Here is a 72,089-nt window from a genome sequence, read left to right as displayed (position 1 = left end):
TTAGCAGCACTTCCCAAACACTTCCTGTGTCAATTGAAAAAAATATGTGAATCGATAGTATTCCTTTAACCTGAATCTTTATAATTAACCTCCTTGCCGGTTATCCCGAGCTCAGCTCGGGTAACCTGCGCAGGAGGATTTCACAGGCCCCGCTGAGCCGATTTTCACAAATTTTTTTTATTGCATGCAGCTAGCACTTTGCTAGCTGCGTGCATATCTCGATCGCCGCCGATTCGCCGCTACCCGCCGCGCCGCCACCCCCTCCAGACCACTTGCGCAGCCTTGCCAATCAGTGCCAGGCAGTGCTGAGGGGTGGATCAGGATTCCCTGTGACGTCCCAACGTCCATGACGTCGGTGACGTCATCCTGCCCCGTCGCCATGGCGACGGGGGAAGCCGAGCAGGAAATCCCATTGAACGGGATTTCCTTCTTGCAAAGATCTCCGGCGATCTAAGTAGGTAGGGGGATGCCGCTTGTCACCGGCTATCATGTAGCTAGCGCTAGGCTAGCTACATGAATTAAAAAAAAAAATTAAAAAGTGCTGCGCCGCCCCCTTGCCAACATAATTGGAATGACAAGGGGGTTAATCTCAAACCTATTCCTGGTGTAGCCCTAACCTACGCCTAATTCTAGGTTTAACCCTTTAAACAATGCCTAAAACTCGTCTTTTTACTTTCACCATAAATTTTAGCTTGATAGTTCTATTTATCTAATAAACCTACATGTCTGCTAACCTGATGCTAACACTAATGGAAATGTTAAAACCCTATAAACATCTCTGGTTTGATGTATTTACTACTGTGTAGAATTTTGCATGCTGTTAGTATATTACTTAGTGCTTTTGCAATGTCTTTTTTATAAGTGTTATATATGTCACTGTGGTTTGAAAACAATGGTTTGGGATTATCTAGCCTTTACTAACCCTAACCTACCTTTTAGCTTCTACCCAGATAATGGTGATACTTATATATCAAGGTGGTAAGTGACTACTGTGACAAAATGACATAGAACCAAACTGAGTTGTTTGTATACATTAAAGCAGTTGTCACAGACAGCATAACATTGATGTCAATTGTGTGCTCCCCTGTGTTTATGGCCAACTACCATTACAAGTCCAGAACACAGACTAGAAAGCACAGTCATCATTGTGGCTGTAATCTACCCATTTCAATGACAATGGGGATAAGTGTATGTTTGGGTTAATGTGATGGGAAGTGTTTGTTGTTTCTACTGGTGGGAATATTCCAGCCAACACTGTTCCCAAGCAGACCCAATGAGAGGAGGGATTGTTGTGGATTATAACATTAGCACAGTAAACAGTGTGAAAATGGTGAACTGTGATAGAAACACAGATAAAAGGCAATGAACAAGGGTTGCCCCCCGTGTGGTAGCAAAACACAAAATAAATAACAATGAGTTCTCTCAAAATAAAACATGTATTTGACTGCAAAAAGCTATGGTATATTATCAATATATTTAATAAAAAATAAAAACAAATGTAATATTTAGGGGTAAACAAAAACAAAAGAAATATGTATCGATTGAAGAGATCATAGCAATATTGTTTTCATAAAGGGGAAATGTATACTAGGATATCCCCAACCTTCTACAAAAATTGGAAGCAGCAAATTTCTCAAAATTTGCCCCATGACTTTACCAAAATCAGCTATGCAATTTCTATATTTATTGCAATGAGTGAATTAGTTTTGATTTGATTTTTTTTGTCTTATTTGAAAACTTAATGTTATCAATTATGGCTCAAATACCAACTGACCACCTAAACTGAACCATGAGAGTCCATAGTAATGGACTCTCCCCATGTCCTAGTTGGATGAAATCTCAATTCTGACAGCCAGTTTGTAATTGTGAGCTTCACCCCAATCAATGTACAAAAAAAGAGGAAGAAACCCTTTAAGGGCAGCACCACTCAAAAAGTTGGGACAGTGGTGGAAAGTGACAAAAAAAATCTTTATTACAAAATCTCACAGTATACATCTCACAAGAAGCAAAAGATTAAAACCAATTCAAATGCAATCCCATAAAAGTCCTCCATATCCATTATATACCAGATGCAATATTTTACATAATAATGATACCACACTTAATTCAATCTATCAATGTAAAGTCACACGCGGGATCAGTAATGCTCCCTGTGTAACTAAAGAACCCGGGTTCAGTAATAGTAGTGGATAAAATAGAGTGCAATCAATTTTATGCCTATGAACAACCTTGTGAATCTGCCATTGTGAATATGCACTCATACTAAGTAATTGAATTATGCTATACTATGGAGGTGTGTAATGGCCCATACTACAATTGTCGCCGCAACCACGTGTTGGGGCGACAGATCGCCCGTGAGTATGAGGCGCGCCCCCGAAGCATCGCTCGTCGCTGCTGTCGCCAGACGATCGGCAGCGGTCAATCGCATGGCGACAGTTGCCGCCGCAACTTCGCCACAACTGTCGCTAGTCCGCGTGTGTATGCGGACTAGCGACAGCAACCTAATAGCCGGAACATTGAGTTTCCGGCAGGGGGGAGGAACGTCGGCGACAGCTTCCGTCGCATCCCTAGTCCCTCTTCCGCGTGTGTATGCGGAGGGACCTGCCGACGAGCTGTCGCCGAACTGTAGCGCACACGCTCCCGTGTGCTAGCGACAGGCAGCAAAAGTAGCCCGTGAGTATGGGCCATAAGACCACACACCTCCACACAACTCACAGTGCAACCAACTCTAACTTCAGCAAAGTACTATATAGGTGAACATGCAATACATGCAAAAGGAACAGTCAATAGACAAAGTACACAGTGCAACAATATTAGTATATTGGAGGATACTCAGCCCAGATGCAATAGTGGGTCTTTTGAGGGGGCTGTAATCATTCAGGGATGAATACTATATAACTAGTTTAATTTGGATCTTTGTGACAAAGGGCTAATAAAGGCATCCTTCAGAGAAAGCTATTACTTTAAAAGGAACTTAAAGTGACATATTTATTCCCTTTTAAACAATGCTAGTTGCCTGGCTATCCTGCTGATCCTCTGCCTTTAATACATTAAGCCATAGACCCTGAACAAGCATGCAATTTAGATGTTTCTGACAAAAAAGCTGACAAGATCAGCTGCATGCTTGTTTCAGGTGTGTGATTCAGGCACTACTGATGGCAGAATGATCAGTAGGACTGCCAGGCAACTGGTATTGTTTAAAATAAATATGGCAGCCTCCACATCCCTCTCACTTCAGGTGTCCTGTAAGAGCAAATGACAGAACATTAAGAGTGAGTGGCAAAGCACTAAAGTTTACAAGTGTATGGTCGAAACAACCTGCTACTATTTGATGGAACACACTATATTGATTGTACGTCATTAATATTAATTTAGGCTTGGACCAGTCAATGAGCCTCACACTTTGTAAATTAAGACAAAGACAAAAGACAAATAACATTTATATCGCGCTTTTCTCCTGGTGGACTCAAAGCGCCAGAGCTGCAGCCACTAGGGCGCGCTCTATAGGCAGTATCAGTGTTAGGGAGACTTGCCAAAGGTCTCCTACTGAATAGGTGCTGGCTTACTGAACAGGCAGAGCCGAGATTCGAACCCTGGTCTCCTGCGTCAGAGGCAGAGCCCTTAACCATTACACCATCCAGCCACCACAATTAAATGCAATATCCAGTTTTTTTTGTTGCCAGAACTGTTACAAAGTAATCACTGATAATTAAAAAAATGCAGCTTGCAACACTGATATTTGTAAGTTCTGTGAATGGCTGTGGTGATTCATGGGGCACTGAGATTGTTATATGCAAAACATGCTACATAATATGAACAATATCACCACTCCCTGTCCGCATATACATTTAAGTCTAAAAGAGCGACATCACTATTAAACCAAATATAAACATATACTGTACTGTACATAAATGTTGCGAGTACCGTTAAGCCATTAGTTAAAACAGAAATTGTCATATGTACATTAACTAGACTATAGAGAGTATATTTTTACTGTTTACATTAAAAGGAAGAAATATCAAATTACATTTCTTAACCATCAAACGGTATGTGTCACATGAAGGTCGTACAGGGTAGATATCAGTTGCACAGAGGAGATTTGGAGGGATGAGGCAGAAAAGGAGGGAATCCAGTCAGAGGCATGAGAGGGGGAGGTCAGAGAATTGGAGGGATTGCTGCAGAAAGAGTGGGAAAGCTGTGAGCTGAAATAGATGGGGTGTGTAAGCAATATAGAGCTGAAATAAAAGAGAGATTGGGATGGGCATAAGGGAGGGGGGTCATACTAAACAGTAAATGTGTATGCTATAAAAGGATGCAAAACACTTAACCCTTTGGTTTTCCTCTTGCATCAAAGATCGTACGAGATCAGTATCAGTAGCTATAAACCTCAAACATTTCCCACACTTGTCACTTTTTACACAAGGGAGTAATCACAGGTAATAACAGCACTGGTTGAGCTGAGAGACACCTGAATGCAGAGATTAAAGTGATAAGCAGCCCATGATAAAATAATCTGCACTCTATATGCCTTTTATTATCCTATGACCAGAATATAACCCATAGATAATTATCTTGATTCAGTTGATGATCCTTAGGTATCTATAGACATCCAAGCACAGCCAGACATGATTTAGATGCCCTCAGGACACTTGAGCCAAGGGTTTCTGCTCAGTCTATGGAGCTCAGTCTGCAGGTGGGGCTGTGGGAAGTCACAGTCAGTGCCTTCTTATCAGGGCCGAAACATTAGTAATCATTCATGGTTTTCCAACCTCCCTAATTGCTTTATCAGCTAGTACTGTCTGCAAGAATACTAAAAAGACGGTCTGTGGCTACTGCTCTCTCACTTCTGTGGGGACTTCAAAGCTGGCCATAGAGTCAAACAAAAGTCCAAATGCTCTAAACCCCCAGAAATAGGTACTCACTGGTGCAGGATCTGGTCAGCCAGGCCATAATGAACAACAGAAAGAGGATCTGCAAACTTTAGTAGAGTTCATAAAAGCTGGTATTCTTTATTAGAGACAGATCCACACAAAAATATGGACATCCATGCAGGGTCGTAGCAATAGTCATAGCAGCCATAGCAACCTCTATGGGGCCCTGGAGATGAGGGGGCCAGGTGGTACTTTATGTGTTCATTATTAACTTCATTTTTTGTCTCTACTCTTTGTCTCAGTTCCCATGGACTGTACACAGGGTACATTGCTTGGAAATGTAAATTGCCCAGTCATATCCATTGGGTAGGGGCAGTTGGCATGGCTCAAGAGTGCCTAGATTTAAAGGCATTATGAAAAAATTGTTATGAGGCCCCACAGTCTCTAGCTATGCCACTGCACCCATGTATTTTGTGTGGATTTTTTTCTAATAAAGAATACCGGCTTTTATGAACACTACTGAAGTCCGTGGATCCTCTATCTGTTGTTCATTAAAGCTGACCATAACTAGCTGATTTTGAAGAAATGTGATTTACAGATATTAAATACTAAATGACCCCAAATAGTTTTGAGTGGATCTGCTCACTTAAATCCAAAATGGCATGATTAATCACAGCATTAGATTATTGCTGCTGATCCCCAATGTGTTAGTAGGACATGACCCCACATAGGAACTTGTTAACTGCAAGAGGTATACTATTATTAATTTATTTTGCAGAGGTATATCAGTTTCAGGAAAATATGTCTTCTGAATTAGTAAAAAAAAAAATTGCACTCTGAAGACTGACGGGTATCTTTAGGACTGTGCATGCACTGCAGTGTGAGACAGCACAAAACGGCGCAGCGACATTTGAGGGCACCATGCGCCACCATAGGCTGTAATATGAATTATGGCTATAGGGCGCTCAGACAGTAATTTGGGTGCCGTCAAAAGAAGGAGTCCAAATTACTATAAAAACAGCATCATTCAGCCACTAGCAGTAACTGGCAGCCGATTTACATCTTTAACCCTAAGCCCACTGCGGCCTGGAAGGGGAATAGCAATTAATACCGCCAGGACAGGGTGAGACGTTTTTGTGTGTTTCCCTGTGCCCAAATTTCCCAGTGCTATTTTTGCATGTATGCCTGCAGTGAGGTTTATAGGACTCCTAATTTATAAAATATAGCATTTAATAACGTTGATAAAATTATCAACATATCAATATATTGTATAATGTGGACACCATGTATAGGTGTGGTCAGACAAAATCTATTCAATCACAGCTGCTTCAATCAATACAACAAACAAAGCATAGATGCCACACTTACACATGGATCCTATATACAATACTATACATTGATATGTTTATTAATATGTTATGCTAATTTTATCAATGCTATTAAACGTTGTTTTATACAGTAAATGACAACTCCTTCCTAAATTGATATATACAGTAGATCATCTGAAAGACATGAAATGAGTAACAATGGGGTTAAACATATGTAATCAAATTCCAGTGCTCCAAACCATATGGGAGTCAGGGAATAAAGAGAGGTTAATCTGGCTGGCATGTGTTTTCCATACTCACCCAAGAGAGGGATGAAATCAGCAGTGAAAGAGTACAATTAGCAGTACATGTGCTTAGATTTTACAGAAAAAAAAAGTCATCTAGCAGGGCTCTGTATACCTGGACTTGTTGTAACCATATACTTTGTAATCGCTACTTAGGAGTTAATATTTATATACATTGAGGATGGAATAATGATTGCTTGTCTTAGACAAACGTCTTCTCTATAATTGCATGAATAGTTTCACCCTGGAAAATTTTGGCTTGGTTTATTAAGTAAAACAGCAATTCACAACAAAATTGTAGGACTGTTCACACAAAGGTTGATTTTTAAATACAAAGGGTGAGAATTATGCCTGAAGCAGTGCTGTTCATTTGGCCCACAGTTGTGCTGAAGTAATTACCAAGTCTAATACAACCCAGTAAACCAACCCACAACAGGTACAAAGGGGCAGGATACCAGGATTGTCCCAATGAATCCATGGCAGAGCCTGTGCTCTTCAGATGTAAATATCACAGGGTGGTTCCAAATTATACTATTAAAGATTTTATTTATTTTATATTTAGTGGAGTACAACTAGAAGACCAGCAACACCAGAAGGCAGATGTGAACGATCAAAACTTCAAGATGTGCCTGGATAGTCTGGAGATCAGCTTTATTCACCAAGTGCTATAGTTATCACAACAGGAATTGTTTGTGTATATGTTATGGTCAAAACCAGAAATTGGCCAAAGTGGGAATTGGCCGGCCATTTCTAGAACTGGCCGATATGACAAAGTCCAAGATGCTGGGAATTTCTGACATTGGCCAGCAAGTTTGCAAAGTGGCCAAAGTCAGTTGGCCAAAGTTCAAAATGCACAAGTCCCAGAACATCCCAGGTCCTGTCTGGCACTCAGAAACTTCCTCTCTGCTCTGAAAGATACACAACAGCATAACAACCTTTAAAGGAAAACATTACTTTGTTTCAGCTAATATAAATCCTGCAATAAATCTGCAGTGTGTCTACATCACTTTTTCATGGAAGCAGACATAGGTCTCAATTCACTAAGGTTTATCAAACACTTTATCAAACGTTTGATAATTTACCTCATGAGTAAAATCTAATTTTGAATTCACTAAGGTGTTATAGATTTATTGAACGTTTTATCGGTAAAACATTTGATAAATATATAACAACTTAGTGAATTCAAAATTAGATTTTACCCATGAGGTAAATTATCAAACGTTTGATAAAGTGTTTGATAAAGCTTAGTGAATCAAGCCCATATTCTGGCCGGCAAAGGTCCGCATGCTGTTGCTCATCCCACAGCTCAACCACAGTAGCCAGGCCTGAACCTGATATTGACAATCACAAGCTGAGATTTGCTAATCACCATATGTGGTTGCAGAGCTGTACTATATCAGATATCAGTCGTGCTATCTGTATCTTTACATAGAGTTCCTGTACCTGACGTTGTCATGTGCACGGAGATGCGCTTCCTTTGAGGAGATCTGATATTTAATTTTATTTCTTCTCGGACGTTCCCCAAATTCCCCCATCTCATGATCTTAGCTACAGGTGAGCGCTCCCCCGCCCCCCAGCAAGAGCAGCCATAAGCACACTTTTCTCCCGCATGCAGTGCGCCTGCAAGTGTTGAAGGAGGATGCACTGAGGGGGGCACAGCTATCTGGTCCATGCATGAGAGGGGTGAGGAGGACTACGGGGAAGGCAGCGGCAACTGCAGGGACACAATGGGGACAGCGCAGACTTGCAGAGAGCTGAGCGGAGTGGGGATAGTGGGTCACTTACGGCAGTGGGGAGAGCAGCAACGGGGAGAGGTGAGCTTCGGGACTTAGCCGGCCACGTTAAGTCACAACGCGTTCTGGCTGGCGAAAGACCGCAATTCATACTTGTTTTGTACATTGGCTGCGCCAGGCGGCCACTTCTCGTTCTGACCGGCCAGAACCCAAAGTGGCCAGACTTCGGGTTCTGGCCGTAACATATACATTGGCAGTCGATATAGACCGTGTATTACGAACATAGAAGACATAAAGATATTGAGATATTAGAAATGCAAGGAAGGAGGCAGGGGAAGGAGGCTGAGAGGTTATATATAATGTATATATGTATGTATGTGAGGGGGGCGTGGCCGGAAGCTCATGGAGTGAAGACGCAGGCTGGTGGAGCTCCTGCCTAGGCACCGCTAAAATATCCGACAACACTGATATGCACACCCAATAGAGAGCCATATCCTGCACCAAACGCTAGCTCAACCTCTCTTGAACCTGCAAAGGTAAAATATGTCCAGGAGACAATCGGAGGCAGTTGCGAAACTCCAGAAATACCGCATGGGTACTCAAGAGCAAGATGGCGCCGTGACGCCGGAGGAAGAAGAGGCCTCTCCGCCCACACTTATCCAGATAATGGAGGCTATAACCAGCTGTCAAAGCAGCCTTACCGCTATAACCTCCAGACTTGAAGAGGTGAAGACAGACACATCTCTACTCCGACATAATTTACAGAACCTCCGCTCTAGAGTCACGGGTGCGGAAGAACGCATCAGCACATTGGAAGATGACATCAGGCCTCTCCGCCCGGATCTCACGGCAGCACAAGCTGACATACGCATTATGAGGGAACGCCACGATGATCTGGAGAACCGAAACCGGCGATCCAACATCAGAATCATCGGGCTCCCTGAGAAAGCTGAAGGGACAAAACCCGCCGAGTTTACAGAACAACTACTAATGGACCTGTTTGGCCGAGACACATTTTTCCAGGCCTTCATCATGGAACGTGCTCACCGCATCACTCCAAAAGTGCCCCCCCCGGGCGCGCCACCCCGCACGTTCATTTTCAAACTACTGAATTATAGGGACCGTGACACCGTCCTACAATCAGCCCGGGTAAAAGGCGAAGTGCACTTCCAAAACGCACGCCTTTCCTTCTACCCTGACTACTCCATAGAGGTACAGAAACAGCGGGCTTGCTTCTTCAATGTAAAGAAAAGGCTTCGGGATGCAGCTATATCCTACGCAATGATTTACCCAGCTAAGTTGCGGGTGGTGGCCGGGGGCCGCACGCACTTCTTTCTTAAACCGGAGGAGGCCTCCAAGTGGTTGGACGAAAATAAAGCTTCGCGTAACTCCCCGAGGCGTGAGGATGCCGAATGATGTGCTGGATACTTTCTTCTATGATCACTTAAGGTACTGTTCCTCCATATTTGCCGCAAAACTTTGTGCACACTAGTTACAACCCTCGCCTATATCAGCATTACTGCCATGGACTTTCTTTTAGCGTGCACCTCCATTTTACCTCCATTAAATATTGATGGCATATTCAAAATGCCTGCTACTCTAACCGAGCGGTATACAGTACCTCCCTATTCTTTTCTGGACGGACACTAGCATTGAAGGAACCGAACGTTTCCAGCTAGCATTGTAGCATGCTTACACATCTCTCCATGCTATGTCTCCAAAGACTTGAGCTCACTGGATTTCTGAATTGCTCTCTAAATTAACCAATTCTAATAACTTACATCCTTCCTCTATTACGTTGGGTTATGATACGCTATTGCGCTATATAATCTTATTAACATTAGTATTCAGCTGCCGCAAACTAGGATGTTATATGTGTGCAATATCTAACTACACTCTCATTCCCTGAATATAGCGGTGTACTGGGTGTGTATCTGCACCTTTAAGTTTGCAACCCTTTACAGGAATCCTAATTTAGTGTTTTCTCTCCACTCTTCGGGTTTCCCCCGGTAGGTGGGCCGCACACCTTAGTGCGTACACCTATCTCTGGAAATCTTCCATAGGGGTATTCGGGAATAAAAGTTTTGTCCTTGACAAAACCGGGTGGTATGGGGTGTTTGGGTTTTTTATTTTTCATTCAATGTTTAAGTTTGGTTTTCTGTTACAAGGCTTTATACTATGTGGATGTGGTATGTAATCTCACAACAGTTCTTTGGCATATGGATATGGTCGTGGTATGCTTAAATACACCACCGAGAAGTCAGCCAAATGGCTAAATGTCTAAAAGCAATTTGCTGGAATGTTAGAGGTTTAAATGATAGAATTAAGCGGTCTACAATCCTGAATTACTTAACCACTTGAGGACCACAGTCTTTTCGCCCCTTAAGGACCAGAGCCTTTTTCTCCATTCAGACCACTGCAGCTTTCACGGTTTATTGCTCGGTCATACAACCTACCACCTAAATGAATTTTACCTCCTTTTCTTGTCACTAATACAGCTTTCTTTTGCTGCTATTTGATTGCTGCTGCGAGTTTTAGTTTTTATTATATTCATCAAAAAAGACATGAATTTTGGCAAAAAAATGACTTTTTTAACTTGCTGTGCTGACATTTTTCAAATAAAGTAAAATTTCCTATACATTTGAGCGCGAAAGTTATTCTGCTACATGTCTTTGATAAAAAAAAAACCATTCAGTGTATATTTATTGGATTGGGTAAAAGTTATAGCGTTTACAAACTATGGTGCCAAAAGTGAATTTTCCCATTTTCAAGCATCTCTGACTTTTCTGCGCACCTGTCAGGTTTCATGAGGGGCTAAAATTCCAGGATAGTACAAATACCCCCCAAATGACCCCATTTTGGAAAGAAGACATCCCAAAGTATTCAGTGAGAGGCATGGTGAGTTCGTAGAAGATTTTATTTTTTGTCACAAGTAAGCGGAAAATGACACTTTGTGACAAAAAAAAAAGTTTCCATTTCTTCTAACTTGCGACAAAAAAAAATGAAATCTGCCACGGACTCACTATGCTCCTCTCTGAATACCTTGAAGTGTCTACTTTCCAAAATGGGGTCATTTGTGGTGTGTGTTCACTGTCCTGGCATTTTGGAGGGTGCCTAATTGTAAGCACCCCTGTAAAGCCTAAAGATGCTCATTGGACTTTTGGCCCCTTAGCGCAGTTAGGCTGCAAAAAAGTGCCACACATGTGGTATTGCCGTACTCAGGAGAAGTAGTATAATGTGTTTTGGGGTGTATTTTTACACATACCCATGCTGGGTGGGAGAAATATCTCCGTAAATGACAATTGTTTTATTTTTTTTACACACAATTGTCTATCTATAGAGATATTTCTCCCACTCAGCATGGGTATGTGGAAAAATACACCCCAAAACACATTATACTACTTCTCCTGAGTACGGCGATACCACATGTGTGGCACTTTTTTGCACCCTAACTGCGCTAAGGGGCCCAAAGTTCAATGAGTACCTTTAGGATTTCACAGGTCATTTTGAGAAATTTCGTTTCAAGACTACTCCTCACGCTTTAGGGCCCCTAAAATGCCAGGACAGTATAGGAACCCCACAAATTACCCCATTTTAGAAAGAAGACACCCCAAGGTATTCCGTTAGGAGGATGGTGAGTTCATAGAAGATTTTTTTTTTTTGTCACAAGCGGAAATTGATTTTAATTGTTTTTTTTCACAAAGTGTCATATTCCGCTAACTTGTGACAAAAAATAAAATCTTCTATGAACTCACCATACTCCTAACGGAATACCTTGGGGTGTCTTCTTTCTAAAATGGGGTCATTTGTGGGGTTCCTATACTGCCCTGGCATTTTAGGGGCCCTAAACCGTGAGGAGTAGTCTTGAAACCAAATGTCGCAAAATGACCTGTGAAATCCTAAAGGTACTCATTGGACTTTGGGCCTCTTAGCGCACTTAGGGTGCAAAAAAGTGCCACACATGTGGTACCGCCGTACTCAGGAGAAGTAGTATAATGTGTTTTGGGGTGTATTTTTACACATACCCATGCTGGGTGGGAGAAATATCTCTGTAAATGACAATTGTTTGATTTTTTTTTACACACAATTGTCCTTTTACAGAGATATTTCTCCCACCCAGCATGGGTATGTGTAAAAATACACCCCAAAACACAATATACTACTTCTTCTGAGTACGGCGATACCACATGTGTGACACTTTTTTGCAACCTAGGTGCGCTAAGGGGCCTAACGTCCTATTCACAGGTCATTTTGAGGCATTTGGATTCTAGACTACTGCTCACGGTTTAGGGCCCCTAAAATGCCAGGGCAGTATAGGAACCCCACAAGTGACCCCATTTTAGAAAGAAGACACCCCAAGGTATTCTGTTAGGAGTATGGTGAGTTCATAGAAGATTTTTTTTTTGTCACAAGTTAGCGGAAAATGACACTTTGTGAAAAAAAAACAATACATATCAATTTCCGCTAACTTGTGACAAAAAATAAAATCTTCTATGAACTCATCATACACCTAACAGAATACCTTGGGGTGTCTTCTTTATAAAATGGGGTCACTTGTGGGGTTCCTATACTGCCCTGGCATTTTAGGGGCCCTAAACCGTGAGGAGTAGTCTTGAACCCAAATGTCTCAAAATGACCTGTGAAATCCTAAAGGTACTCATTGGACTTTGGGCCCCTTAGCACAGTTAGGCTGCAAAAAAGTGTCACACATGTGGTATCGCCGTACTCAGAAGAAGTAGTATAATGTGTTTTGTGGTGTATTTTTACATATAACCATGCTGGGTGGGAGAAATATCTCTGTAAATGACACATTTTTGATTTTTTTTACACACAATTGTCCATTTACAGAGAGATTTCTCCCACCCAGCATGGGTATGTGTAAAAATACACCACAAAACACATTATACTACTTCTCCTGAGTATGGCGATACCACATGTGTGACACTTTTTTGCAGCCTAGGTGCGCTATGGGGCCCAACGTCCTATTCACAGGTCATTTTGAGGCATTTGTTTTCTAGACTACTCCTCACGGTTTAGGGCCCCTAAAATGCCAGGGCAGTATAGGAACCCCACAAGTGACCCCATTTTAGAAAGAAGACACCCCAAGGTATTCCGTTAGCGGTATGGTGAGTTCATAGAAGATTTTATTTTTTGTCACAAGTTAGCGGAAAATGACACTTTGTGAAAAAAAACAATTAAAATCAATTTCCGCTTGTGACAAAAAAAAAAAATCTTCTATGAACTCACCATCCTCCTAACGGAATACCTTGGGGTGTCTTCTTTCTAAAATGGGGTAATTTGTGGGGTTCCTATACTGTCCTGGCATTTTACGGGCCCAAAACTGTGAGTAGTCTGGAAACCAAATTTCTCAAAATGACTGATCAGGGGTATAAGCATCTGCAAATTTTGATGACAGGTGGTCTATGAGGGGGCAAATTTTGTGGAACCGGTCATAAGCAGGGTGGCCTCTTAGATGACAGGATGTTTTGGGCCTGATCTGATGGATAGGAGTGCTAGGGGGGTGACAGGAGGTGATTGATGGGTGTCTCAGGGGGCGGTTAGAGGGGAAAATAGATGCAATCAATGCACTGGGGAGGTGATCGGAAGGGGGTCTGAGGGGGATCTGAGGGTTTGGCCGAGTGATCAGGAGCCCACACGGGGCAAATTAGGGCCTGATCTGATGGGTAGGTGTGCTAGGGGGTGACAGGAGGTGATTGATGGGTGTCTCAAGGTGTGATTAGAGGGGGAAAATAGATGCAAGCAATGCACTAGCGAGGTGATCAGGGCTGGGGTCTGAGGACGTTCTGAGGTGTGGGCGGGTGATTGGGTGCCCGCAAGGGGCAGATTAGGGTCTAATCTGATGGGTAACCGTGACAGGTGGTGATAGGGGGTGATTGATGGGTAATTAGTGGGTGTTTAGAGGAGAGAAGACATGTAAACACTGCACTTGGGAGGTGATCTGATGTCGGATCTGCGGGCGATCTATTGGTGTGGGTGGGTGATCAGATTGCCCGCAAGGGGCAAGTTAGGGGCTGATTGATGGGTGGCAGTGACAGGGGGTGATTGATGGGTGGCAGTGACAGGGGGTGATTGATAGGTGATTGACAGGTGATCAGTGGGTTATTACAGGGAATAACAAATGTAAATATTGCACTGGCGAATTGATAAAGGGGGTGGCGAATTGATAAAGGGGGGTCTGAGGGCAATCTGAGCGTGTGGGCGGGTGATTGGGTGCCCGCAAGGGGCAGATTAGGGTCTAATCTGATGGGTAACAGTGACAGGTGGTGATAGGGGGTGATTGATGGGTAATTAGTGGGTGTTTAGAGGAGAGAATAGATGTAAACGATGGATTTGGGAGGTGATCTGATGTCGGATCTGCGGGCGATCTATTGGTGTGGGTGGGTGATCAGATTGCCCGCAAGAGGCAGGTTAGGGGATGATTGATGGGTGGCAGTGACAGGGGGTGATTGATGGGTGGCAGTGACAGGGGGTGATTGACAGGTGATTGACAGGTGATCAGTGGGTTATTACAGGGAATAACAGATGTAAATATTGCACTGGCGAATTGATAAAGGGGGGTCTGAGCCTCTGAGGGCAATCTGAGCGTGTGGGCGGGTGATTGGGTGCCCGCAAGGGGCAGATTAGGGTCTAATCTGATGGGTAACAGTGACAGGTGGTGATAGGGGGTGATTGATGGGTAATTAGTGGGTGTTTAGAGGAGAGAATAGATGTAAACGATGGATTTGGGAGGTGATCTGATGTCGGATCTGCGGGCGATCTATTGGTGTGGGTGGGTGATCAGATTGCCCGCAAGGGGCAGGTTAGGGGCTGATTGATGGGTGGCAGTGACAGGGGGTGATTGATGGGTGGCAGTGACAGGGGGTGATTGATAGGTGATTGACAGGTGATCAGTGGGTTATTACAGGGAATAACAGATGTAAATATTGCACTGGCGAATTGATAAAGGGAGGTCTGAGGGCAATCTGAGCGTGTGGGCGGGTGATTGGGTGCCCGCAAGGGGTAGATTAGGGTCTAATCTGATGGGTAACAGTGACAGGTGGTGATAGGGGGTGATTGATGGGTGATTGATGGGTAATTAGTGGGTGTTTAGAGGAGAGAAGAGATGTAAACACTGCACTTGGGAGGTGATCTGATGTCGGATCTGCGGGCGATCTATTGGTGTGGGTGGGTGATCAGATTGCCCGCAAGGGGCAGGTTAGGGGCTGATTGATGGGTAGCAGTGACAGGGGGTGATTGACGGGTGATTGACGGGTGATTGACGGGTGATTGACAGGTGATCAGGGGGGATAGATGCATACAGTACACGGGGGGGGGGGGTCTGGGGGGGGGGGGTCTGGGGAGAATCTGAGGGATGGGGGGTGATCAGGAGGGGGCAGTGGGCAGGGGGGGGGGGATAAAAAAAAATAGCATTGACAGATAGTGACAGGGAGTGATTGATGGGTGATTAGGGGGGTGACTGGGTGCAAACAGTGGTCTGGGGGGTGGGCAGGGGGGGTCTGAGGGGTGCTGTGGGCGATCAGGGGGCAGGGGGGGGAAATCAGTGTGCTTTGGTGCAGACTAGGGTGGCTGCAGCCTGCCCTGGTGGTCCCTCGGACACTGGGACCACCAGGGCAGGAGGCAGCCAGTATAATAGGCTTTGTATACATTACAATTATACTATGTACATGCGGCGATCCGGGTGCTAGTAACCCGCCGGCGCTTCCGAACGGCCGGCGGGTTACTATGAGTGGTGGGCGGAGCCAGTCCCCGGCGGCTGATCGCGTCACGAATGACGCGATCGCCGCATAGCCACTCCCGCAGCCGCCCCCGCCGATGGGCGTATTGCGGTCGTTTGGCCCCAGTCTTTGCCGCCGCCCATCGGCTGGGGGCGGTCGGTAAGTGGTTAAAGGGGTATAAACCAGATATCACTGTTCTTACTGAAACACACCTAACTGGTAATAAGACACTTGCCCTTCGCAGAAGTTGGATTGGCTGGATGTACCATGCTACTTACAATTCTCCAGGGGAATCTCTCTAATTATTGGCAGATGTGTCCAATTCAATCCACTCCAAGTGCAAGCTGATCCAATGGGCAAATACATCTTTGTTCACTGTGAAGTATATGGTACCCATTTGCTTATACTAGCCTTTTATATCCCACCCCCATACTCTTCTGCACCTCTAAAAGAAGGTATAAATTTCATGTTACAGTTTCCAGGGGTCCCCTCTCTATGGTTGGGTGACTTTAACAATGTCTGCAATGCATCTAAGGACAGACACCCCCCTCAAGGAAATAAAAACACCACCTTTTACAACCTCATGTCAGATATGCAATTGACACATGGAGGCACGTACATCCCACTGAACTGGCCTATACCTACTCCTCCAGTACCCACAATACAAGATCACGATTAGACTACATATTTGGCTCTGCCTGCCTTGCCCCTATGATTGAGGATGCTCAAATTTTACCGATGTTGCTCTCTGACCACTCCCCTCTTACAGTCTCCCTAAACTGGGGCCTTAAACCCCCCTTCACTTACTGGCAATTTAATCCATTTTGGTTGGAACTTATGAAAGCTGATAAACTCCCTAAACACATTGAGGATTTCTTCTTTATCCACAGGGATGAGGAGAATAGAAAACTTTTATGGGACACTTTTAAGGCCTACATCAGAGGCGCTTTAATACAAGCGGTTGCCACGCATAAATCTGCCACCCAAAACAAGCTGCAAACACTAGCCTCTCAAGTAACACAAGCTACAAACCAATATACTGCCCACCCAAACCCTGAAACTAAAAGAATAATGGACAAATCCCAAGGTGAGCACTGTGAGCTACTAAAAGAAATGACCCTTAGTAAATTATTTTTCAACAAACAGATGCGGTACGAAATGGCAGAAAAAGCCGGTGCACTGCTGGCCCACCTAGCTAAACCATACACATCCCCTCCAATCATTCCCTCTATAGCAGACTCGACAGGCAATATCGTATCCTCACCCTGTAAAATCAATAAAGTCTTCTATGACTACTACTCAGATCTATACTCTAGTAAAACCTTAGCATCACAATCAGACGCAGAAGCATATCTTTCCGAACTTAATTTACCACGACTCACTGAGGCACAACGCACACACTTAGAGGGCCCCATCACACTAGAAGATATAGACTGTGCCATTGCAAGCTTTCCCAACAAAAAAGCATCTGGCCTAGACGGTATCCCCTCCGAAATTTACAAAAAGTATACAGATGAAATAGCTCCCACACTATTAGAAGTATTTCAACAGTCATTAGACACTATGGAACTTCCACGTTCAATGAGAGAGGCCCTTATAGTTGTTTTGCCCAAACCTGGCAAGGACCCACAGTTCTGTGAATCGTACAGACCTATTTCGCTCCTCACAACCGATGTGAAAGTTCTTGCCAAAATTCTTGCTATAAGGCTTAACTCAGTTATACTTTCTTTAGTGCATGCTGACCAAACTGGGTTCATGCCTGGCAAAAACACAGCAATAAACATACGCCGTCTTTTCTCCAATATACAATGCCAACACACCAATGCAGATAAAAGGACCATTGCCTCGTTAGACATGGCTAAGGCCTTCGACTCTGTGGAGTGGCCTTTCCTGTATGCGGTCCTTGCCGGGTTTGAGTTTGGAGAGACATTCTGTAAATGGGTCCAACTACACTATACCAATCCCCTCGCCCGAGTCTGCACAAATTCCTGGATATCAGACACTTGCCCCCTGGGAAGAGGAACACGGCAGGGGTGTCCCCTGTCCCCCTTACTATACGCCCTGGTAGCAGAGCCCTTGGCACACAGACTCAGAAATCACTCTGGGGTGGTGGGACTAAAAACCCCCCACTCAGAAGACAAAATAAGTATGTACACCGACGATACAATTTTATATCTGGCGGACAGTGGACCTTCCCTCTCCTATGCCCTAGATGTGATAGACGAAGCAAGTTACTATTCTGGGCTGTGTGTCAATCGCTCGAAGTCAGTGGTACTCCTGCTGGATGAACCTGAAGACTCCTCTTCTACCTCAGTAATACCTCTGCAAGTAGTGCAATCCTTCAAATATCTTGGAGTGCACATCTTCACGAACCCCAAGCAATACCTCACCGATGAAATATACAATCTAGTCCCCTATGTGCAGACCCGCTGTAAATCCTGGGCCAAACTCCCTCTTTCTGTGATAGGCCGCACGAGCCTAATTAAAATGGTATTGCTACCTAAACTGCTATATTTCTTCCACCACTCTCCCATATATATCCCCCAAAAATTTTTCAAGCGCCTCAGGTCTATTCTCCTGGCCTTTATCTGGGGCAGTGGTAGAGCCAAATTAAAATACACATTGCTACAAAATTCAAATAACCTTGGGGGTATTGCTTTCCCCTCCTTTCACATGTATTACTTGGCCTCACAGTTACAGCACCTGGCAGCTTGGTTTGTAGTCCCACATGCAGTGAACCCCGAAACTCTAGGATATGGCCCAGATCCTCACAAGGAATGCTTGGTGCTAGAAGTTCTCTCCGCACACCTCCCACCCAAAAGACAAGACAATACCATTTTGAGACAGTTTGTAAGTGTGTGGAAATGTGTTCAGAAGGAACTCTCTACTGAGGGACACGAATACTACATGCCTCTTTGGAGTAACCCCGCACTGCCTGAATTTAACACCATCCCTGACCACAATTTTTGGAGCTCACATGGTATTGTCTTCCTGGGACACATTCTTGTGCAAGGGCAACTACTTACCTTCCCTATCTTGGCAGCTAAGTTCAAATTACCCATCAACCAGCAGTTTAGATACCGACAACTAAAGCACGCCTTCATGTGTCAATTCAAGCATTTACCCCTTAAGATATATAACTTACCCATTATAAATATGATAGCCAATAGCCCTACTCCACACCTGATAGGGAGCATATATAAAGTAATGGCCAACAATAACGCCTTGGAGCGCACGATGAAGTCCATGGACAAGTGGGAGGTAGCGGGCGTTGAAATTCAGGACGACGACTGGGAAGACGCTCTTTTTATGGTTAAGAAATCTACTCCTTGCAAACGTGAGCGCAACACTCAACTATATATACTACATCAAGTATACCTTACCCCAGCTACAATCTCTAAATACAACCCAGCTCAGTCAGATACCTGTCCCAAATGCTTAATTGCCTCCCCCTCCTTCATGCATTTGCTATGGGAGTGTCCCCCCCTGACTGCTTTTTGGACTCAAGTCACCAAATTCATACACGATAAAATGGGGAGCCCCGTCCCACTGGACCCCATTCTATGCCTACTAGGCGTTATACAAGACGAAGATCTAGACTCCTCCTACAAAACTCTCCTATCGGAAACACTTTTTATGGCCAGGCAAGAAATTGCCAGCAAATGGCTGTCCCCTTCATTGCCTACCATATCCAATTGGAAGAAAAGGGTCAATAACTCCATTCCGTATAAAAAAATAATATATGTTCACAGAGGTTGTGGGAAAAAATTTCACCTAGTCTGGGACAAATGAAAAGTATCTTAATGTACCTCCCCCCCACCCTACTTAGTAAACCTCCTCCTCTAACTTTCCCTGTGAATCCTGGCCTATAAATAGAATACATGCTTAACTGCACCTTGGACATATGCGATCATCTACGCTATGTTCAATCTGTTGTATGCCACCCACCTAATGAGAAGAGATAGTTCCACATTCACCTGTTATACCTGTTTTGTAATGCCTGTACTGTTTATGCATCTATAATTTGCATCTCTGTTTTTGTCCTGCTCTGTTGTCAGGTATTTCCCCACTGCTGTACACTCACCAGATGCACTTATGTACTTTTGTACCCCGTTCCCTTTTTCATGTACAATATTTGACACTATCAATAAAGCCTTGTTTTGTTTAAAAAAATATATATATGTATGTATGTATGTATTTAAGAATTATGATGAACAATTTTTCCAGGTTGTTATGAAAGCTCTGACCAATGTATCACATGTGTGTTCAATTCTTTCCCAATCATGAGGTAACTAGTTGAAAACTCTGAAAAAACTGCTTGCACCTATAAGTTTTACAATCAATTATACATCATTACATACTTTTTCTGAAAATGTTTTCAGAATTATCTACCACAGCCGATCAACAAATATATATATATATATATATATATATATATATATATATATATATATATATATATATATATATATATATAAACACAGGAAATTTGATCTGATATCTGATTAAATAATTCTTATTTTTTTATACAACCAATCATTTTTATCAAAAAAATATGGTACCCATATTAACACATGACTGTGATATGATTTTGAGTGCACAATGCATTGTGTGTCAACTCAAGAGATAGCATCTGCTGTATTGGGCTTGTGATAGCTTTACTTTAACATTTATATACTATAACATAGGGTATATATACAGTGAATAGTGCAAAAGTATTATTTTATTGTTTCCTAATCCTATTTTATTTTATGGATCTGTGCAAAATAGTCTAAGCTGATGAAGTGAAATGAGATAAATGCACCTATTCAGAAAGGCCCCAGAAAAGCTTCAATACTACTAAGCAAGAGGCATCACACCACGGAGACCAAGGAGCTTTCCAAACAAGTCAAGGAAAAAGTCAGGTTTGGCTTATAAAAAAAAATATACAAAACTTTGGATATCCCCTGGAGCACCATCAAACCATCATATTTAGATGGAGAAAACATGGTACCACAACACACCTACCAAGATATAGCCACCCACTAAAACTCACAGATCGGGCAAGGAGGGCATTAATCAGAGAGGCAGCACATAGACCAATGGTAACCCTTTAGGGAGTTCCACACAAAAGACTAAAAGGCATGTTTTGAGTTTGCCAAAAAGCATGTGGGTGTTTACCCAAATGTATGGAGGAAGGTGCTCTGTTCAGATGAAACTAAAATTTAACTTTTTGGCCACTAGGGAAAATTCTATGTCAGGCACAAATTCAACACATCCCACAACTGCAAAAGGTGACTTCCCACAAAGTATTGACTTTAGGAGAGTGAATAGCTATGCACACTGAAGTTTTCAGTTGTTTCGTCCTATTTGGTCTTTTCTTAACAATAAACCAAATAATACATCTTCAAAGTTGGAGGCATGTTCTTTCAATGAAATGGGGCAAAATCTCAAACAACCATTTTAATTCCATGTTGTGAGGCAACAAAACATGAAACATGCCAAGGGGGGTGTATACTTTTGCAAGGCACTGTGGGTTATTTATTTCTTGTAAATAAAGGTGACCTGCGATCTTTACATTATACCGTAACTCTAAGAGCACCAATGTGTAAAATTTTAATCATTTATGAATTGTTATTAGTATGCAGCAAGAAGAAAGGATATCCGGGCACCAACAGTTTGCATAGTAATCCACCACTTTTATTTCATCCCCATCACCAACAGATACATGCCAAAAAACAATGGTCTAACAGCCGTTTCGCAACACAAGTTGCTTCCTCAGAGACCTGTGGTCTAACAGCCGTTTCGCAACACAAGTTGCTTCCTCAGAGACCTGTGGTCTAACAGCCGTTTCGCAACACAAGTTGCTTCCTCAGAGACCTGTGGTCTCTGAGGAAGCAACTTGTGTTGCGAAACGGCTGTTAGACCATTGTTTTTTGGCATGTATCTGTTGGTGATGGGAATGATATAAAAGTGGTGGATTGCTATGCAAACTGTTGGTGCCCGGATATCCTTTCTTCTTGCTGCATACAAATTGATTCTGGTCTGGAGGCACAGCAGGTATCCATCCAACCCCCATCAGATCTGCCAGCCTAGCATCTAGTGCCGATCCAGTACTTCTCTCCTCCTTCCTGGGATTATGAATTGATATTGAATGGCTAGTTAGCGCAAGATTTTACCAAGTTTTGTTCAACTTCATTTTTTATAGTCCTATAGTATCACCATCAACACGGTCAACGAAGCATGTAATTGTGTACATTATTGTGTGTTTATTTAGTACTTGGTTGGGATTTTACAGTGATTTGCAGAAAGCTATTAGCTGTACCTGGTGGTTAATGACAGTTGCCATTGTAGACAGCAGATCTTCAAACACTCAGTGACCTTCCTTCTCACCTATACCTTAGGCTGTTGGTTACCACAATTCAGCCATTATTATGTCACAATAGCCCTGTCCAGAGTGTGTAATTACTGTAATGATGGCTCTCTGCAGCCACAAGCTACAATATAGATGACCAGCAGTTGCACAACATTGTAGTCTGGTCACTATCATAAATATCTGTATATATTCTCTAGTCTTTGTTGACAACAGACTCAGAGTATGTTTCTGAAGTTTCTATGTTATTTAAGCACTTTGTCTCCTTGTGGGTATTAATATGCTAAGCTGTATATGCCTCTATCATTACTAATGGAAGTCTGTGTTTGGGTACAGGCTTAACGTGTAAAGAATAAGCTATGTATTTATAAGGTGCTCAGTGGGGTTGATTGCTATAGGTGTAAAATAGCAGAGAGCGCTAGAAGTGACCAAGCAAAGCGGTGCTATATTTTGGTGGAAATAAACTGATGAGAAAAACAATTGTATCTATTCTCCGTCTCCCAAAATGACTTTTTTTTAGATATCCCACAGTTTTTATTTTATATTTAGATCTAGATTTTAAGTTTTTACTATTTCATTGTCTCCGCTCAATGGCACCTTCATTGAAGTATGCCAGAGCTCAAATCTGTGAATTATTGACCCTTTTTATCTCTTTTCTGCTCTCAGAAGCCACTTACTGACAGGAAAGTGTTTTATGGCTGTCATTTCTTATCAGTGATGGTTATGCTATAGTGTGACCCAGATTGACCTGGTCCCGACCCAGATAGAAACTGTCACTTACATACCTGATGTTTAACTCTTTTAGGCAGAGAAAGAGAAAAAGGAACACAGCATAGTTATTTGTGTGCTAGGCACTGTACATACACATGTCTATCTCATCATGGCACATGTCACCTCGATTGTCCTTTAAAAAACTATCTGCTACGGTAAGTAGCAAAAGATTGGAATGGGACATTCACGTCAGCATATAGTGAGGTTGCTAAAAGGTAATGGATAAGTGCATGTGCATTTCCTTTCACATGTAGCGCTTGCCGCAGGAACTTACCATTAGTAAATCCAGGACAGAATTGATTTTATTTTTATGAAAAAAAAATACTATTACAGGTGCTGCACAATCGCCAATTTTCCTGGAAACACAAAGGGCCTGATCCAATTCACTTTTTCCCCGAAGTTTTCTCTTAGGAGATAATTTTGTTATCTTCTGTTTAAAATAATTTTTGCACTCTGCAATTGAAAAAGTAAAAAAAAAGGTGAAATAGTGCTGTCAAAATTATTTTGGCATGGGGAGGCACTTGCAAAGAATAGCGGAACTCTGTAGTAATGGTGGGCATGCTGGGAGCAGTGGTTCATTGGAGTTTAATTACATCATGTGCCAATTATCTAATTTAGAATTATCACCTCTATTTAGAAATTTACACTAACTGCAAGTGTTAAGGTCTAGCAATAGTCTAACATATGCAAATACTATATATATATATTCACATGATAGAACTAAGCAAAAGGTGCTGGGCAAGAATTAGTCCACCTGACCATCCATAAAGAAGCCAACTTGTGAGACTTGACATGTCAGGTGTTTTTTTTTCATACAAATGTGATTTTAAGTGTGATTGCCTTTTGTAACATCAAAAATTAAGGCAGATAATCACTTAACTTTTTATGTGATCTACCCAAGTGATAAAGCACATGGGCCTTGACATGAGTGGAGCTCTGTAAAAAAGGTACAGAAATCCTATCTTCCCTTTGCAACCACCCTTGTCCAAGGGGCAAGAGGCTCATCTCTACCTTGCTGCCCAGGAGAGGTGGTAACTACCTCCACACTAGTGGCAATAGACCTAGTGGGTGTCTATTGGTATAATAAGGAAGCCTAACTAAATATAAGGGCTCATCATCAACCTCCACCCCCCTTTGCACACACGCACGCACGCACGCACAGACACACACACACACACACACATACACACACACACACACACACACACACACACACACACACACACACACACACACACACACACACACACACACACACACACACACACACACACACACACATACACACTTACACAAAAATCACTTTTCTAAAAAAAACTGCATTCCTCCCCTTGCTCAGATAAATATTCCTTAGGTCCCATGTCATATTCCTCTTCTAACAGCTGAAGTGAGTGATTGCTCAGGCCTCGAAGGGATAGCTTAGGGGTGGTACAAAATGCTTCATAAAATGTATGAAATAACGAGTATATAGAAAAAAAAACTAAAACTGTTCAGTAAAGAAACTCAATATGTGGTATTTAAAATAAATGAAATAAAGTATGAGGGTCATATCAGCAGATGTGGGGAATTCACCACTCCACTGTCACAAACTACCTTTGTTGGCCATATATGTAGAATGTTTAGCTTGATCAAACTGTTCACAGCTGTAAATTGCCAAATCTGCCACAGTTTAGCCATCTCCTTCTAAAATGCTTCAAATCATTCTATTTACATGATTTGCTATAATGAACTAGTGAGGATCAAAGACTGGCTGCAGCTTGGAACATGAAAGTCAACCGAAAGTTTGTTTGACTTCAATGAATGAAGATTCTTATAATAGTCAGTGTCACTTCTGGAGCACAAGTTTGACCATGAGATAAAACTACAAGAGATAAAACTACAGAGCAGCATTTAATGAAAGCATAAGGGAAGTTAAATAGTATCTCCGGGCAGGCAAAAACTGAAATCCTTCAGATGTGTAATAGATGTATATTCATTTTAGCAATCTGGCAACAATAGCATTAAGCCTCATACATGACTGTTCAGGGCTCTCTTGGCTGAGAATCTAGCATGTGCTTGGCATTCCAAAACTTTAAGCTACAGGAACAGCCAAGTGCATTGTTCCCGTTCTACTCCAACCCTCTGGATGCTGCTTTATTTTGAACTGGACTATCCTTCCCACACAAACAGTACACATCACTTGGCTGGACACTTTTCTATGAGGTAGTACCCAGAACTGTCACCCTATGGATCGAGTCACAGTCGACCCCTGACAAAGCTACTAAGCAAAAACAGTCAGGTTGAAAGGAGGTAGAAATGCCAATTTTACGTGAGTGATTTTCCATTGTTGGATTATGGGTTCTGTGACTATGGACCCATGATGTGAGTTTATGGATTTTTATTTTCTGCTTGTGGAATAATAAATCCTCCATGCAATTGAAATACTGCACTTAAAGGTACTTTTATTTTACATTCACTTATACCTGCTAGGATAGCACTGTATTTACAGATGACCAGAGGAGTACCTAGAAGTAGTTAGCAATTTTAGTAAAGTTCATATGACCTTGTGAGTTGGGTCTTCATCTTGAGGTAAGCCTCTGTGTTATTGGTGGTGGGCACAAGCGATATGTGAAGATTCCACTTGTGGGTAGTTCCTGCTGATTTCTATTGAATATTATATATTAACGCTGGACTATTTTTATGCTTTTATTTTCAAATACAGTAGACATATCCAGTGAAAAAAGGAGAACTTGCATGACACGAGACAGTTTGATCTAGTGCCAAGACTTTTTAACAAAGGAATTTGGTTCAAACTGCATTCAGTGTAATCTAGGCCCTGTTCATTTCTGTACCAATTTAATTCAACACAGACTTCAACTGACTCCAACACAAACCTTGTTGCCGCACTTCTTAATTGGATGGGTTATTGTAAAACTGCTTCATTTTTATTGTTGGGGGAGGTTAGGGTTAGCTGCTGGAGGAGAAAGGGAGGGGGCTGTTAGGACATTGTGGGAGATAGTTTTTAATATGGGAGGGTTTTTGTTAAGGAGGGCTACATTAAAGGGAAGACTGCAAAGACATGAAGGGGATAGGAAATACCCTCAGATTTTGCTGACAATAACACTGCACTGCAGAATACAGATAACACTGACAATGAAACTAATGGCATCAAACTGGTAGGATACCTGTAACCACCAGGGGTAAAAAACTGACATACTACTCTGGGTGCCTTAGAGCCTTCATGGTCCTCTCTGCATCCCCTCATTCAATCATTTGGCCCCTGTTCAATTGTACTGCTAGCTGTGTCTTCATGTCTCCTCAGAAGGCTTCGGAAGCAAGTGTCCAAGTACTTACGAAGATGAGTGAGTCCATGCTTGAGCATGCACAGTATGGAGCCGCTCTTCTTTGAAAGTACTTGGAGACCCGAGTACTTCTGAGGTCTTTTTAGGAGACCTGACGATGCATCCGGCGTGAAATTTGAATGGGGGCCCAGTGGTGGAACGAGGAGAGGCAGAGAGGACCAGGTGGGCTCTAAGGGATCCAGAGCCTTCCCTCTTTTTAGGTGAGTATGTAACTTTTTTGCCTCTGGTGGTTCCAGGTCCAGAAGACGAATCAAAACATAACATGCTGGAAACAGTGCATACGTATGATAAGCGTAAGCAATTTGTGTATAAATGATACCTCAAATCTTTTAACACAATGGAAATAACATCTCAAACTCTGACAGATGACTAATGTTGCTATTAGTGGGTATCAACAACTGTTATTAAAAATGATTCAACAACAGACAATAGGCAATGTATAGAACATCTATCCCATGTAAAAACATAGACAGTTTAAATGAGGCCGATAAGAAAACAAATTTACTAATAAAACATTAATCAGGTATGTCATAATACAGGGAACATTTGTCAGAACCTTCATCATGCATCATACAAGCTATTGGTATATGTACAGTAGGTAAGTATGGATTAGTATAATAGTGTCTGTGGATTTGTTTGTATACTTCAGTTTTGTATGGATCTCTCAACATGATTTTTGCTTCGAGTTGTTTGATAAAGATTGTGAATATACAAATCCCAGATAGAACTCATGAGGTGAATAGCTAAGGTGAAGCCTCCACTGCAAGTCTATGCTTGTATGTCCCACAGAAACTCATCCAGCCCAAGTTAACCCATCTGCTGGCTGAGTCACAGACTCTGCCCTTCTGCCCTACGTCAAGCATAGCCCAGATGTTGTGCTGTCTGCTATGGTGTCACTCTTACACTGCATAAATCAGCCTCCTTTCCTTCACTGTGCCACATGTGCCAAGCATGACTGTAGCATAGTCACCAATTCATGTCAACTCATACTGTAAGGAAAAAATAACAGCACTCAGTATTGTGCAAAACTATTTTTATTTTTTTCACAGGGGTTTCAATTACCAGTGTGTCTGGTTATGAACTACGTCAGACAGTCTGTGTGAAAATAGCAACTAATTAGATTACACATTATATTCTTCCAGTGCAGTGTGCTAGAATGAAAGGTGCAGTACAAAGAGAAATATTGATGAGCACACATTTCGCATAGTCGTAATTTTGCATTGAAATTCACAATTAGGATGCCTAATCGAAATGCAAAATTTCAGGAAAAACCGTAATCAATTTCACCTGTAACTGCAATCAGGAACCGTAAATTCTAATATCTAATACAAAAGTATTTTTGAAAACTTCTTTTTTGTCTTGCACACACTAGTCCTCTTAACATATCTAGCAATGTTGGTGACAATAGCATGTGTTGTGGCTTTGCTATTAACCGTTAAAGTTGGCATGAAATTACGCACAAATTATGCAAAATTATGAATGCACAATACAAAATAAATTGAATTTACAAATTGTAACTAAGTATGGGCGAAATTGCGATCATCACAAATGAGAAAAAAAATTATGCTTTTCTTTATATACAGGAGAACTATCTACTGAAGGATTTTCGTTTTTGACCAGAGATAGCTGTTCCCCACTTCAGCAATAAAAGTTGTAATTTAAGTATCTAATACCACAAAAATAATCCTCCACAGGGGGCCCAGATGCCATCCATTTCTAGGTTCTTGAAACTTGTCCTTGTATGTGCAGTAACCTTCTGGACCATTCATACAGGAAGCCTCAGATGTCATAACTCAGCTTTTAGATTGACCTACAGCACCTGTTCTTCGTTCTCTATTTGCTTCTACTGCTATTGCTGAAATGCCAAGAAATACCTTTAGAACTTTTCTAATCTTATGCTGGGAATACACAATGAGATTTTTCAGTCGATTTACTGTCCGATCTTATTTTCGATTGATTTTCTTATCTTTTCTTATCAATTTCCATTCACTTCTATGAGAAATCGATCAGAAAAACTATCGAAAATAAGATTGTCGCACATGTCAGAAATTATCTATTGAACCATCTATCTGATGGTCAGAGGGGAATGCTCCATCCTAATCCTGTTGGATCTCTCAGCTGCTTTTGATACAGTTGACCATGAAATCCTGCTTAACAGACTGCAGGAGTACTGTGGCATCAGTGGATCAGTCCTCCAGTGGTTCAGATCATTCCTGACAGACAGAACACAGAGAGTATCCCTAGGACCTATAATGTCCAAACCTGCACCTCTACAATTCGGAGTGCCACAAGGATCAATCCTATCCCCTCTGCTGTTTGCAATCTACATGTTGCCACTCGGTACACTTATCCAACGACATGGCCTGACGTACCACTGCTACGCCGATGACACACAGCTATACCTGTCCTTCAAACCTGGTGGAACAGACCCTACCCCAAAAATAAACTCTTGCTTAGCTGAGCTTCAGGCATGGATGAATGATAACTGGTTGAAACTGAATGCTGACAAAACTGAGGTCCTGTTTGTCCAAAGCCAGTACTCGCCATCAAAACAGCTCTATCCTAAAGCAACACCAATCAGGATTGGGAATTCAGACATAAACAGCTCCAACCTTGTGCGTAGCCTTGGCGTACTAATCGATGGGGAATTGAGTTTCAGAAACCAAATTTCATCTGTAGTTAAATCTTCCTTCTTTCATCTGAAGAACATTGCAAAGATTAAACATCTGATTCCCCCAGAGGATCTTCAAACCCTAGTCCACGCCTTCATCACATCACGGCTGGACTATTGCAATGCCCTTTATGCTGGCCTCCCCAAAAAAGACCTGCGTCGCCTGCAATTAGTGCAGAATGCTGCTGCCAGATTGCTAACAAACCAGCCTCGCCACTGTCACATTACACCGATCCTTCGCTCACTGCACTGGCTACCAGTAGAATGGAGAATACTCTTCAAGATTGGACTGCTGACATTCAAATCCCTGCACAATCTGGGCCCTGGATACATGAAGGACTTGCTGAAGCTGCACCACACCTCTCACAACCTCAGATCAGCAAGTTCTATAAACTTGGTCACTCCCAGAGTGCACCTCAAAAAATCTGGAGACAGAGCCTTCTGTCATGCTGCCCCTACTCTTTGGAACTCCCTACCACACCCAGTAAAGACAGCACCATCCCTGGAGCTATTCAAATCCAGACTGAAAAGCCACCTGTTTAGCCTGGCATTTCCAGATTTATAAAATTCTTCCCCTGTACCACGATGGTCGGAGCCATGCTTATGCGCTTTGAGTCCCACGGGAGAAAAGCGCTTTACAAATGTTATTTGTTGTTGTTGTTGTTGTTGTTGTTGCTGAAAAAAACTTATGGTGTATTCCCAGTACAAGTGATGAAGTAGATTAGGCTGTTTCTGCAATCTGTACCTCAATAGGTTTCCAAGTTTTGTTGATAAAGCAAATTAGGCCATTTCTGCAACTTGTATATACTTTCACTGCTACTGCTATAGCTCTATTCTGCCTTCAGAGGAAAAGCCAAAAGGGCTTGTAGGCCCGACAACTGCTTTCTGGCCAGTTGCACATATAAGCATTTTATCATCTCTGTAGTACATCTGTAGTACATGTTTGAGGTCAAATTCCAGATTCTCTGTAGATTCCAATGACTTGAGAACTTTCCAAAAAAATCATGGATTTTGGAATGTTCTAATCTGTAGTGATTTGTCTCACAGTAATAAAAAGTTAGTTTGAGTTGATCAGGAAGTAAGATAGCTACATATTTTGTTGCACATTCAGCTTGTCTGTGTTGGTTTTACAAAACTGAACGAACAAAAGATTTAGGTGGGATTTAGTTCCAGGCATAATAGGCATGAGCTGAGAGGCACCAGTGTGCTGAGAGGTGGCTGGCATAGGTTTGTTCACTCTCACCATACTGGAGCTATGCTGAAATCACCACCCCTGAAGCATAGAGAGCTGTGTTGGTGGGCTAAATGGGTAGTCCCATGTAGTCTGCCCATCCAACTTTCTATACTCCCTTGGCAGTGGCAAGCCTGGATCTGTGCATGTAGCATAGAGAGCTGGATGGGTGGGTTGGATGGGTGGGCAGGCTGCATGGGCATTCACACTCAGCCCAACCATTTAGCCCTCTATGCTACATGCTTGGAGCTAGGATGGTCATCACCATTGGAGCATAGAGATCTAGATGCGTGGGCTGGAGGGACAGTCCCATCTTGCTGACCCAGGATTTGTGGGTTTGATAGAGGAGCAGAGTTTAGAGTGCCAAAACCTCTGTGCCTATAGGCTCCGGGGATGTAAATACAAGCACGAAAGGATCTCAAAGACTGAACATTACGAATCTATTCTTGTAAAAAATACTTTAAATAAATCCAATTTGATTTCTAAATTGAATACTGTACATAATAGACACGTCTTTATTATGCTACTGACAAAGATACATAACATAATACACTATATTCAATAAAACATAACATTCAAGTAAATTATTCTTCATATTATATTATTAATTTAACTACTTAAGGACCAAGGTGATTGAAATCTACGCCCTGTTTTGGTGGTTACCTGGCTGGCAGGGTGTAGATTTCAGTCACCACCGCAGCGCACATCCTCTGTTTTCGTCTTCCCCACCGATCTAACCGCTGTCTCCCCACCGTGTCCCGTCACAGCTCACTTGCTCTGCCTGTCTCTATGACAGCAGAGCCCTGTGACCTGGTCAGGAGCCGATTTCATTGGCTCCTGGCCATGTCTATCAATGTAAGCAACTCCCATAGGCTTACATTGATAGAGCCAATGAAAGCGGCTCTTGATTGGCTCACATGACTCACATGACTGACTCACATGAGTGGATGTCCTGAGGATCCCGGCGTGTGGTGGTGATGGGGGTTGCGGCGGGTATATGCGGCAATTCGTCGGGATTCCGACGCTATTGTACCAGCGGTCTCTGGTCCTTAAGGGGGCAGAGACCGCTGGTACTTAAGTGGTTAAAATCCTGTCAAATTCATTTACTTGTAAATTAAATTCACTTAAAATATTTAAATCTTTCTGCCGCGAAGTACTCGAGACAGGGCCATTCAGCACAGACACAGTCCGGTCACGCGCGCTCCCGCGGGCGCGAGCTTGGCTGTGCCACGCATGCACAGTACACCCCAGACCAAAGGACTTTGCTGGGCCAATTCTGGATGATACAGGAGGTGGAGAAGGATGGCGAAGGAGCGATCCGCATGGAGGTGGCTGAAGGAAGCCCCAGGTATGTATATTTTTGGATGATACAGGAGGCGGAGAAGGATGGCGAAGGAGCGATCCGCATGGAGGTGGCTGAAGGAAGCCCCAGGTATGTATATTTTTTTCTCCACTGCCCATCTCAGGTTAACTTTAAGCTATCAACTGTTCTCTAACGTTTTCCAGTTTTGATGAGTCATCTCCACCTTGGACAGGGGTCATAGATAGTTTATGATGTGCAAAGACTAGGCTTTTCAAAATATTTAGTGTTTATATTTAGCTGGGAGGTGGCAGACATACTGGGAATGTTAACATAACTGGACAGCACTGAGCCATACCTTACAAGTCTACGAGTTACATGTTTCTCAAACTATAAATTGTAGCATTATTTTGTACACAAATGTGTGTAAGTGTGCAGTTACCTTATCAAACTAAAAATGATATCCTCTTATATGCTCAAACTATCAAATGTGGTCACCTGTGAATAGACGTACAGTACGATCTCTAGATCTGATGCCTACAGATTAATATAACTATTGATCTCCATATCTGTTGATCTTTATATCTTCAAGAAATTATCCAGTGCACAAAATAAAGGATAAGATTTGATACTGGTTACAGTAGACACTTGTCTAGAAGTGTTGCAGAATGGACTAATAGGAATACTTGGTGGTAACTCCAGAAATGGAATTTCCCACCTGAGGTTTAATTTGAATTTACACAAATGAACCAGTAGGAAACCTCAGCAGGAAATGTATATGTACCTTGGACATGGCTTCTAATCATTATGACAGTGGGTGGCAGTGAGGACGGGCAGTGAGTGGCAGTTTCTCAGCAGTATCAAAAGGTAAAAGAAGATCAAAGAATCAGAGATAAGAATTATACAACATTTAAAAAAAGAAGGAAGTGTACAGAATAAAATTCCAGGAAAAAGATAGAAGTGTACATAAGAAAAACAGAGTGAAGAAAAATTGTACAGCTGTGAAGAAAGAAGGATACAGATGAAAGTAAAAATACAGAAGAGTACATTACAGATGGAAAAAAAACCCAAAATAAAACAATGTTTTAACAGTTATTTTAATAAAATATTCAATTACACTGCATTTGTTTGAACTATTTTTTCTTAACTATTTGTAAAGTGTACCTGTGACCAAAAAAGAAGAAAATGCTAAAGATAGATACTTCAGTAGATTGGAGCCTCTGGATAGTCTAGAGGCTTTTCCAATCCCCCTCAACATGGCCATTCCAGAGGTGGGACCTTCTAAACATACTCAGCAAAGCTTGCAGCCGTGCTCCCATTAGTGTATGAGCGTAGCCACACCATGTAGGCACAAGCATGGTCCGCAGCTGCTGCGCAGTAGCACAGAGCCACTCATGTATGGAGGAAAAAGTAATGCACAAGCAACTTGTGTTACTATGCAGGCCATAAATGCATCTCCAAAGTGCGGCCACGCTCGTTCACAGATGGGGCCGAGAAGAAGAAGAGGGTCCCGGCACACAGTGGTAAGCTGAAGGAGTATCAGAGAAGTCTATGGATGATCCAAATGTTTCCCTCTACCTTGGTAACTATTTAAGTTTTCAATTTTGGGGGCCACAGGTTTGCTTTCAAACTTTATTGTAATTCGTTGGGGGGCAAAAATTATACCTTTTACCTAGTAATGGGTGAACACCTGGAGGTACTCTTATTTTTAAAAGAGTTGGAGTTGGTATGTTATCCTAGTGTTTGTGGGAGTTCTCTTCAGGCAGTCCACCCCGAAAGTACAATACTACTAGGTTACCGGTAATTGGTTAAACCTTAAAAAACTGCCTCTGGTCTATGGCAGGAAAAGCAAACCATGACTGGTATTCACACACATAGTTTTTACACATGACCAGGATACCGTAATGAAACTACAGCCATTCTTAGCTTCCCATAGGCTTTGAGTCCTACAGGAGTAAAGTGCTTTAAAAATGGTAGCTCCTTTAGTCCCTGACTTCCACAAACGCTTGTGAACTGGTGATATATGGAAATTCACATTATAACGTACGTGAGACAGTCATCGTGCCAAATTTATCTTGACATAAAAGACTTTTATGTGTCTTCTAGATGAAGACATGGATCTACTTTTGTGCACTTGTACTTTTAACTGTTATTTATTATTAGACATGAAAGCATGCTTTATCACAGGAGAATGTACACAAATGTGCACCTGAATGTATTTTTTACACGTAAGTTCTAACTAGTTGTGATCAAGTTGTTATTAACTGCAGGGCCGGTTCTAGGCTTTTTGTTACCTAAGGAAATCTTGTGAGGATGCGCCTCCCCCCCAGAATTGGAATGATCGCACAGCACCCGATAATTTGCACCGCACGTTATAGCTGCGGTGCCCCCCCCCCAAAAAAAAACACCCTCAGTATATGTAGGTAGCCAGTTATAGGTGCCCCCAGTGTTGGTAGCTAAGTACAGTTGCACACTGTATAGGTTGGCCAGGCACTCTCTTCACTTCCTGTTTCTGCCTTGTGTTGCCACCAGACTGCCACCTGAGGAAGTCGCCTCACTTGGCATCATGGGCAGATCGGGCCTGATTAACTGCCAAAACAGTGGTCACAGGGTTACAGTGAGCGCAGTGGTCAAAGTGTTCACATGGTAACAGTGAGGCACTTTTATACAAGTTGCAGTGCGATTGTCCTGTGACAGGAGAGCCCGAGGCAAGACAATCACATTGCACCATTTCTTCCTGCATATTAATCTGCGACAGAGTGCGCCAACAGGGTAATATGCATAGCTTCGCCATCCCCCCGCGCACTCAGTGCTGGAGAGTCACTGAAGTTTTGCAGCTTTGCATTTGCATGCCACAACCACGTTCAGGAGTTCACACTTACAACGTCGCCATAGACTTGTATTGCTACATAATCCATGCAGTAGGCACAGATCATGTGGCAATGCACTGCTGAGTTTGCAACTGCCTTCTTGCATCGATTTCGCTATTTTCATCGCACCGCGTCTCCGTAGTGTGTACGTCCCCATAGACTTACATTGCCCTCAAGACAAGCTGCAGTGGGGAGAGTACTGCAACCCAAGAAAACATGGTATGTGTGACAGTAGCCCGAATGGACTGTAATCTAAATGAAAAGCATCCTACTTGTAGATTACTGTTATGTTGCCAAAAACAGTTACATCACTGTTTGAAAAAGTGAGAAAACAAGATATATATATATATTGTATATGTCTGAAATTAATCTCAGAAGCAGACATTATACCATATACAGAAAGCAGCCTGTATTAAAAAAAAAGTAAAATGTATCCTAATCATCTCAATATCTTAATTATAGCATTTTCTAAAAGATACATAAGTTATGTGGCAGGGGTTTCCAAGAAATAGAGTGCAAAGCAGGTAAAAGGTACGTGATAATATTGAGGATGACAAGTTAAGGTATTGTGAAGATCAGCTCAGAGTGTGCACTATTTTATTACATGCATTCATAAATGTTGTATTCAAGGCTGTTGCTTAATCTTTTAACATTCAACCACAAGCCTTCTACAAGCAAAGACACGTTTCTAGTTTTGGTTAAGTTTCGCCTGAAGTCTGAGTTTCTTTAAGACTTTTTTTTTTCTACCTGTCTTGGGGGAGGTGTTTGCTTTGCTATGGTTCATTCATATGTCTACTACAGCTTACGGAGAGTTAACTAAGGCACCTGTTGAGGTGTGCCTGTGTTAAGGCACCTGTTTCATCGGCCAATCAGCTCTGGAATTAGGCAAGAGCCCACCTGTCAGAAAAGGTACCTGTACACAAATCCTCATACATAAATCTAACACTTCACTCCACTCTACGGGGGATGCCTGTGCTTAACAAGAATTAGAGGAACAAGAGATTTGGGAGAAGATTCAGTAACAGAACGTAGGAAGAAAATGTCTAATGAACTAGAGTAAGTACTGACTAATAGTTCTACAGCTAGTGACTACACTGTAAACACTAACACTGTAATATATATATATATATATATATATATATATATATATATATATATATATGTACACATATATTTTCCTGTTGTGTGCTGCAGCCCCTCTGTACTTATATATACATATATATATATATATATACACACTCATGTGTGTGTATACATATATATACAGTATATATATATTTATTTATTTATTGTGTGTTGTTTATATTATTGGTTTGTATATATATATATATATATATATATATATATATATATATATATATATATATATATATATATATATATTATAGATATGTATATATGTTTTGTCTATTGTGGTTCTGATTGGAACATAGATTATACAACAGAATTTGAAACTTGGTTAACAGGAGATTGTGTTTTGGCATTAGTGTGTTTTTAAGATTGAACAAAAAATGTGGATGTCATTTTTTTTTTGCTTGAAGCACAGTGGTAGATCATTTGTCTATAGTAAGTTTGTGTATATATATATATATATATATATATATATATATATATATATATATATATATATATATATATAAATATATACAGTATATATATATATATATATATATATACAGTATATATATATATATATATATATATATATATATATATATATATATATATATATACAGTATATATATATATATATATATATATATATATATAATGTGTTTACATATATATATGTGTGTGTGCGTGTGTGTGTAAACATATATATATATATATATATATATATATATATATATATATATATATATATATATATATATATATATACAGTGTATATATATATATATATATTGGATGTACTTTTTTAAAGCACGGTGGCAGATCATTTCATATATATATATAGATCTGTATTCTGTTTTTGAAGTAACAATTAGTGACTTTTACTGCATAGTTTGGAGCTAATTCGGGAACCTTTTTACGTGTGTTGACAAAGTATTGGAGTTCTTTCTCAATCTCAATCCTGTCCTCAGGGACCACTAATAGATCATATTTTGTTCATATGCAAACACCTTTACAGGTGCATTATTTCATCCCAGTTCACAGGATTGCTAAACCATTTTCCCTGCGACTGACTGAAGAGATCTGGAAAACATGATCTGCTTGTGGCCCCTTTGAGAGATTCTGACCTATGACAGTGTTTGCACTTGGAGAATTCTTGGAGTAATAACATTGGCTGTGTTTGGAACTGGTGGAAGGTGCTTTTCTAAAGTATACTGGAGACTAGTTAGGGTGATGTACATGTCAGATAACACATTTTGCTCAATAGATGACTTTGGCTTTAAAGAATTTTTATATGGAGCTGCATGTACTAAACTGGAAATTTATTTGAATTCCAGCAATAAAACAAATCCCAATAAAATAAAGAGAGCATAATTCATCTAATTGGAGACTCTTAAAAACATGTATGCAACTATTAAACTCTTTGGTGTGGCACTTTCTGAAAGGTATTAACTCCTGTGTTTCCGAAGCCTTATGTGAGTTCAGGGAGACATATTTTTAAGACATACAGATAAAGCAAACGCAAGCATTCAATGTGCATGAGACAGCCTGGCTCCAGGAATACAAAAGTTAGATCTCTTCTGATTTCCAGTTTCTGTCTTGCTGTACAGTAGTTTCACTCAAAACATCTCACAGAATATGCTGTCTGCTCATTAACATAGGAGTTGCCTTCATTTGAATGGACCTCATTAACTTAAAGAAAGCTGACTGTGTCATATGTTAATTCCTCTGAATACTTTACAATCTGAGAGCACTTTGTAAGGGCTCCCACTGCATGCAATTATTCTTGTGTTGCCCTTTACAAGCAATGCTATGATGTGCTTGAAACCTGCTAATACAAGAACATAACTTGTTAAGGCATTTCCTCATTACTACATTTTTAATACATTGTTGTTGAACTGCTAGGGTCAAATCTTTTTAAAGGGAACTTGAAGTGAGAGGAATATATGTAGGGTGCCATTTTCATTCCCTCATAAACAATGTCAGTTGCCTGACTTCTGTGCTGATGCTCTGTCTTTTAAGCCTGGTACACACATTCAATTTGAATTGGCCAATGTTTGGCCAATTTTACCTCCTCCATGTCCAACAGATTGTGAATACTATGAACGGATTGTATAGGTAAGCTCCCAGACTACATGGGAGTGGTAAAATTGGTCAATCAAAATTGCATGTTTTCACCTGGCTTAATACTTTACGGGAACCTAAAGCTAGGCTTCCATATTTATTTCCTTGTAAACAATACCAGTTGCCTGGCTATCATGCTGATCTCTTTGCCTGCTATACTGTCTGAATCACACACCTGAAACACTCATGCAGCTCATTCAGTCAGACTTCAGTCAGAGCATCTGATCTGTATGCTTGTTCAGGGTCTATTGCTAGAAGTATTAAAGGCAGATGATCAGCAGGCCAGCCAAGAAATATGCATTGTTTAAAAGGAAATAAATATGGCAACCTCGATATCCCTCTTGCTTTAGGTTCCCTTTAAGTCACTGACCCAGAATGGGCATGCAGATCTCAGATGCTTTCACTGTGGGTTGACTGCCCTGGCTGCATGCTTGTGGCAGGTGAGTGACTCAAAAACAGCTGAAGCCTAAAAGCTCATCATGCTAGCTAGGCAAGTGGCATTGTTTATAAGGAAATGAACCTGGCAGCCTTCATATTCCTCTTACTCCAAGTTCCCTTTACAGATCTAGCTATGATACATATTTGTAATGTGTTTTGTTCAGTTTGTCTAGAATAATGTAACACTTGGGCTACTGGATCTTGTGTTCTCTGTGTTGTAGGATGAGCCTAATTTACACAGATGTTTTCTAAGCACCACAGCACATTATTTTATTGCAACACAACTGCTCTCGTGTGAAATCTTTATTCATATGCAAGTATACACAAGAGCGATTGTAGGATGGCATTTTTGAGTACGGATTAGTAAAGGTGGAATGCAGCATCTGGGCAGCAATAACCCCCCAAAAAGCTTTTCAAACCTGGCCTGGCCATATGCCTCCACTGAAACATCAGTTTATCTATAGCATTTTAGGTATTGAAAGGTCTGATTTAAATGCCTGAAAAACACTACATACCTATATACTCCTGATGACCGTATGCATGTTACACCATTGTAACATGAATGTAAAGTTGTGCTTATCTGGCAGGGTACTGGAAGTGGATGTTGGATTTTGGGGCTCCTTGTCTGTGGCAGTCAAAGGCCTCTGTTTGATACTAAAGGCTGGTTCCCATTGCAATAGGTCTTTCTAGGCACTTGTGATTTTAAAAGCTCTTGGTAATGTAATGCTATGAGTTTGTTCTCACTTGAGCAATGTGATTTTATAAAAATCCCCCATAGCATTGCATTAGAACGAGCTTTTCAAATCACTAGTGCTCAAAATGCTCTTGCAGTGTGAACCAGGTCTTTATGTCAGTCTTCATACAAACCTGTGAAAAATTGAACAGCTGTATTTTCTTTGTGACTTATATAAATACAGAATATACTGTACATCTCTTTGCTGTCCCTGTGCTATTACTAAGTGATCTATTTACAAATGGTGTTAGGCAGGGTTTACACTTATTAAAATTTGCAGGTTTTTTATGAGTGTGTGAAAATACATTCACATTGAATACATTCACATCAATGCAAAATCACACTTTAAAAAAAATATGTATATCACATTTTTGCATTCATGTTGTTGCTTGAGAATTCCCATTGATGTCCATTAGCTGTTCTGAAAAAAAAGTTAAAATTCACAAATTTTGATGCAAAAAAATGCATGTATAGAAACATTCCGTTTTCAGCAATGATAAGTGGGAGTCCTGCCTTAATGCTACTTTATAAATTGTTGCATGACTCCAATTTTTTTTCTTTTGGGGGAGGGATTTATAAAATGGAGAAATATTACACTTAGGAGGCTGATGTGTAGCTAAAGTGTTATTTTAAAGCCCTGGAACATAGTGAAAAATAATGAGGGTAGTGCCATAATAAAGGTCAGTATTTAGGAAACAGGGAGTCAGATAACCTTTTCCCCATTGATTTGCAGTTACTCCTTTAGGCTGGTTAATTTAAAGAGAAACCGTAACCAAGAACTGAACTTCATCCCAATCAGTAGCTTACTCCCCCCCCCCCCCCCCCCCTTCTTTCCGTGAGAAATCTATTCCTTTTTACAAATGGATCATCAGGGGGCTCTATATGGCTCATATTGTGGTGAAACCCCTCCCGCAGTGTGATGTCAGGACCATGGTTCTGACATAACACTGTGGGAGCCTTGTTGCATTGTGGGAAATAACAGCTGTTTACAGCTGGGTTGAACTGCCAAAAAAGCATGCAGCATTTCCTTCCACTGACATCTCCTGCCAGCAGTAAAAATGTCACCATGTGATAAATGTCACAATGTAAATCAGGGAGAGGAAAGATTTTACAATGGGCAAACACTGACAAAATCATTTATACATAATTATTCTAAAAATAAAGCACTTTTTTATTACATTATTTTCACTGGAGAGCCTCTTTAAGTAAGGAGCAGTTTAGGCAGTGAGGAATAAATATTGCTTTATAAATATTTGACAGTTGTTTCCACTGATAAAGTAATGAAGACTGGCAGGAAGTGATAACTCCATTTCTCCCATTTATCACCACCAGATTATTGTGGATAATTTTAATCAATTGTAAAAGAGAAAATAATTATCATTTTATTAATACTCTCCTTACCTTCTTAGTGCCTGACCTGTGTGCATATCAGGTGCTCTGAAATCACTCTACTGACTGCATGTTTGGCCCAGATTAGTTACTCACACATTACTGAAGCCAAAAGGTCAACGTGACTGACAGGCAACTATGCTAGTTTTGCTTAAAAGAAATCAGTCTCTAATATTATCCCGGTGAAAATTTCCTTGAAAACCAGTCAAACATTCCATAATTTGTTATTTTGAATATAGCTCTGATAGCACCACTATTGGGTGCTGTATCACATTTCATCTATGTTCACACTGTAGTCACAAACAAGCTTTTACTTTTGGCTGTGTCTCCATTGGAGACGGTTTCCTTCACTTTCCTGGAACTTCAATAAACCAACAGTGATAAAATTATACCCCATATTTGCAAGAAAACTTCATATGTATTTTGGCTCTTCTCCATTCTGGTTATGCAGGATGGTTTAGAGTATTATAGAATTTTACACTGACAAAAATAAAGCCACTAATATTCAGCATTTTGGTGGTTTGCATCAAACAGAAATTCATAAATTTTATTTGTATGTATTATGTAAAACCTCAGCATACTCTGTCATGTTATCTGTTTTGTATTTTGTATCATGCTAAGAAACTGGTTGCAATATTTCTGTTGCATAATCAATATTTTATTGTATAAACTAAATCTCCTATCTCCAAAAGTCCACTTCAAAAACTGAAATACTGCAGTTGGATCAGTGGAAAAAGCACTGTATACTGTACAATAAAAAAAAAACGAAAAAAAAACCAACCTATAGAGCATGCCCTAGTGGCTGCAGCTCTGGCACTTCCGAGTCCACCAGGAGAAAAGTGACATATAAATGTTCTGTGTCTTGTCTGTGTCTATAATGTGAAGCGACTTAAATACAAAAAGGCAGATACTTACCTATGGACAGGTCCTATAGAGCCTTCCCTGTCCACTCCTTGTTCCCCTCATTCCAGTTCAGTCAACCCCATTTAAATTTGCCACCTTGAGAACTTTGGAAGCACTCATGTCCTCAATTGCTTCCAAAGACAGGCAGCTCCTTACTGCGCATACATGAAGGCACATGCGAGGTTCCTCACGGATGCGCAGTATGGAGCTGCCTGTCTTTGGAAGCACTTGGGGACACAAGTGCTTCCGAAGCCTTCAGAGAGCTCACGGACATGTATTCAACCAATTGGTTGAATACACACAACGGGGGTGACAATGCTGGAATGAGGGGAGCAAGAGAGGACAGGAAAGGCTCTGGATTCTATACAGGTAAGTATTTTCCTATTTATAATAACTCACTTCAAATTTACTTTAATTTAAACTTTGTTCTCTTCTCAACTATCACTGAAGCAAATGAGTGGTATATTAATATCAGTGTTTTAGTTTGGTGCTGTAGATCTGTGTTAGTCAAGAACAGTAAAGTAGGGAAGCCTCAAGTATTGAAAGAATGCCGACACAGACATAGATGGATCCACCATTTCGTGAGAACTGTCATGCGGGCTGCAAAATGACATGTATGTGAAGCATGCATTGTATGTACTTGTGTAATAGGGTCACTTATTGGTTAACTTAGAAATTGTCTATTCTAAGAGCTAGTAGGTGTAAAAATATCAGATATATGTGTAGGCAGTGTGACTTGTGCTGCTAGAATATGTTAGTGTGTTTATAGAACAACAAGTTCCATCGTCCACTGTAGCCTTTAGACTCACTTTCAGCCAATCAGTGCCTACTATGTATTGCTGAGGGGGCTGCAATTAACAGAAAAGTCATTATTGATCTTCCCTTTACACATACAGTTATTGGCATTGTCTTTTCTGTTTTGATTCACTTTTTAATTCCCTTCGCAACTAGTAGCTAAAGTACACCACATCCTTACAGCACCCATAAATTCTTCCTAAATTTGTGTACACATGCTAGATGCCCCTGCTGATAATCTAGCGTGTGTACAGCCACCCACATCAGCCTGGCGATACAACTAAGCCACTTACCCTACCCACTGAGTGATGTCATTTGTGCACCACTCCCCTCCCCCTGCATAGCACCAGAACAGGCTAGTGATGCATGTGTGCAGCCTAGGCCCTGCAGTGTTCCCCGAGAGATCAAAGACAAAAAGACAAAGACAAACACTTATATAGCGCTTTTCTCCTGGTGGACTCAAAGCGCCAGAGCTGCAGCCACTAGGACACGCTCTATAGGCAGTAGCAGTGTTAGAGAGACTTGCCTAAGGTTGCTGAATAGGTGCTGGCTTACTGAACAGGCAGAGCCGAGATTCGAACCCTGGTCTCCTGTGTCAGAGGCAGAGCCCTTAACCATTACACTATCCAGCCACTAGATCAAGTCCTAATATCTGTGAAACAGCACGTACGAGTGTACAAGACTTTATCCTCCTGTATGTGAAATGTCAGTTCCTAAGGTTGACTGAAAACATCTGGTGTTTTAACAGATACGAGGCATCACAGAATTTGTAATTTGACATATACATGCAAAATATGCCAGCATATTTAATATAAAGAGAGTTGACAAATCTACAGTTAAATATAGTGGTGCAAATAAGTGGTGCTTATCTAGAGAGATCTGGTGACTTGTATCTGACCTTTAGGTTAATGCATAACTCTGATTTTTTTTCATCCGACAAGTAGTCAAGAAGAAAGGCTTTCCCTTTGTGAAGAAAAGTTTGTTATGAGACACGAAACGTGTATCAGTTGGTTTCAGTGTAGTATGTCATACAGAATTAATATGTAGGCTGGAACCATATCAACGCATTGAGTGCCAAGAATAGCTCGTCTCCATCTACTAAGACAAAGAGCAATACACCCAATCAAGCAGTGCATAAAATGATCGTCTCTCTAGTTCACCCACCTACACACTGTGGTACAGGTGTTACACACCCTCTCCACACCTTCAGCTAGTCCATCAAACATACAATGACTTTATTGCCTACCTTTGTTGACATCTGTATTAACCCTTAAAATGCCAGCTATTTTTTACAAAAACTACACACCAGTGCCAGCTACGTTTGTAGTGTGTTTATTATTAAATGTCTTTCCCAAATCTAGATGTACCAAATTAGTTAGTAGGATTATTATTAAGGTCCAAATAAATTAGAGATGATTGAAAATTATGCTAATTATTTTGATACAGAATTATACTAATCATTATGAAAATCTATTGTAAAATAGACTAATCAAATCTTGCAGTAAAAGCATTTTGCAGATCCATTTTCAAGCTGCATACATTTGCAGTTACATTTACATATTTCTCCATAAACTTTGTCAAAACTTTGTACTTAAAGAGACTCTGAAGCGAGAATAAATCTCGCTTCAGAGCTCATAGTTAGGAGGGGCATGTGTGCCCCTGCTAAAACGCCGCTATCGCGCGGCTAAACGGGGGTCCCTTACCCCCCGAAATCCCCTCCGTGCAGCCGGGGATCTCTTCCTGGTTGAAGCAGGGCTAACCGCCGCAGCCCTGCCCCACGCGCGTCTGTCAGCGCGTATCTCCGCCTCTCCTCCGCCCCTCTCAGTCTTCCTTCACTGAGAGGGGCGGGGGAGAGGCAGCGATGCACCGCTAATAGACGCGACTAGAGGCAGGGCTGCCGCCGTTAGCCCTGCCTCTAGGAGCAGCAAAATCTACGACCAATTTGGTCGTTGATTTTGCCGGGGGGGCGGGGGGGTTGGGGGTGAAGGGACCCCCGTTTAGGCGCGGGATAGCAGCGTTTTAGCAGGGGCACACGTGCCCCTGCTAACTATGAGCTCTGAAGCGAGAATTATTGTCGCTTCAGTGTCTCTTTAACGCCTTTTAGATGTCCATAGCAAAGGCATATGGGGACACAGAAATGCCTATGGACATCTGCTGTAGGCAGAAATAGTTTTGTATTAAAATGCTTTTAGAGATCCGTGGCATATGGATGTGAAAACACAAAACACATATAGATGTTGGCAGAAGTCGAGAGGTTAAGTGTAACTATAAACTCTTCTAAGCCCAAGTTATATTCAACATATTTAGTCAATGTACTCAAGAATTGTATCTACACAGACATTTGTCCCATGAGGACTCTAAGGGCCTATTTCTGCTGAGTGCAAATCCAGGCCAAATCTGCAGTGCTCCCCAGCATATGAAAGGGGCAGGGAAGTGGGGCACTGCGGTGCAAATCTGGACAGAGATTTCTGCAGCATGCAGCCAAATCCCTATAGCCATGCTTGACACAGCGTAGCAATTTGGGCTGCGCCTACGCAGCAGAAGGGGAGCCACGCCTGAAATGGAAATGACCACAGCTACCAACAGAAATAAGCCCTAATGTCTAATTTATGAATAACAGGAAGAATGATAATAAAACAAAAGCTGACATAGCAAAAAAAAGAAAATATCTGACTGTTGACACACTGAATGATAACTCTACCATTGTTATGTGCTTGGTCTACGGCTGTTAATCCAGTATGACAAGCAGGCGTCTTGGTAAACAAACAGTTTGTTCCATCTCTTTTCACATCTCTCTTTCCATCTTTCCATCTGCCACTGTTACCTAATGAACATTCTATTCCTTCCAATTATTATCATTATGTAAAATTTGTAAAATTTGCATATTTTTTGAAAGGACTCATGGAACGGAACCAACAACAGAAGTGATTGTCCCTGTCTTCTGCATGGTCTCTTGATGAATTTATTATGTCCATGAATGAATAAACAAATATAGGACCTTGCCTAGCATTTCATTTGGGCTTGTAGCTCACTGTGTATTTCTGAAATCATCCAAGGCAGTTTGTGGACCTTGGTTGATTTTATATGGTCCTGACCTACTTTCTTTAACGGAATGACCCACAAGCATACATTTAAAAAAAAATGCAAATTAAATTGGGTGTGGATTTACCCAACAGCAGAATATCTGTAAATTTCTGATATTCTGCCATCTCCTTTTATCATTAGTATTTATTGAAATGTTACTATCACTTCATCTTAACCTAACGCTAACACTACTTCTCTTCTACCTACGCCAAATGCTAACATCCAATCTATGCCTAACACTTCCTCCACCTATGCCTAACACTAACCTCACCATCTACACCATAACCTTTGTCACTATCTTCGCAACTTCAGCTACCACCATAGCTGAATTTTAAGGGCACTCGTTATAGCCGCAATTGACCCAGCGCTCAAATTACCTTACCAGCCCCAGCATCCACCGCTAAGTTTGAAAGCCGGACTTCCACTATAGTATACTATATGGTATAGCCCAAATAACTGCTCTGGTGTCACCATAGTTGCAATTTCTACAGCAGTCTGTTCTGGCACCCCTTTGTGTCTTATTAGCCTAATAGCCTATTAACTTATAACTGAGAGACAGAGATAATTATGGAAGGAGTTGGGCTACACTGATGATCTGAAAAAGTGTCTGTTTCCTTCCACCTATTCATTATAGATTCATGTGGTGGGATGTTTAAAATTCTGACACCATACATTGTGTGTGTGTGTGTGTGTGTGTGTGTGTGTGTGTGTGTGTGTGTGTGTGTGTGTGTGTGTGTGTGTGTGTGTGTGTGTGTGTGTGTGTGTGTGTGTGTGTGTGCAATGGCATAACTAAGGACCTTGTGGCCCCAGTGCGAGTTTTACATGGGGCCCCAAGCACTCTATTGATGTTGAGCCCCAAAAACCTATAAATAGAGGAGTTCATTGCCACCATGGCACCAATGCAAAGCTAATAAGATGGATGAAGAAGGGCCCCTAGTGGGCCACTCTGGTCTAGGGGCCCATGTGTGGTCTCAACCCTCTGAATCCCCTATTCCCCTATTGCTACGCCACTGTGTGTGTAAGTGTGTGTGTTTCCTTACATTTTGTAAGATATATTACATTCTGCAATTTAAAATTATTGAAAACACTTACAGGTTCTCTTTATCTGCAGGCATATTTAATGAGTAGGCATATATACATGTCAGGCCAGGATAACATGAAAAATATTTTCCTGAAGGACAAAAGCAGCTACTTAGGAGTGGCCAGAAATAAATAAATGACAGGTTGGGACAACCTAAAAAGACAAAATGACAAAGAGGAATGATTGAACATAGAAGCCAGAGTATTAAAATAACACAAGCAGGTGCCTTTCCAGTTGGCTGAACCTGTAACCTCCCGGAGTCGGGCTGGCAGCCGTGAGCGATTTGTGTTTGTATTGCTGTGAAAGCATGGCTTGTGGTCTAATAGGAGGAGGCTTTGTAACAATACAGCCAATCGGCCACATTAGCAAGTGTCTGACTTGTTGGTATGTGATAAGCACGCTTCCTCCCCAAGTATTGCATTTAGCTAATGCATCTGAGTAGGATAGACAGAGATCTGCCATGGTTAGATACTACTGTGTATTTTTATAAACAGACAGCCAATACAAAGACTGGACACTCATCGGCAACTGTAGCATTATGTGAAAACTAGAGGAGAGTGTTCATGAAGTCACTGACTATGAAGACTAACCAGACCATATTTGCAAGGAGAAACAATTATATTTTGTAGCAATACACGTATAAAACAAGATTGCCTTAATAAATAACATATACAACAACTATGTGTCACCCTTTGACTATATTAACAGAAACTGACAAACATTCGATAAATATTTAGTTGTCAAAACTGTTTTCTTAGTTAAATCCATGTTGTCCTTCTTAGTTACAGGCCAGTCATGCTTCTCCAGAATGACAACATCAATCTCCAAAAGTATTCCTACTCCAGCGAGGATGAGTCCTGGTCCAAATACCTGGACAACCCTATGACAGTAGCCACCAAAGCCATGATGAGAGCAAACGGGGATGATGATGGTGTTGCTGCACTGAGTTTTCTATATGATTACTATAGGGTAAGAAAAGTCACTGTCATTTATATTCGCAGCTGTCACTTGATCTTAAAGGGGAACTGAAGAGAGAGGTATATGGAGGCTGCCATGTTTATTTCCTTTTAAGCAATACCAGTTGCCTGGCAGCCCTGCTGATCCTCTGCCTCTAATACTATTAGCCATAGCCCCTGAACAAGCATGCAGCAGATCAGGTGTTTCAGACTTTAAAGTCAGATCTGACAAGACTAGCTGCATGTTTTTTTCTGCTGTTACTCAGATACTACTGCAGAGAAATAGACCAGCAGGGCTGCCAGGCAACTGGTATTGATTAAAAGGAAATAAATATGGCAGCCTCCGTATACCTCTTACTTCAGTTCCCCTTTAAGTCCAAGGTAGACTAAAAGGACATCCATGGTTGATAAAATATAGAATTCATGATGCGTTACTTTCTATATTTAAGCCTCAGAACACGTTTACGCCTGTCTCTTGTCTGTTTGTGTTCCTGACTCTTTTTTTCCTATTATCTTTTATTTTATTGTTAGAAAACTCCTTAACAATAAAATTGCATGCATCTCTATTCCAAGGTTCTTTATAAACCTCCTGTAGTAATTATACCAGTGCTGTATAGACTTGTACAATATCTGTATTTTATCTCAACATTATCATTATTAGGTACCCCGAGAAAAAAGAATAATGCCGCAAGGATCAACAGATCGTTTTGAACACGTTAAAAGGTAATTTCAATGTATAAGGAGTGAAACTTAAAATGTGTGTCTGTATGTGTCTGTGTGTGCGTTAATGTTTAATATTTTGTACTCATATAACATTATTCTAAAGGCCTGGGGAATACAGTAATGATTAGTCAAAAAAATCCAATGTAAAATGACTATGTTCCTGGGGAGGGTTAGCTGTAGAGTACTGTAGAAGACTTTTGGAGCTGATTGTGATGCCTTCAGAAGAGTCTTATATCAGAATAGGGGCAGCACAGAGGCGTGTGGGATAGCACCCTGATTTTAATACTAGCCTGGGAGTTTGTATGTTCTCCCCATGTCTACGTGGGTTTCCACTGGGAACTCCAGTTTCCTATTACATCCCAAAAAAATACAGATACGTTAATTGGCCTCCCCCTTAATTGGCCCTAGGCTACGATGACTATATGACTGTGGTAGGGATTAGAGTGTGAGCTCCTCTGAGGGACAGTTAGTGATATGTATATTTACTCTGTAAACCACTGCGGAAGGTGTCAGCACTGCATAAATACTAAATATTAATAAATAATAACAGTTCAATGTCATGTATCTATCCAGTGATCATTTAACCTGATTATTTGCTGTGTTTGTTTTAGAAACTGCGGTGATTATGACCCAGACATTTCATCTTTTGAAAACACAACTCAACTCATGAAATTTATAAGCGACAGCAATTCCTCTGCACAAGACTATATAGAGTCACGGAAGAAAAACAGTTATCTAACACTGGACTGTCTGATAAATCCAGCTAAGGGGACCATACCAGCCAGCTGCAACAAACTGTCCAGTGAAGCGCATGAAGATTACATCACGTCATGTGATGTGTATGAGAAGAATTCACTGAACACTCTCTTTGAACCACTACATGCAGGCCAAGTACAGCAAAGATGGCAGCCTGACAGTACCTTTAAAGAGGACTCTTCAGAGGTAAAAAAAAAAAAAAAAAAAAAAAAGAGAGCGACAGAGAACAAATCCGACTACTCTATGCGGAAATTATGCAAGCTATAACAAGCAGCACATTAAATTCATTTCTTGGTTATATTTTTCACAGCCCATTATGTTTGGAGACATACTTAGAAGTCAGGCGGAATCCAGTTGCTCTGAGGACTACCTTGCTGCTGCACCAAACCAGTAAGTCCCTCTCTGACAAAGCTTTTGTTTAAACTGTAGTTGTCACCCTCACAGTGTGCCAGACATGTTACTATTGTAATCAATGTATAATATTTCATTATTTGATGACATCATTTTAAAAGAGCACTATTGCGAAAAATTGTAAAATATAAAGTACATTCATATAAACTGTACATTTACCTTGCACCATAAATTACTTTTTTCCTATGTCACTGTCACTTACAGTAGGTAGTGTTATTATTGCCTTTATTCTTTACAAAACCCTTCTGTGGAAAGTATCTATACTAGGATGCTAGCCAACCTTCCTACACCCCTTGTACACTATTCTGTGAGATGGACTTAGAAAATGCTGTTCAGTAAGTGTTTGTAAAAAAAAAAAATAGAAAAAAGTGATTTATAGTGCATTTTACTCTGGAAAAAAATGTACATTTCAATGCATGTATTTTACATTTTCAAATTTTTCGTGATAGCACACCTTTAAGTGTACCTTACCTGATTTTACCATAATACTGTCTTAAAGTGTACCAGAGCTGAAGATAAAAGATATAAGAAAAATTGATACTTACCAAATTTTTCTTATTTCCTCAGCTCCATTTTACTTTAAATAAACATTTTACACAAAGTCTGACCATGTTGATATATATTTCTGTAGTGACTTTGAATACACACTGGAATCCCCCAAAGCCATTCATGTGAAGTCTGGTGAATCTCCAATGGCGTATCTCAACAAAGGTCAATTTTATCCTGTCAATCTTCGAACAACGGAAAGCAGGAAATGTTCTCATGTGTCATCCAGTAAAGTCAAGGTAGGATTGTTATTGTTTCTTGTGTGTATATAGCATTAGTATATTGCATAGTGATTTACAAAAAGAAGACAAGAAAACTTCCCCCTGAGACTTACAGAAAAATAACTTATATTTACTGAAATAAGTATACATATAAACTATTCATAAAAAATAATCCGAACTTAATAATAACTCAACTAATACAAGGTCTCTGACCACATCTTCAGGAATATAAATTCTGCTTAATAAACCCTAGACTAAAATTCTGGTGCTATAATTAATGAAGGCTAATTAACAAGCATACTGAGCACTGTACTATCTAGAGTGAAATGGAGTAAACAAAAATCAATGTTCTGCAAGTAAAACTGATTCATATTAGCTTACGCTGTATTCATTCATTTATGGTTGAGATTTGGAAAAGGAGGTGGTTTGTTAGTTTTGAAGCATTGATATAACGGAGACTCATTCAGTGTGGAGTAGTTTTTGTATGGATTATTATTTAAATAAAGAGTACTAACTAATTGCCTCTCAAAGGAACTCAACTCACATTTTGATATCCCTAAAATAGTCCAGGGGCAATCTTGGGGAGAAGGCAAATAACTTACCAGTATGTATTTTGAGGGGAGGGAGAGGATACTGATGCACTCAGAGGAACCCAGGTACCCATGGAACATACATACGCCATGCAGACAGTATCCTTTTGTGAAAATTGAACCTGGGACTCTAGCTAAAGAAAGCTTCAATACACTTTAATATCAATAAAGAAACTGTTGATTGAAGTAGTTTAGTATGAGAGCAGATGAAGCCATATTTCTACACTGCAGCGAAGGTATCATAATGGCGTAGGAACACAGAGGACATTGATATATTGGACCACACAATAAACAAACTCGGAGACAAAAAAGATATTATGAAATGGAACAAATGCATCTATTTCTGAAAGTCTAGTAAAACGACATGAGTCATTAAGAATACAAGGCTCTTTCTCCAACGCAAACAGAACGTGTCCACAAATGGCGTTTACATATAGTCCAGCGTCTCTCCTGACAAACGGCCTTCTTTTCAGGCTTTCTAAAACCCCCATTCTGTGCTGAACTCATCTATAAAGAAAGGTTGATGAATATCAATAGTTTATATGTGTGCTAAGCAAACCGTTCATGTTTTCCTTGTAGGATATAACTATATCTTTGGATTCCTTACTCATGATAAACCTAGTCTCCCATAAAATGTCCCTCTGCCCTTTTAAGCATATGGAAAATAGGGAGGGGCGCATGGCAAACGCAGTATTCAGAAAGTAAACAGTATTTATAAAACATATACTTTCTACAGTAAAATCTAAATCAATTATTTAAAAACTTTGTAGCAAGTGATGATTGTTATGTTGGCAGCTTTAAACTTTTAATGAAACCTGCAATGTGCTGCAATTACTAAATTCTTGACCTTATTTTAAAATATTGTCATTTCACTACCAGTATTTACAGTACAAGCTGTGACTCTCTGCTTATACTAGTTACTAGTTGCATGTGTGCTTATCCCTGTTATTCTCACTGCTTTGTGGGGAAATAACTCATGCAGCACTCCATTACTGTAAAATAAACGTTCTTCACTCCTTATCATCCCTGTGCAGCCCTTCAGCTTGTGTATGGAGTATTGGTTAGTGATAACTCATTTCTGTAATATAAATACCGTAGTAAGAGTGGCATGACACGTGTATTTTAAAACATAGATACAATCAGTAAAGGAAGTGTGCTAATTTAAGCACAATTATGTTTAAATACACTTAAAGTGTTATTTATATCCTACCCACCATGAATTGCTTTACCATCTCATAGATATTGGAGGGAAGCCTGAACTCAGAATATTCCACTTTGCAGAGATTTATAAACAGGAAAACTTGATTGGCCAAGCATTCCCAATTATATAACATTGACAGCAGCAGGGAGTACTGGACATCAAGGAGGGGAGAGGGGTCAAGGGCATCACATATAGTTTTTCAGCTTGTCAAAGTAATCACTTCCACAGTTCCTTAGCCAATGTCATTCAGCTAAAGGTCTACTGATGTATGTTGGAAGATCACAAGAATGACCTTATCAATTCATCCAACTTAGATCAATCTGAATGGATCTATACTTTAAATGGGCTACATTAAAAACCTTCTGTCCTACATAGATCATGCATTACCAGAGGCATAGCGAGCGACAAATAAGTTGATGGAGCCCCCTATCATTTACAACCCTTTCCTCCTTCCCCTTGGTGACCATCGCAGCCTACAGGCTCATCTGCCAGAGGTCATATAGCAAGAGTTGCCTTTATGGACCCCCACCCAGAACAAGGGAGCGACATGTGAACTTGAAGATGGGATGGACTCCTGTACTGGAATACAGGACAATTAGTGGGGGCCTCCCTGCATTTGCAGGGGCTGCTCCCCACATTGTAAAGATTAATGGCAGACATTCTTCAACTCGATTAGTTGTCTTGTGGCATCCACCTATGTTTATGGCATTTTTATTATCTTAAAAGAAAGGGAATTTTCCCTTTTAATTACTTATTACTTTATCTAAGGATGTCTTACTTGACAGAAAGGTACTATTCTACAATCCTTATGAACACACTTTTTTCTTTATTTAGAGTGTTGTAATGGTGGTCTTTGATAACGAGAAGAACCCTGAAGAACAACTGAAGCGTTGGAAGCACTGGCATTCCAGACAGCCAACTGCAAAGCAAAGAGTTATTGATGTTGGTATGTCCAATTACAAATGTTTTCTCTGGCTGGGAATGTCCATGTTTAATGTTAACACCATAATATTTTTATACCACATTTGTACTTCTCCTAAATGCATGATTTCAATTCCTTATTGTCTATCATTTAGCTGACTATAAAGAAAACTGCAACACCGTCGAGAGCATTGAAGAAGTAGCATATAATGCACTGTCATTTGTATGGAACGTCAATGAGGAAGCTAAGGTAATGCAAGTTTATAGCAAAGTGCTCATATAAGCACATAACTGTCTACTATGAACAGTAATCACATGCATAATGTTACTCAGAAGGCTTATTATACATTGGTTGCCTATAGGTGCCTACATATTCTATACAGAAAATACAAAGTAATTTGCCAGCTTCTACAAATAGTATTATAGGAAGCCAAAGAACATGTAGTGTTAAGTCATTTGGAAGAATATTAAATGTTAGTCTGGATAGTAAATAAAGTTTCACTTTCACCAAGCAATTATTATGACACTGATTTCTCTGAGCATAGTAAAACTGCAGATTTGGCTATTTGGGCTGATCCATACTGGTGAAGATACTTTCTGGGATCAGATTCACCCCCTCATCCTGCCAGTACCCACAGTACAGGGAGATTAATCAAGCTCTTGTTTGAGAGTGGGCCACCAGCAGGAACATAAATAAGTCCTGATTTTGTTCAGTAACCTTGGTGTCCAGCAAGTTTGGAAGCATGACTCCAAGAATGAAGATATGCTGGAAATGCAGACAAAACAGACCTCCAATCTGATATCTGAGATGGAGAGGAGCTGCACACAGGATTCCAGAAGGGCCAAGAATTCAGTGATCTTCAATGGTCTTGAAGTCAGGATAATAATTAAAAGAAATGTTACGTCAAAACGGTAGAAGAATTTAGCCCACAAAACACCATGAGGATTTGGTCTCTGTGATGATTGTTAATACTAAAAGTATTTAGCAGATATTTTATACCCCAGTTCAGAAAGTTTACATAGACAGTGGTATTCCTCCAATCTGGCATAAAGTCTATTTTCAAGAAGACATAGTAGCATAATTTTAAAATGTTGCAGGGATATATAGCAAAAACATTTTAAAGGCTTCTAATAAAAAAAAATCTACAACATTAATGGAAGATAGATAAAATCTCTCTGCACTTGAAAAGTGAAGACAGCTAGTTGGCAGAAGGCAAACTTGATGAAAACGTTTTTTAATTGCAATCTTGGTTCTCACGGAGAACAGAGATACTTTCAGGGTGGGTTTGGTGCCTGAGGCAGAAGTGAATTGTTAAAATCTTGGAGGATTATTTCCAAGGGTGGAAGCAGTTGAAAACATTGGCATAGAGACAGGTAAACTCTCTGACAATATTTTACTGTTTTAGCATTTGGTGGCACTTAAAAACAAGGCTTAGAAAGTAGAATACATCTCCATCGGTATGTCGTGTGATGGAATAGTGATTGGAACATAATATGTATTACAACATAGTGGGCCTGAAGGATCCCCAAAATCACCTGTTCAGCTTAGCATAGCCATGCAGTGATGGAAGGTTGTGAATGTGATACAATCACATCCTGCCCAGTCCACAAGGCACATGTTTGTGCAGATAACTCCATAATAGCACAGCTCTCTAGAGACCAAAACCTGTTATCCTTTAAAATAAAAAAGAATTCTTGCATATGGATGCATGTTTTCCAGTACACTGTAGGGTATTGCATTGTGTAGTAATTTAGGCTGTCTGTATTATTTATTTAAAAACGAATAGTGAGGCACGCAAATGAACCATGAACAAAAAAATGAGACGTGTTGAAAGTTTATAAAAAGAAAAACAGCATAACCCCTTTTCTCCCTGTTTCTTTTTTATGCTGTATTCAGCTATGTGATTATGAAGCCCTATTCTTCTGACACAGCCAAACATCCCACATGGCTGTCAACATTTGGGTTGGGGTACTTTGCAGAGGGAGTGGGGTATTTGCCAAGTATTCTTAACTGATTCAAGGGGGTTATTTCTTAGAAGAAAGGACGCGGGAGGATAATAGAATAAGGTTACCAAATTGCCACCCTTAACCAGCTGATGTACTAAACAGGTCATTGTGAGTTAACATTAGAAGTCTACAGCTTTGGGGACCACCCAACAGAGCAGTCATTACAGTTTTACAACAAGTACAAAGAAAAGGCTTCCATATACAGGCATTATTATATAATACACCAACACAAATATGTATCGTTTTTAATAGCTATCCTTTAATTTACCACAATGTGATAGTGATGGTCTATACATGCCCAGCTGTAGATTTGTGTATGCCCCACCATAGGTATGTTAATTACATTTTAAAAGAAGGGATTGATATTTCACCCACATAACAGTACATTGTAACTTAACCCAGAATTAGTAAATCACTCTTATATTATAGAGATACCAACAGCTATTGTAAAAAGGAAACTATGAATTATGTTTTTTATAGGAGGAAGGAATTGCTGAGTATGATATAGACATACCAGTATCTGAGTTGCCTAATACCTATACTGACCAGTTAACTCCACAATTCAGTCTTCAGAAATTCTAAATAAAACAAATATTTCACGGTGCCTAATGTGTATCTTTGAAGTCAGAATGTGTTGGTAATCCTATTACTTGGAAAAATAGTACTGTGTGGTTTTTAGAAGCAATACACTTGAAACATGATAGATAGCAAATTCCACGTATTTATTGCGATTACGTTTTAATGTTCTTAATACGTTCTTCTCTGTTTGCTTTTAGATTTTCATTGGTATTAACTGCCTGAGCACAGATTTCTCATCTCAGAAGGGAGTGAAGGGTGTGCCGCTTAATCTCCAGATTGACACTTATGACTATGACACCGGGGTGAAGAGACTCATTCATCGGGCTGTCTGCCAGATCAAAATATTCTGTGATAAGGTATGACTACCACTCAGTCAAGCATGCAACAGGCATTACTCTCAGTACCATAATTAGCAAACAGGCAACAGAGAAATCCCAAATTACTAAATGTATCTTTAATATATGGTAATATCTGCGTTTCTAAACATTGCACAATTTATGGTACTAGGGCAAGACATGAGATGAGAGCACATATAATCATGCAGGCTCACTGTGGCCACTTTTGATTTATTCATTAGTTCATCCATCTTCCACGTATTGTATGAGGAATACATGAACACAGACACCACCACTGCCAAATCATCAGTAGGAAAATAGCAACAGGGCAAGATCTTTAAACACTAAGGGGCTGAGCCCAGTTGTGTCCGCTTTTCAGTTAAACATCAATGTTAGAGATGCTGAAAAACGGACAGAAGCGGATACAACTGCATCAGTGGGCTCAGGTCCTAAAGAAAATGTAAGCAATATGGCTACAAAAATGGAGCAGTTGCCAAAATCTAAGATTCTGAGAAACTGCTCCAATTTTGTACCAGCTTTGCCCTACTTTTCCTTGCACTGGTGCTGATAAATTGCCCAGACTGAGAAGGTGTCTCTGGTAATAATACTTTCATTTTGTCTCAACAGGGTGCTGAGCGTAAGATGCGGGATGAAGAGCGCAAGCAATTTAGAAGGAAAGGGAAGGTGGCAGACACCAGCAAAGGTACATATTTATATCATACCTAGATAGACATTTGGGTAAATAGTTGCAATGCTATCCTCATTAAATTACTAATTTGGGTAGAAAGGCACTAACTTCTTATCAGTTTTCCAGTGGCATGAATGAGATTCTCCTTTTGGAGCTATCCATCGTTTCCTCTAATAGTCTTATATGTGGTCTTATTATGTGTATTACAATACGTTTCAGCCCACACATCAATATTTCAATGCGTTGTCTTGCTGCATTAAACTCAATAGAAAACCAGGAGCTTATCTTTCATCTTATCACTATGTTGCTATAGTAATATTTTGCCTTTTCCTGCAGATATGAAAGCATCTGTGCTGCCTGGATACAGAGGATCAGATATCACATTTCTGAGGCCAGTGGCAGACATGGAAAGCCAACCCGTGTTGTTCATCCCCAACATCCATTTTAGCAATCTCCAGAGATGTGGCGTGGTAAGTATCTCCAGCTGTATTACATCATCTGCACATCCTCTCACGTCTTCATCTGTCCTATATTATAAAATATAAAAATACACACATAATTCCCCCACCATAAGAGTCCACATACTGCACTGATGGTTTCAGCATGAATTATGCTAGCTCTGGTATATTGTACTGTCAGTCATTTTCTTTGTGTTATGTTTACAATGTTGGCCATTTTGGTAATACCCTCTTTTGAGTCGATAACCATAGGAATGTTACAAGATAAACACATCTTTCAGAGTGGGATTTAGCCAGCAGAGTTATGAGCGGGGTACAATGGCTGCCCTTTTAGACACAGACTGTATGGAAGCGCAAGAGAATGTGTTACAAATCGTACGTTCTTTCAGCTCTGCCATAACAGTGACCTAACACATTTCTTTGTGTATTGATTCTAGATACTTCCTGCTGTCACAGATAACAATGACAGGTAAGAATATGTTCATTTTATTCCAAAACTCAATTGTGATTGTGAAATACTGTTTCAAAATGGGATTCCAGGACACAACTAAAAGGAATAGATTTGGGATTTTGAAATAGTAACGGGTTTACTATAGTTTTTAGGGCATCAGATCATCAAATAATAAAAGCTATCCTACAAACCTGACCTGGATTTATTCAGAAAAGTTGAGTTCAGTGTGAACATTAAAATCCCAACATCACAACCTAATAATACACTCAAGTTAAAATAATATATGCTCCCCCCTTTCCTCCTCATAACCTAGAAGTACACTTGGGGTAAAATGCTATATGCTCCCCCCTTTCCTTCCCATAACTTAGATATGCCCTCTAGCACAGAAAACTCTATCTTCCCTTCAGAACATAACAATGTAGCTCTACCTCCTAACATAAAGTATCATCCCTACAACCATAACCTACCTTTACTCCTCTATCATAAACCAGCTGCTCACCCCCTGTTGTTAACCCTCTCCATCCTTTAATATATTGTTAGTATTACGTTGGCGCATTTGAAGGTAAATGTAACCTCTTTTCAGCCACAAATATAAAAAAAATTATATTTTCTATAGTATAATATAGCCCCTAAAAACCCCTTAATACTCACCCAATTAAGAAGTCCAGTGCCATGGCTCTCTATGCTGAGATCACCAGAAGCCAGAATTTAAGCCACTCAGCAATGTGGGAAGTCCATACTGTTCTGTGTGATTGACTTCAGTGCTCCAAACAAATGAATGAACTTCCTGGCATCTAGCATGGACCTCCCATACAAACTTTTGGGCCATGTCCACCTGATTTGAGTGAGAGTTGCTCAAAGGCTGGGGAATTAACACAGAGAAGGAAAACAATTTTGCTAAATCCATATGTCTTTGTAAAATCAGTCATAAAGTTCAAGGAAGACTTTGTCCAAAATTTCCCCCATTTGTTTTTCCTCACCGAGGGACTTTTAGGTCACCAATTCACCCTCGGTGCTTTGACAGCACCTGACATAGTTTATCTTGCTTGAAAAGATAAATAAAAGAATACCTGAAACAAGGCAGTAAGTTTGAGTGACAGGGATGGTAGATGTTATTTTTACAAGTTATGGGTAAATAATGTTTCTGCAAAAACACTGACTGGAATCTGATTATAGAGCTGTGAGGTATGCAGACCTGGCTTATGTGTCTCTTTCTGCCTCCAGGTTAGCACTGAAGAGGAACTGCCCAGCCTTCCCAGATACATTTGAAGTCCCACCTTGCAAACAAAAGGCGACTGAAGACTCCCAAAGAGGTACAAACTGACATACTTACTGAATAGATAAGCAACACTCATGCAAAGTGAGATATTGCTTGATTACAGTACAGTACAGAACACGGAGTCATGCAAAATCGTAAGATTGCATGGTATATAAACATAGAAGAAAATTACAAACTAGACCATAATGAATCAAAAGCTTTATATTAAAATTACCCCAATGTCCTATGTATACATAATGGAGAATAGAATATGATAGAATATAGATTTAAGTGGAATAATGTTTATCAACAAGTAAGTTATCTAACTTTTTATTTCTTTGGGGTTGATTCACAGCATTTTCACATAATTTATTTCATGTCATGGTAGAAAGAACATTTTGGAGGTGCCTGATATGATAAAACACTTAAAAGCAACAGCTTTTAAGTGTTTTATGATATCTGGCACCTCCAAAATTGTTCAAAAAAGAAGGGTAGTGCCTGGCTGGTACACACTTTTGGATTTGATTAGCCAATGATTGGCCAATTTTACCACCTCCATGTACCACCACTTCCATGTAGCGTGAGGGTCAGCACATTTTGAGTACTATGAGCAGATTGTGTAGGTAACATCTATTACTATATGGAGGTGGTAAAATTGGTCAGTGAATGGCCAATAAAAATTGAAGGTATGTATCAGGCTTAAAGGACACTAAGTGAATCCCTAAGTCTAACTAAGTTAGCTTGTAATATTACTTTTCTCATCTTAGTTTCAGAAGTTTTTTTCTTGCTGGATGCAAAAAAAGGAACAAATAGATAATATGAGAAAAGATAAGGCAAAATTACTCATGTAAAAAGATCTGCTCAACGGGGCAAAATTGTTTCTTTATAATTTAAGAACCACATAAATCACCTGTTTCTATATTTGTTTAATATCTACCACGTAACTGGTGCATTGGCATACTTCGATACTTGGAACATCAGTAAAGTGTAGTCTTATACTCTTCTATCTACTATGTTCTTGTGGATCGCGTACAGTATGCATTGCTGCTGAAAATGCAATTGGCAACATGAGGACATGGCCTTACATTACCTCTATAATGGCGCTCAAATCAATAGTGAAAAGCAGCACTCATTCAACCCTTGTACCCCTGTTGCCATCTATCTCCAGTTACTGGTCTCATTTATACAGCCACTAATTCACTAACTTTTCAGCATACCTTTGCTATAGTTAACTTTGACCCGTGTAAGGTTTTCAAATCTTTGATCTTATAGCAGAGTCCATTCCAAGAGAATCTTATCAAATTAAACCTGTGCGTTGATGCATCATTAAAATTTCACATGGATTCACTGCAAAAAAAAGTATAATTTCTAAAAAATAAACCTCATATTAAACAGTATGATAAATAATATTTAGCTTCTAAGGGTAACAATGGTTAATTTGCATATATTCAGCAGTGGTGCCTGGGAGACATCTCGGAGCTCACTCCAACCTGAATTATCGCAAATACTTTCTGTTTTAAAAAAGCAAACTTTTCTGAATAATATTAAAACGGACATCTCTTCTTACGTTGTTTTTTTAAATTTTACTTTATTTTAGTATTATTATATGTAAGGAGAGAAGAAGAAGAAGTATTTGATGCTCTGATGTTGAAAACGCCAGATCTTCCTGGACTTAAGAAAGCAGTAAGTGCGACTCTGTAAATCAGAATAAATAACCTTTGTTCTCTGTGTGCTGAAGATCACATTTCCCATTGCCATAAATAAAATAGATAGTAGTATATTATGCTAGGCAGTAGTATATCCTGCTGCTGTGTGATCCATCAGCAGAGTACAATAACTCATCCCAGCAATGAGACCTAAAGTCATGTTATCTCGCCATCACATAGTTTCAGTCTCTGAAGCTGAATAACATCCTGTTTCCCTACATGTACTTTTTCCTGTAAATCCACAGCGATGACATGCTTCTACATCGCTTCAGTAAAAAGCCTTCATACTACAGCTTGTTTTATAATCGTTGGCAATATTTATAATTTCCAGTCAAATAAACTAATCCATTAAATATTTTTCACAGATTTCAGAAAGATATGGTGTATTAGAAGAAAGAATATCTAAAATATATAAGAAATGCAAAAGAGGGTAAGTTTTCTACAGTATATTTTTACATGTCTATTTTACCATAACTTTAAATGGCAAATTTGGTTGTGAAATGGCCTTAAAATATTTCAAAGTTGCACCTGTCAAATTGTTTGTTCGTTTTGCCGGTGCATAATTTTTTAACTCGCCACCCAACACAGCAGCTGCCGCAAAGCCCCCTCCGCCCTCTGCCCAACATCACAACTGCCACAGAGCCCCCACCACCCAACACCCAACACCACAATTGCCACAGAGGCCCTGCCACCAAACACCACAACTGCTGCAAAGCCCTCGCCACCCAACACCACAACTGAAACAAAATAGCAGATGCTCGTTACACATATAATTTTGTTAGTTTTATACGTGAACTAAGGCCTTTGTTACTCATTTTTCGACAACTAGCCTCATCCATTGTCTGTCAGCAGACTTGGAATGGATACTCCTGCCTCCTAGATCATGTTATAACACTGTGAAATGGCTATGTTTAACATGGACATAAAACAATTAAGGGAGCTGGCAGGTGATGCTATAAGGAGTATTCTGTACTCCCATCCATATTTATGTATATAACAAATCAGTTCAGAAAGCCAAAAAAAAAAAGATCAAGCTAATCAGCTCTTTATAATCTCTCTAGCACTCATGCAGTAATGTTATATTTTTGGTATAAGGAAAAAACAAGATATATGGCTACAACTTCTCACATCACTAGAGAACGTCTAATACCAAGTTACTGCACGTTAACACACATCCAGACATGTAGAATATTGGCTGCAGTAACCATGAGCATTTACGGAGGGAGGGATATTGCAACGGCTGTGTTTTTGGCAGATGAAATATTTCCGTTTGAAAATCAAAGGTTATGTTTGAGTCAAGTAAGGCTTAAGAATGTTTAACCCATATAAAGTCTGTATCTTGGGTAAAAGTACATTACTAGCTCCAAGAACTACTCACATTCTGCAATATATTAACTTAGTGACTTGTAAATGCTCACTGTGAAATGATTATATATTGCTGCTCTGATGTTGACTGAAGAAAAAAAGAATGTAGTTTACTAACGCATCTGATTATGGGATTATAAGTGATCATGCTAAACTTGCCTAAATTAAAGGACAACTGAACTGAGAGGGATATGGAGGCTGCCAAATGTATTTACTTTTAAACTATGCAGATTGCCTGGCTGGTCTGCTGCCTCTTATACGTTTAGGCATAGACCCTAAACAAGCAAGCAGATTAGATGCCTGAAACCTCTATTTGTACAGGAGAGTTCACCTTGGATATCGTTTAAGTTTGACTGCATTTGCAGCATGCTTGTTTCAGGTGTGTGATTCTGGCACTATTGATGCATGAAAGATCAGCAGAATGCCAAGCAACAGGTATTGTTTTAAAGGAAAATAAATATGGCAGCCTCCGTATTCCTCTCACTTAAGTTGTCCTTTAAATAAAAATTGCCTGCTAGTTGGTAATAACAACACCACATCAAACCATAGCAAGGGCTGCTAAACGGATATGGATAAAGGTTACGTGATCAAACATTCTACTTTTTAAAAAAACAAATGTTTTGAGTAAGGGTATAGGACTGTAATTGCAGATTGCAGATTTACTAATTGTAGAGTAAATCTCGCTGCTAGACAACCCACTACCACCTAATATTAAATTATTTTTATAACATCTTTCTACTTTTTGTAGAATCACTTATGTATTCCTAAATCAGGTCTAGTATATTCATAGTGTATTTATAGTGAGTTTATTTACAGAATCACTGTTTGGTACATGTGAAGGCCATAAATCAGTGATTCAAAGGTTAATAGAAGAAAACATTAATTCCAGGAAATAAACTATTTGGCAAAAAAATATATATATGAAGGTCTGCTAAAGATAAACAGATATCATCAGTTTTGCAAGCACCAGTGGCTTTGTAAGGCAGTGTTGTTACTGGCCCCTAGCCAGAGATCGCTCTTTCTATTCGGTGAAACTGAAGAATGAAATTAGTGGTTTGGTCATAGTGTTACACAATAGACTTCACAAGAAAAGTCACGCATCCTAAATACATCTTTAGCACATGAAGTTCACATTCCAGTTTTAAGTCATTAATAGAAGATGATGAGACAGCTAAGCCCCAAAATGACATTTACAGGTGAACTATGACAGTAAATGTGCTGTTATTTCCAATAGTAGCTGCCCACCAAAGTTTTAAAAAGATTAAAATATTTGAAATCTGGGCTCAGAAAACAAAAGACTACAAACATAAAGTATACATTTAGAGGGAAAAAAATTATACAGACAGTTGAAAAAGTGAATCTAAATATATTTAAGGTGTTCTATCTGAAAAAGTTGGCAATTTTCTTTAGCCACCCATTTCTGTGGCATCTCTGCTAATCAAATCAAATAAAAGATAGCTTTATTGGCATGACTAAGATTCATACAGGTATTGCCAAAGCAAGGGGAAAAGGGGGACATGGAAGGGGGTGGTGTAGGGGGACAATGGCTAATCAGTTCAGTATGATGCAATCACAACCTTTGATATTAATAAGTGCTAGCGATTGTAGGATTCTCAGCCAATCACGACGCATGAGTGTAGTGACATGAGGGTGGCTGTATTTACAACAGTTCAGAATGGCTCAGCCTTCAGAATCAGCTTGTGATGGCACCATTTGGTCCAGCAAATATTTCACGCTCTTTTTTTTATTTTATTTTTTTTTCATTCCCTTCCAGATTGTTTTGAGCAAAATTGAGAGATTTTGTGTAATATGTTAAATTATGTCAAAAGGCCTTTATGCAATATAATATCACATAAGATCATATAATTGTTTTAATGACTGGTCCTTTTTCCTTGCCTCTAGAATCCTAGTCAATATGGACAATAACATCATTCAGCATTACAGCAATCACATGGCATTCTTGCTGGACTTGACAGACCTAGAAGGCAGCATTCAAGTTACACTTAAAGAAATATAGCATTCCATCTGGACAAAAGCAAAAGACTCTTGAAGCAAGGGATGAGACCCTCGCTATGACAGACCTCAGAACACTGCTCAACTGCTTGCACTTGTCCCAGGTCAGCAGAGCATCTTACCACCAAGTATTGTGAAGACTGTTCTTAGGAAAGCCAATGTGGGACCTGTGTTACAGGCTGCCATCGCAAAAAGATTTTGTATAATGTGGATTTATTTTATGGTATCCATAACCGGAGAATTCAAAGCTTCTGAAGATGAGTGGTTGAACAATGATTAACCATGCGCACAACCAGCAAGAGCATTATGGTCACAAGGCTGATTTTGCATGGATTGTCCTCCTCCTTATACTTGTGTCAGGGACAAATGGGATGTGATACAAGTGCTAGATAAATACTGCAATCATTTAATACAGCAGCACTTATGACAAAAGGCTTTTCTCAACAACAGAGAAGGTAGACAAAATATATGAAACAACAAAAGTTGGCTGTAGTTAGAGTACATAGACAAAAAAAATCTGGAAAGTGTGCTACTGTGCTTCTCTTCACATTATCAAATAAAGCCCAGTAGAGAAAAGAAAATGTGCAACACACCATACAGAGGCATAACTCCAGATCATAGAAACCCAAACAAAAATGTGATGTGCCCCCCCCCCCTTATTGTTCACACCCCTTTTATTTTCTCCCATACAGCCTGGAAGTCCATATGTCAGGAGTTATATAACAAGTGTGATAACATCAGTGGCCACACCAACACAGGATTTGGAGGGGCTTATATCTGAGAGTGGGAGGAGGAAATAGTTGGGGTAATCCCCACAGATCTGCTCCCCCCTCCCCCTGTGGCTCCAGGGGCTGCTTTCTTTTTAGTAATGCATATGCAGGCGTACAGAGAAATCTGTGTTTTAAGAGATTTAGCCCTTATTCAATTAACTTTTTCTCCTGAGTTTTCTCCTAGGAGATATTTTTTCATATTCTGTTTAAAATAGCTTTTAAGCACTCTGTGACTGAAAAAGTACCAAAAAGTTTTTTTCATATTCTGTTTAAAATAGCTTTTAAGCACTCTGTGATTGAAAAAGTACCAAAAAGTAAGTTAAAAGGTACTGTCAACACCAGTCTGACTATTTTCTTGCTTGATGGTGGCTTAAAAGGTCATTTATTAAGGGGCGAAATATAATCTAGGAGAAAACTCAGGAGAAAAAGTGAACTGAATAGGGGCCATTTACATTTAAATCTCTATAAAATGATAACATATAGTGCATATGAGTTTTATTATGCTTACATTTGGGGTGATGTACAAAAGGAGAGACATTGAAGAACAGTAAACTTTCACTGTGTTAGACTATCCAAGCATGTCACGATGTTAGACTATCCAATCATATGTAGCCAAGTTATTTGCTTTCAATCCCTACATACCTGACTGAATTATTGAAGGGAATGCTTACTGCTCTTTACTGCACATCTCTTTTTTAAATCAGCCCCATTATCTAGATTATCATGCGGAAAGTTGCAGTCTGAAACCTACTGGAAAAGAAGGTGCCCAGGAAAGGTTCTCTAATTCTATTTGTTTACTTGGCTGTATAACTTCAAAGTTCATCTGTGAGATCAGTGACAATCAATAGCAGTAAATGGAAATGTGCTGTATGACAAAAAATTGTGCAGCTTAATATCACCACTGATAAAATACTACAACCATGAACATCTATCACAATTACTAAAAACAGTTGTACAGTTCGACCTTGTTACTCGTTATTAAAACTGAACTCCAAGCAAAACTACTTTACTTTTCAAAAATGATAGTCATCTGCTTTACATAAAGGAAAACTTTACCCCAGAATCACATTGGTTTCAAAGAGAGTAGTACTGAATCTACTATGAGGGATGATATCCCTGTCTGCTCTGAGACTGGCTTTTTAACAGTGAAATAAAACATCAGAATCCTGGTCCCAAACACACCTCTTGTAGTCCTGTGGAGCTAAGAAGAGGGTGGTGATGTTATTAAATCAGACAACCCCCCAAGCTGCTCAAAAGACAGTCTTGTGCACAGATAATGCATTATGGAGCAAGCTTACTTTCATAGTATTTTGAAGGGAGTGGAATACGTTTTTTTTTCTAAACTTAAATACAGGCTGTGTCTAATGTTAATTTGGGGTTAATGTACATTTAATTTGCTATCTTGGAGTTCAGTTTTAAATTCATATTTTTTAAGGATAAACTTATTTTTATCATAAATAGCTGCCAGTTTTGTAGTTAATGCTTCTCTAAGTAAAAAAAAAAAATGTTACAATTGCATACATTTCTTATTGCTGGTTTGTATAAATATATATATATATTGCTTGTTTGTATTTTGTCTGCGTGTATGTATGTAAGTATTTTATTGTGCAGAAATGCATTTGGCCATTTCAATACGATGTCTTATCACATTTCTGAGTCTCTGTACAATTTGTCAACGTTTTTATATTGCTTAAATCTAGCTATAAAGGCGAATAAAGATGCCTTGAAAGCCTTAAAAAAGGGTGCTTAAAATATATTTTATATATTGCTCATGCCAATAGTGATAGTCTTGCTAGTAATTAGTGAGCGGCTTGTCTACCCTACACTTAGCTGCTATAGGCAGCAGACATTCTTCTTGTAAAGAGAGATCAAAGGTACCTATGGTAAAATATTGCTTCTTCAAAATCAATACATATACATGCAGTGAAAATAAACGGTACAAGGAGAATTAGCTTTAGCTGGCCACTGCCAAAAGTGCCTCAAATGGGTACTCATATTTGGAAAGAAAAGCCTCTGGATTCTCTAGAGGCTCCCCACATCCTCCTCCACCAGCCTGTCCTGTCCAGAAAATTGCCTGCATGCGCATTAGCATGAATCCACTCAGACTTTGGCGGAAAAAGCTAAGCCTAAACCTATCCGTGCTACAGTGCATGCACTCAGCAGCACAGACATGGTCAGGACCAGCTTTTTCTGCCATAGCACAAGCGGGTCTGCGCTACTGTGCAGGCGCAGTGTGGCCGCACCTCGGGGGACTCATCAATGTAGCCGAGAGGTGCAGGGAGGTAAGTGTCTATAGTAAGAGTTTGCAGACTTTACAGGTTTCATTTAAAGCTATAGTTTAACCTACCAGAATTCACTGTTAATATTTACACATTAAAAGAGGACTGTGCTATCATCCATACAAATGTTTGAGGCAAACACTCCAGAGAAATTTACTTAGAAAATTACAGTCATGTGAGCCAGAGATCTCTTCACAAAATATGGGGTTGCCAGAAAAGCGTGAATTGCTTGAACAGCACAGAGCATAGTCACCTGACCCTGCCCACTTCCCACCTCTACTTCCTTTTGTGGAGCAGAGGGAGTAGCTGGGCAGAGTTAAGTAAAGTATGCAGATCATCATTATGCCTTTGCCATGTGGGAGGAGAAAGAAGCACCCACATTTATCTGATGAAAATTGGAATTTATTCTGGAAGTCCCAAACTGTCTCAACTGTGTCATAGACCGTAACATTTGTTTACAGATATCGTTCGTATCTCAAATACAGCTTCTAAAAGTACATGTTTCCGGATCTCCACATCATCACATGCTTTTTAAGCTATGTGACCAATTTTTGTTTGTTCACACAAGCAACACGGTCACTGGGCACTTAACACAAATCCATAGACTAACATACAAATGACTCCAAGTGCATCTAGAAGAGTCGGGACAGACTAAAGATCACATGCAGTATTGTGTGAACTGTGATGTGCAGCAAATTATTACTTTATCCCACAAATGGTCAAAAAATAAACCACTAAAAATGATGCCGTTAAAAGTGATATCACTACTGCTGATTCATGTAAAGTGCTGCTGATGATTTTTTTTATTATGCCAGGAAAACATAAAAAGACTGGTAAACAATTAGTTTAAATCCCTGCTGGACTTTAAAGTGGTCTGAAGTCAATCATTTCTTCTTTGCTATACAATATTATTTACAACCTTAAACCTACTATTAGAAAACATGTAGCAGAACAGCATTCAAACAGTTAAACACAGCAATGTGTTCTGCAGTGGAAAGCTCCTTCAGCTTGTGTTCTGCATCTGAAGAGGATATAAGATTATCTTTTGTGTACATCCCTCTGTTGTTGCAATTAGTTACAGCCACCCATGTGCTGAAACGGAACTGTGGTGAGCTGACAAGTAGGGACATATGAGAAATTATACACTAGATAGCTGCTATATTTATATATACAGGTCCTTCTCAAAAAATTAGCATATTGTGATAAAGTTCATTATTTTCTGTAATGTACTGATAAACATTAGATGTTCATATATTTTAGATTCATTACACACAACTGAAGTAGTTCAAGCCTTTTATTGTTTTAATATTGATGATTTTGGCATACAGCTCATGAAAACCCCAAATTCCTATCTCAAAAAATTAGCATATTTCATCCGACCAATAAAAGAAAACTGTTTTTAAAACAAAAGTCAACCTTCAAATAATTATGTTTAGTTATGCACTCAATACTTGGTCGGGAATCCTTTTGCAGAAACGACTGCTTCAATGCGGCGTGGCATGGAGGCAATCAGCCTGTGGCACTGCTCAGGTGTTATGGAGGCCCAGGATGCTTCAATAGCGGCCTTAAGCTCATCCAGAGTGTTGGGTCTTGCGTCTCTCAACTTTCTCTTCACAATATCCCACATATTCTCTATGGGGTTCAGGTCAGGAGAGTTGGCAGGCCAATTGAGCACAGTATTACCATGGTCAGTAAACCATTTACCAGTGGTTTTGGCACTGTGAGCAGGTGCCAGGTCGTGCTGAAAAATGAAATCTTCATCTCCATAAAGCTTTTCAGCAGATGGAAGCATGAAGTGCTCCAAAATCTCCTGATAGCTAGCTGCATTGACCCTGCCCTTGATAAAACACAGTGGACCAACACCAGCAGCTGACATGGCACCCCAGACCATCACTGACTGTGGGTACTTGACAATGGACTTCAGGCATTTTGGCATTTCCCTCTCCCCAGTCTTCCTCCAGACTCTGGCACCTTGACTTCCGAATGACATGCAAAAGTTGATTTCATCCGAAAAAACTACTTTGGACCACTGAGCAACAGTCCAGTGCTGCTTCTCTGTAGCCCAGGTCAGGCGCTTCTGTCGCTGTTTCTGGTTCAAAAGCGGCTTGACCTGGGGAATGCAGCACCTGTAGCCCATTTCCTGCACACGCCTGTACACGTGGCTATGGATGTTTCTACTCCAGACTCAGTCCACTGCTTCCGCAGGTCCCCCAAGGTCTGGAATCGGTCCTTCTCCACAATCTTCCTCAGGGTCCGGTCACTTCTTCTCGTTGTGCAGTGTTTTCTGCCACACTTTTTCCTTCCCACAGACCTCCCACTGAGGTGCCTTGATACAGCACTCTGAGAACAGCCTATTCATTCAGAAATGTATTTCTGTGTCTTACCCTCTTGCTTGAGGGTGTCAATGATGGCCTTCTGGACAGCAGTCTTACCCATGATTGCGGTTTTGAGTAATGAAACAGGCTGGGAGTTTTTAAAAGCCTCAGGAATCTTTTGCAGGTGTTTAGAGTTAATTAGTTGATTCAGATGATTAGGTTAATAGCTCGTTTAGAGAACGTTTTCATGATATGCTAATTTTTTTAGATAGGAATTTGGGGTTTTCATGAGCTGTATGCCAAAATCATGAATACTAAAACAATAAATAGGCAGCCAGATGATCCTTCCCCCCTCCCCCCACCTCCAGTATAGGTAGCAAGATAACACTTTCCCCTTCCTCCAGTTTAGATAGCCTAATGACACCTCCCCCCTTCCTTTTAGCATAAGAAGCCAGATCACCCCCCCCCCCTTTCCCCAGTATAGCCCTCTGCCCACCCACCCTTGATCCTGTTGTGCCATAGGCCATGGCCTATGTGGACTTGGCTTAAATTTGGCCCTGCCGACAGGTCCACAGATCAGACTCCCATGTTGAAGATGCTCAAGTGGGTCCTGTCACTCATTGTCTGGATCAGTGACAAATGTGTGAACTTCACAGCTAAAGGTTCTGAAACATTTAAAATCATTTCCCCATCCAGATTTCTAGTCAATTTAGAAAGCTTGTACAGTAAAACTGAGAATTAGTCACCTTCATTGAAAAAAGTTACTGTAATAGCTACAAATGTGCTTGAAGATTTGTAGTGCTTCACAAGAACTATATGGGTCTTTGTATTTTAAATTTGGTTAATATTTGTATAACAATAACAAATCTCTGTTAAAAATTAAAGTATGTACAAGTTAACTCAGGTGAGATCATTGTTATACAAATGAACGTCTAATATTCAAACAGTATGTAAATATAAAAGAAAAACTATGAAAACTTGCTCTGCAAATATTTATTCAACAAAAACAGGCATGTAATTTCCTTCTTGGATAAAGAAAGTACAGCCCTGGCTCTAATATATGGTATTCGGGTATATAAAAAAAACTCATGTAGGTATCATTTATAACTGTGTAGAAGTCGTCAGCAATGAATGGATGGAGTTTATGAGCATGCCTCCATGCAGATTTTTTCAGCTCTGTGGGGTTTCTTGGTTTCTTTGATGTACATCTAGTTCCACAAGTCAGATCGCTTTGGCGCCAGCACGATGTTTGGGCACTGCCATAGACCGTAATGTTAATTACGGTCTATGGCAGTGCAGAAATGTTAACCTCCCTGGCGATAAGCCCGTGCTGAGCACGGGCTATGCCGCGCAGGAGGATTTCTCAGGCCCTGCTGGGCTGATTTGCATAATTATTATTTTTTGTACACTAGCTGCAAGCACTTTGCTAGCTGCGTGTACTTCCCGATCGCTGCCGCTCCGCGCCGATTCGTCGCTACCCGCCGTGCTGCACCGCCCCCCCGACCCCTTGCGCAGCCTGGCCTATCAGCACCAGGCAGCGCTGAGGGGTGGATCGGGACTCCTGATGACGTCACGACATCAATGACGTCCATGACAATCGTCGCCATGGTGACGGGGAAGCCAAACAGGAAATCCCGTTCTGAACGGGATTTCCTGCTTGCGCTGATCGCCGGAGGCGATTGGAGGGGGTGGGGGAATGCCGCTGCACAGCGGCTATCATGTAGCTAGCGCTAGGCTAGCTACATGATTTAAAAAAAATTAAAGTGCTGTGCTGCCCCCTGGCGGTTTTAATAGACCGCCAGGGAGGTTAATCTGGCCTCCTCTTGAAACACGCTGCCCCCATTCAATCAGTTATGAATGCAGCTGCAAGACTCACCCATTCCTCTCACCGCTTCTCATCCACATCTCCCCTCTATAAATCCCTGCACTGTACGATTCAGGATACATTTCAAGATTCTATGCCTGGTGTATACATACATTTTGGAGCTTGTCCACAGGTATACACCAGGGCGTCCCCTCCGGTCCTCCAATGACCTTTGCCTGCCTGCCCCACACATTTCCCACTCCCATGTGCCCCTGCAGGATTTCTCAAGAGCTGCCCCTACCCTCTGGAACTCCCTCCCACCAACCATCAGACTTGCTTCCTCCTTCAACACAAGACTTTGGCAGGGTCCTCCCTTCCCAAGTGTATTCTACATGATTGTGTGCTCCTTTCCTATGACAGCCTCATACTTGTATTACTGGGCCTACTTAAAGGCCCAGTAGCTCTCTACTGAATATTTATTCCACAGCCCTACCTACAGCATCTCCCCTCTATAAATCCCTGCACTGTACGATTCAGGATACATTTCAAGATTCTATGCCTGGTGTATACATTTGTGCACACAACCTGCCCTACCTACTGTACATTTTGGAGCTTGTCCACAGGTATACACCAGGTCGTCCCCTCCGGTCCTCCAATGACCTTTGCCTGCCTGCCCCACACATTTCCCACTCCCATGTGCCCCTGCAGGATTTCTCAAGAGCTGCCCCTACCCTGTGGAACTCCCTCCCACCAACCATCAGACTTGCTTCCTCCTTCAACATATTCGAGCAAGCCCCCAAATCTCATCTCTTTAAGATGGCCGACTCACTTACTACCACACTGTAGCTCTCTACTGAATATTTATTGCACAGCCCTACCTAGTGTGTCCACCTCCCCTTCCCCACCCCTTAGATTGTAAGACTTTGGCAGGGTCCTCCCTTCCCTAGTGTATTGTACATGTTTGTGTGCTCCTTTCCTATGACAGCCTCATACTTGTATTACTGGGCCTACTTAAAGGGTCACTTAAGTCTCTTAATAAAAAATGAGTTTTACTCACCTGGGGCATCCAGCAGCCCCCTGCAGCTGTATCGTGTCCACACCGACTACATCAGATGCTCCTGGCCCCACCGGCAGCCACTTCCGGTTTCAGCGACAGGAGCCGACAGGCCGGGTACGCAAGTAATTCTTCGCGTTCCCGGCCACAATACCGCCCTCTATGCTGCTATATGGTATATGCTATATGCTTAGAGGGCACTTTTGTGGCCGGGAACGCGAAGAATCACTTGCGTTCCCGGCCTGTCGGATCCTGTTGCCGAAACCGGAAGTGGCTGCTGGCGGGGCCAGGAGCATCTGATAGAGTCGGCGTGGGCACGATACAGCTGCAGGGGCTGCTGGAAGCCCCAGGTGAGTAAAACTCATTTTTTAAGAGACTTAAAGCGGAATATAACCCTGCATTTCAACTTTGCTCTAAAACATTATTTACAGTATATTATATGCAACCAGCATTTTTTTTTTACTAGACCAGCATTGGAAGGGTTACACAGGGCTTTAAAGTCCCTAGAGATTTCTGCAGACGCATCCGAACTTG

The 72,089-nt window shown here is 40.5% G+C and overlaps 1 protein-coding gene across 1 annotated transcript; it reads left to right on the top strand.

Annotated features, from left to right (window-relative positions):
- The first annotated feature begins 35,239 nt into the window (after positions 1–35,239).
- GRHL3 (grainyhead like transcription factor 3) lies at positions 35,240–65,752 on the top strand. Its single transcript, XM_068268990.1, has 16 exons — positions 35,240–35,544; positions 46,931–47,117; positions 47,766–47,827; positions 48,439–48,769; positions 48,894–48,973; positions 49,626–49,779; positions 52,387–52,498; positions 52,629–52,723; positions 55,257–55,415; positions 56,022–56,097; positions 56,419–56,552; positions 56,978–57,009; positions 58,216–58,304; positions 59,847–59,932; positions 60,321–60,385; positions 63,223–65,752. The coding sequence occupies exons 1-16, from the start codon at positions 35,528–35,530 to the stop codon at positions 63,335–63,337; spliced, it is 1,794 nt and encodes a 597-aa protein (XP_068125091.1). The 5' UTR covers positions 35,240–35,527; the 3' UTR covers positions 63,338–65,752.
- The last annotated feature ends 6,337 nt before the right edge of the window (positions 65,753–72,089 follow it).

This window comes from Hyperolius riggenbachi, chromosome 2, assembly GCF_040937935.1.
Source record: "Hyperolius riggenbachi isolate aHypRig1 chromosome 2, aHypRig1.pri, whole genome shotgun sequence".
NCBI lineage: Eukaryota > Metazoa > Chordata > Amphibia > Anura > Hyperoliidae > Hyperolius > Hyperolius riggenbachi.
Note: the sequence above shows the minus strand (reverse complement) of the source record. Positions and strands in the feature narration are given on the sequence as shown.

What these genes read in the sequence shown, in the direction of transcription:
- GRHL3 (XM_068268990.1), top strand. An exon ending in TTCTATATGATTACTATAGG is followed by an intron (nt 47,118 to 47,765) that starts GTAAGAAAAGTC and finishes TATCATTATTAG; the next exon opens with GTACCCCGAGAAAAAAGAAT. An exon ending in GTCACAGATAACAATGACAG is followed by an intron (nt 57,010 to 58,215) that starts GTAAGAATATGT and finishes TTCTGCCTCCAG; the next exon opens with GTTAGCACTGAAGAGGAACT.